General features: G+C 47.0%; 1 protein-coding gene, 1 long non-coding RNA gene and 1 other non-coding gene across 3 annotated transcripts; 1 reads left to right on the top strand and 2 right to left on the bottom strand.

Annotated features, from left to right (window-relative positions):
• The first annotated feature begins 7,336 nt into the window (after positions 1–7,336).
• On the top strand, positions 7,337–44,063 carry asmt (acetylserotonin O-methyltransferase). The gene is made up of 8 exons (XM_038818466.1): positions 7,337–7,565; positions 14,469–14,643; positions 16,805–16,934; positions 21,734–21,802; positions 31,306–31,424; positions 34,342–34,482; positions 39,280–39,402; positions 43,643–44,063. The coding sequence occupies exons 1-8, from the start codon at positions 7,491–7,493 to the stop codon at positions 43,852–43,854; spliced, it is 1,044 nt and encodes a 347-aa protein (XP_038674394.1). The 5' UTR covers positions 7,337–7,490; the 3' UTR covers positions 43,855–44,063.
• Positions 33,769–44,866, bottom strand: LOC119977483. The gene is made up of 2 exons (XR_005463202.1): positions 44,723–44,866; positions 33,769–34,622 (listed from the first exon to the last, which is right to left on the bottom strand). It is a non-coding gene; the product is annotated as an uncharacterized LOC119977483 (long non-coding RNA).
• An 11,764-nt stretch (positions 44,867–56,630) lies between these two features.
• LOC119977912 lies at positions 56,631–56,813 on the bottom strand. Its single transcript, XR_005463319.1, has one exon. It is a non-coding gene; the product is annotated as a U2 spliceosomal RNA (small nuclear RNA).
• Positions 56,814–63,603: the final 6,790 nt, after the last annotated feature.

The following is a 63,603-nucleotide window of genomic DNA, read 5'->3' as shown; positions in this document are numbered from 1 at the left end:
AGTTCTTTATGAGGGAAATAATATATTGAGCATTGAGAGTTTTTAAAAAAAAACTCCTTTTTTTTATTTTGTATGGCAACCTTGGCAAATATTTTAGAGTACCTTTTCATTTGCAGTGTTGTGTTTGTTCTGTCCTTTGTAAAACTCTTTATTTGAAGTTGTGGGAACAAATGCTGTTCCCTTTCCAGTTGACTACCATCATTTGCTGACTTCCAAATATGTGCTCTTGTTTGGCCCCACTACATTGTTTGAAATTGTCCTGTATTTATTTTGTGGTTTTGGTTTTTTTTTCCACCCTCCACACATGATTGTCAATGGTTTGTAGCCTCCAGTAAACAAAAGGTTTTCTGTGAAATGTCTTTCTCGTTTGTCTCATTTTAAATTGAGAGACCTGGGTGAAAGGCCAGGTATATGTAACTTAATGTTTATCGGGCAGCATGGTGGTGCAGTGGTTAGCAATGCTGCCTCACTGCGCTGAGACCCGGGTTTGATCCCGGCTCTGGGTGACTGACCGTGTGGAGTTTGCACATTCTCCCCGTGTTTGAGTGGATTTCGCCCCCACAACCCAAAAATGTGAAGGGTAGGTGGATTGGCCACGTTAAATTGCCCCTTAATTGGAAAACAAAAATGAATTGGGCACTCTAAATTTAAAAGAAAAACTGAATTTTCATCTCTTCTAATGTAATTCTCCACCATTTTTTAAATGTCCAGAGGACTAATTAACTAAAATTCATGTATCCAAAATAGACTGTCCACATTATCTTTTTTTTCATGCCGAAGATGCAGTCCTGCCTTATTTCCCTTTCAGAATTTGGCTCATAGTAAACAGCAAATCAGAATGTTTCTTTGTTCATTCATGAAAAAGGCCATCATTAATTGTCCATCCCTAATTGCCCTCGAAGGTGATGGCTTGCATACAACTGGATGCCTTGCTCAGCCCTCTCAGAGGGCACTTGCGAACTAACCACATTGCCATGCATCTTAAGTGGAATCCAGGCCAGACCGGATAAGGAGAGCAGGATTCCCTCCCAAGTGAACCAGATGGGAGTTTTCTTTTATGACATCATTTGGTCATCATTGCAGATACTCTGTTGCCCCTCTCCAGTCCGTGGTATTTGGGACTGCATTTTAGAATTTTCAGGATTACAGAATGACTTTAGAATGCTGAATCGCAAGTCTGAGAATCGGGAAACACCATGAGATATGTACCTGAAACATAAGACAGTAATAAAATGTTACAAAGAAGTAATAAATGTTCATTATTTCTACCGAGCCCAAGCCTTGCAGCGCCTAAACCGTCAAGAGCCGAGCTCATGAGTTTGTTTTTTTTTTCAAAAAACTGCAGCGATCGCTTTTTCCAAACACTATATTTCTGGACTGTAGCGTTTACAGCGTACTAGCTTTATAATTCCAGATTTAGTTATTAATTAATTGAATTTAAATTCTGTAGCTGTTTGGTGGGACTTGAACTTGTGTCTCTGGATTGTTATTCCTGGCCATTAAATTAGTAGTCCAGCAATGTAACCACTATGCTACCAAACCCCTACAGAGCTAAGACCGTATGATTCAATAACAAAGGAACAAGTTAGGAAATTACCAATGAGAATCTGGTACAAGCTTGTTCAACCTTTTCACTCAGCCACATTTTGCTAATTTTTCTCATGCAAACATAGAAACTCGGAGCAAGAGTAGGCCATTCAGCCCTTTGAGCTTGCTCCACCATTCAATATGATCCTTGATCTCAATGCCATATTCATGCTTTCTCCCCATACTTCTTGATGCCATTAAAATCCAAAAGATTATCTATCTGCTTCTTGAATATATTCAATGACTTGGCTTCCACAGCCTTCTGTGGTAGAGGTTTCTGCAGGTTCACTACCCTTGGAATAAAAACATTTTAATCACCTCAGTCTTAAATGGTCCGTCCCATATCCTGACACTGTGTTCTCTGGTTCTCGACTCCCCAGCAGGGAAGTTTAATGAAATGAAAAGAAAATTGCTTATTGTCACAAGTAGGCTTCAAATGAAGTTACTGTGAAAAGCCCCTAGTCGCCACATTCCGGCACCTGTTTGGGGAGGCTGGTACGGGAATTGAACCGTGCTGCTGGCCTGCCTGGGTCTGCTTTAAAAGCCAGCTCTTTAGCCCTGTGCTAAATCACGTTCCAATCCGATCTCTCATCCTTCTAAATTCTAGTGAATTTAGGCCCAGTCGAATCAATTTCTCTCCATAGAATAGTGCAGCCAACCCCGGTATCAGCCTCGTGAACCTCTGCTGCACTCACTCTCAGGCAAGTATATCCTTAGGTAGGACACCAAAATTGCACGCAATGCTCCAGGTGTGCTCTCATCAAACTGATGTATAACTGCACTAAGGCATCCCTACTTCTGTACTCAAATCCTCTTGCAATGAAGGCCAACATTTGCCTTCCTAATTGACAGGTGTACAAGGACACCCAGATCCCTTTGTAAATGCACGCTTCCCAATCTAGCACCACTTATTTTCTTTCTAATTTTCACACTGAAGTGTATAACTTGAATTGTATCGCATCTGCCCCGTGCTTGCCCACTCACACGTCTAAATCACCTTTAAAGCCTCCTTACATCCTCTTCACAACTCGCAATTCTGTCCAGATTTGAGTCGCCAGCAATGGTACATTTGGGTTCCCTCATCCAGGTAATTTATGTTGTGAATAACTGGAACGTATGAACTGATCCCTGTGGTACCCCACTGCCTGCCACACGGAAAAACACCCCCTCTCTGGACAGGATTTCTGGCAGCCTGGCATTTGCTGGTGGTGGGATCTTGTTTCCTGTTGAATGTAACCCTTGCTGCCAGGAAACCCATGGTGGCAGTATGCTACCGGTGGGCCTGGAAGATCCCGCCAGTGTGAACAGCTGGAAAATTCCGGCCTCTGTTTCCAGTCTGTTAATCAATTCTTAATCCATGGCAATTTGTCACCTCATTCCCATGTGCTTTAATTTTGCCCACTAACCTCTTCTGAGAGACCTTATCAAAAGCCTCTGAAAGCGCAAATATACCACATCCACTGGTTCTCCCTTATCTATTCTGCTAGTTCTATTCTCAGTAGATTTGTTTCAGCATTTTCCCCACTACTGATATAAGGCTAACGAGTCTGTAATTCTCCCTTTCTTTTCTCCCTCCCATTTTGAATAGCGGGGTTAGAATTTCATAGATTTTACAGTGCAGAAGGAGGCCATTCGGCCCATCGAGTCTGCTCCGGCTCTTGGAAAAAGCACCCTACCCAAGGTCAACACCTCCACCCCAACCCCATAATCCAGTAACCCCACCCAACACTTAGGGCAATTTATCATGGCCAATCCACCTAACCTGCACATCTGGACTGTGGGAGGAAACCAGAGCACCCGGAGGAAACCCACGCACACACGGGGAGGATGTGCAGACTCCGCACAGACAGTGACCCAAGCCGGAATCGAACCTGGGACCCTGGAGCTGTGAAGCGATTGTGCTATCCACAATCTGCTATCCACAATGCTGCCACCCTCCAATCTGTAGGAACTGCTCCAGAGTCTATAGAATTTTGGAAGATTCTGCACTAGTGGGAATATGAGGTCTTGAAATGGAACGGGGGTGAGGCGGGAGAACTTTGGATATCAATGAATTATGTTGGATGAACTTACATGAAGCAAAAATGTGCTCCTTTTTAAAAAATCAATTTCTTGCTTCACTGCATCTGTAACAGAATCGGCCAATTAATGTAATGCCTTGGGTGCCTAACCTGGTTCTCTTCGCATCCGATTTACTTCAGGCTCATAGAATCTCAGTGCATTTGAAAGAGTGACAGCTTCCTCCCACCTGCGTTTCAATTCCACAGAGCACGAGCGATGACTAAATTGCGGATTTAATAAGGTCCCTCCCAGATGGGTATGAAACGATCTCCATCCGGGATCAAAAGAGGGTGCAGGAATTTAAGGTGGTCACAATACATTATCCACTTTTTGCGGCGTTTGGAATATGGAATTCTCTGGCCAGAAATTATTTTTAAAGCAGCGCTGCCGATTGCTTTTAAAGGGAGTCGATTGCTTGAAAAAGAGGAATACTATAGATTGTGGAGCCCAAGAAGAATGTGATTAATATGAGGAATGAACAGGAGGGTGGGATCAATAGCTCATGAAGGAAAGCGTCACAAGCCGCGCTGGATCCAATGGCCATTGTCTGGGCTTTAATCCCCTCTGATTTTTCCAACGTTTTGCTCAAGTCCCATTTTACATAAACTCAAATCTTCACAGACTCTCGGAAAAATACAGTGCAGAAAAGGCCCTACGGCCCATCGAGTCTGCACTGCTGCTGCATGAAAGGTACCTGATCTGCCAATCCTGATCCCATTTGCCAACACTTGGCCCAGAGCCTCGAATGTTAATACATGCCAAGTACTCAGCAAGGTAGTTTTTAAAGGATGTGAGGCAACCCACCTCTCCCACGCAGTGCGTTCCAGGCCATCATGAAATGAAAATCGCTTATTGTCACGAGTAGGCTTCAATGAAGTTACTGTGAAAAGCCCCTAGTTGCCACATTCCAGCGCCTGTTTGGGGAGGCTGGTACAGGATTTGAACCGTGCTGCTGGCCTGCCTTGGTATGCTTAAAAAGCCAGCGATTTAGCCCAGTGTGCTAAACCAGCCCCCAGGTGCTAAATCACCACCCTCTGGGTAAAAAGGTTTTTCCTCAAATCCCCCCCCCCCCCCCCCCTCACTTCCTGCCCCTCACCTTGAATTTGTATACCCTATTAACCGACCCTTCAACTAAAGGGAACAGCTATTCCCTATCCACTCTGTCTCATTCAAATTTCCCCAGCTCAGATCGTCCCTCATACAAAGTCTTCCTTCTAATCTCCTTTGGCTCTCTGTTCCCAAATTCTCACTCAGTTCCCAGAGGGTGGTGGGAATCTGGAAATAATTTCCTAAAAGGGTGGAAGAGACAGGAAATCTCACAACATTTAAGAAATATTTAGACGAGCATGTCACAGCATACAGGGCTACGGACCTTGTGCTGGATAATGGGATTAAAATAGATAGGTGCTTGATGGTCAGCGCCGACGCAATGGGCCAAAGGGCCTTTTTTTGTGCTGTAAACCCCAATGGGGGCGGTCTCCCTGGGAGGGGGAGAGGGACATGTCAGGCCAGTGCCCTGGCACTGTCCCAGCATCGGTTGACACTGCCAGGTTGGCACAGTCAGGTTGGCACTGTGCCAGCTTGGCAGTGCTGCCCTGTGCAAGGGGGCAGTGCCAGAGGCAGCTGGCGCAGTGTCAAATCTCATGGGAGCCCCATGGGGGGACTTCCATTGATGTGTGGTGGGGGGTGAGGTGGAGAGCGGGCAGCGAGGGGAGATCTTGCAGGCCCAGGGGAAGCGGGCACTGAAGTGGGGGGATGGAATCGCTGGCCATACTTCCACGATGGGAGAAAGCCCTCGATGATTGCATGTGGGGGGGGCACAAAATGATTTTCCAGAGAGAGGAGCCAGCGATGATTGTCCGGGTTGGGGGGAGCACCCGATAATTTTCCTGGGGTGGGGGCCTGCGATGATTGTTCGGGCCGGAGGGGACGAGAGTCCCCCAATGATTGCCTGGAGGGGGGAGGGGGCACCTAGAGGACAGGTGTGTGGTAAGACCACCATGTTCCCCTTCAATCCACACACATCCTGACTTGAAACTATTCCACAATTCCTCCACAGCCTCTTGGTCAAAGTCTTTGAATTCCTAACCTAGCTGCACTGTGGGTGTACCTACAGCGCATGGACTGCAGCGGTTCAAACTTTTGGTCATCTGATCTAATATCTCCTAATGTGACTCGCTGCCATATTTTGTTTTTATACTTCTACGAACCCTCTTGGAAGGTTTTATTATGTTATAATTATAGGCTATTGTTATTAAATGTTGTTGACAAGTTGTGCCTCAATTATTTCGATTTTAAATATCATTATTCAGCCTTGAGTAACTCTGCTTTCAGTAAAAAAAAACATTTGAAACCATGTAACTGTCCCCAAACTGCCTCCATGCCACTTTTGAGTATTGTGAACGAAACATTAATGAAAACGGGCCACTCTCCCAGTTTGCAGTACAATGCGGATCCTGGTGTGCCGACGACATCTCTTCTCAACAAACAGCTTGAAATACTTCTCTGGAACAGTTCTCCCAAATTGGAGAAAGTGCATTAAAGGCGTTGCCAAAATTCATCAGATAATTTTAATTAATAGAATTTCATTATTTACTCGCGCAATAATAACTTTTTAAAAGGAAGATAGTTGTGCAGAACTTCGTGCCCTGGTCAATGATAACACTTGATCCTGAGCCTGGAGCCTGCGGGTTCAAGCCCTGCTCCAGGACTTGAATCAAGGCTGGCACTTCAGGGCACGACTGCGACGATGCTGTTTTGTTGGAGGCCCTGTCTTTTGGATGTGACATTAAACCGAGGTCTGTCTGTCATTTCTGGAAGCGACAGACAAGCTTACGGCTTTTTCTCTTCAAAGAAGAACAGAGAGTCCATGGCCAAAATTTACCCCTTAACCAACATGGATCTTGCATTGCACAAGTTGGAAAATTGCCGCATTTTCCTTCAACGCAGGGAGAGTCATCCATTGATTGGGAAGCAGGGTGCCGCAACACTCCAACTATGGGACCAGGAAACAACTCTCCATGACATAGGTAAACTGCTTACAAACACTGGACAAGTTTCATTCTTTCATGGGGACGTGAGCCTCGCTGGCACTGCCAACATTTGTTGCCAATCCTTAATTGTCCGTTGAGGGCATTTAAGAGTCAACCACATTGCGGCGAGTCTGCAGTCCCATGTAGGCCAGACCGGGTAAGGGCGGCAAATTTCCTCCCCTGAAAGACACCGGTGAACCAGATGAGACTTTACGACAATCGATAATAGTTTTCTGGTCACTATTACAGAGGCTGGCTTCGGTCCAGATTTGTTTTTGGATTAATCAATGGAATTAAAATCCCACCAGCAACTGGGGGAGGGGATTTGAACCCATGGCCCCAGCCCACAAACACTTGGATTACTAGTCCAATGACATTAACGCTGTGGCTATGCCACCGCCTCTCATTTAAGTGTACTGTACTATGGACGGGGAGACTGCAAATATTCTTGCTGACCATGATACCAAGTTTCCATAACCTGGCACAGAACATGGGAGGCATGAACTGCTTGACGTTAAATGTATGTTATTTTTTCTCTTTAAATTCTGTTCGCCCAAGAGGCACAATAATCAAAGTGATAATGCCAAAGAAGATCACCTGTCCTCATAATCTCCTTAAATGATTAAGAAGATGTCTGGAATAAGCACCTCAGCAGCCAGACTGCAATTGGATCAAATGGGCAGCATCATTCTGTTCCATCTGTGAGGTCGGAGTTTCTGTCAATCACATCAATGTACGTCTTGTTTGAGGGATAACACCGAACTCTGAAACATCGAGTTGCTATATATTAAGTCGGCACAGGTTTTTCCAATGGAAGTCTCCAAACAGGAACTCGAATATCCGCAGATGTTGTTAAACTATATGGATGGGTTTCTGATTTCTAAGGTAAGTCAAGATTTCACAGAGATGTGAAAGTAATCCATTCCCCAGGGCAATCGGGACATTTTTTCTCAGGTACTTTTACCAATTGCTTAGATTTAACACACACCTTGGGAGTCATTTTGAATTTGTGCGATTGTTTAAAAACAGATGACGGCGGATTATGCTACTGAGTTTTAAGACCATAAGATATAGGAGCAGAATTGGGCCATTTGGCCCATCGGGTCTGCTCCGCCTTTCAACCATAGCTGATATGCTTCTCATCCCTATTCTCCCATAACCCCTGATCCCCTTATTCATCAAGAACTCTGTCTTAAAGGCACTCAGTGATTTGGCCTCCATGGCGTTCCAAGGCAAAGAGTTCCACAGATTCACCACCCTCGGGCTGAAGAAATTCCTCCTCATCTCTGTTTTAAAGGATCGTCCCTTTAGTCTGAGATTGTGCCCTCTGGTTCTAGTTTTTCCTACTAGTGGAAACATTTTGCACTATTTTGCATTTTATTTCCAATCATTTCAAGAGAAATAAAAATTCAGAAGGGGGAACACCTTGCTTGACCAATCTTTTGAGGACGTGACAACTCAGATGGGGCTGCAGGAACCCCTAAGAAGGCATTTGGCCAGGTTTGGCAGGAAAGACTATTAGCCAAGCTCAAACCTGTGTGAAAGAAGGAAACTCTTGGGAATAGATTGAAGGATGGAATGCAGTGACGTACTTGATAGAGGAGTTACGCCCAGGTGTTATTCTAGATTCCCCCAAGTGACCAGTCCCGTCACTAATTCACATCACGAGCGATGTATTCAGAAATGAAACACCAACTTATCAGAATTGCCGATGACACTAAGCCACAAGGGCAGTACAAATGGAAACAGTAATTCAGAAATTACTAAGGTAGCAATGTTGCTTCAGGGTCCCAGGTTCGATTCCCGGCTTGGGTCACTGTCTGTGCGGAGTCTGCACATTCTCCCCGTGTGTGCGTGTTTTTCTTCTGGGTTCTCCGGTTTCCTCCCACAGTCCAAAGATGTGTAGATTAGGTGGATTGGCCATGCTAAATTGCCCTTAGTGTCCAAAAAAGGTTAGGTGAGATTACTGGGTTAGGGGGGTAGATAGGATAGAGGTATGGGCTTAGGTAGGGTGCTCTTTCCATAGGCCGGTGCAGAGTCGATGGGCTGAATGGCCTCCTTCTGCACTGTAAATTCTATGAAATTAATTGGGACAACATACATAAGTGGGCAGGAAAATGGTATGCATAACGTGCGACATATAAGAAGGAAAATTAGATAACATATGTACTCTATGAATGGTGCTGAGATAGTTGGAGATGAGGCTGAAAGTGAATCACAGTGTCAGCAAGCTCAAGATTCCCATCCAATGCAGAGCAGCAACCAGTGAGACCAATACCATGTTCAATAAACCCAATATCGGAGAATAAACATCTAGAGATAAAATAGACCATAAGACATAAGAGCAGAATTAGGCCACTTGGCCCATCGAGTCTGCTCCGCCATTCAATCATGGCTGATATGTTTCTCATCCCCATTCTCCTGCCTTCTCCCCATAACCCCTGATCCCCTTATTAATCAAGAACCTACCTGTCTCTGTTTTAAAGACACTAGGTGATTTGGCCTCCACAGCCTTCTGCGGCTAAGAGTTTCACAGATTCACCACCCTCTGGCTGAAGAAATTCCTGCCCATCTCAGTTTTAAACCCTTTAGTCTGAGATGGCGCCCTCTACTTCTAGTTTTTCTACGATGTTCTGGTCAGACTAGCAAAGATATGGCTGGGTGGAGGGGGGGGGGGGGGGGGGGGGGGGGGGGGGGAGATTCCTTTTTCAGAAAGGGTAGGTGTAGCAAAACTATTTTGACTTGTGAGGAAATCCAAAACTAGTGTTCATAAATATTAGATACTCCTGAATTAATCCAATTCGCAATTCAGGAGAAGTACCACTTCTTAGAGAGTAGTTTCAATGTAGCACTTGCTACCAAATAGGCAAATAGCACGGACGAATTTGAGGGGAAACAGGATTAATGTCCGCATTGATCTCCTTATTTGTAGGAAGGATATAAATGGATTAGAAGCAATTCAGAGAAAGTTTGCTGGACTCACACCTGGATTGGGATGGTTGTCTTTTGTGGATAGGTTGGGCAGACTAGTCTTGTATCCACTAGAACTGAGAAGAGTGAGAGCAACTTGATGGAAATATATAAAATCCTGAGTGATGTTTAAAGGATGGATGTGGAGGGGCAGGTTTAGCACAGTGGGCTTAAACAGCTGCCTTGTAATGCAGAGAAAGGCAGCAGCATGGGTTCAATTCCCGTACCGGCCTCCCCAAACAGGCGCCGAAATGTGGTGACTAGGGACATTTCACAGTAACTTCATTTGACACCTACTTGTAACAATAAGCGATCATTATTATTATTGTGGGAGATTCTAGAATTAGGCACCACTGTTTAAATATAACGGCTTGCCACTCAAGACAGGACAGCGAACAATTTCTTTCTCTCGGAGAACTCACTTCCTCAAAAGACAGTGGAGGAAGCATTTTTGAACATTTTCAAGGCCGAGCTAGATTGATTCTTGACAAGCAAGGGGGTAAAAGGTTATTGGGGGTAGGCGAGAAGGCACAGTCAGATTAGTCTCAGGATCTTATTGGATGACAGAGCAAGGTCAAAGGCCTGTGTGGCCTACTCCTGCACATAACTTGTATGCAGGTATGAAGAAGAAAGGAATGGAAGGGTATGCAGATAAGGTTCGATGAAATAGGGTGAAAGGTTGTGTAGAGCATAAAACACTAGCATTGACTATTGAGCAGAATGGTTTGTTTCTGTGCTGTAAGTACGGATTTTATTTGCACAATACGTACTTTATGTTGTTCTGCTCACTGAGGCTCACTGGAGCTAGTGGAGAGAAGAGCTCCAAGAGAGTCACAGGTCTGTGTTATGGAGCAAGTTAGAAAGTTTTTTTCAGCCGTGTGGAGTGTGCACATTCTTCCCGTGTCTGCGTGGGTCTCACTCCCACAACCCAAAGATGTACAGAGTAGGTGGATTGGCCACGCTAATTCGCCCCTAAATTGGAAAAAAAAAAAAATTGGGCACTCTAAATTTATTTTTTTTAAATAAAAATCATGAAAGTTTTTTTCAAACTTGAGAGAAAATTTCGAGCAAGATTTATTGATAAAATGCATAAATTAGTTAATGGTGATGAAAAAGTTGCTTCAAAGTAAATTGCAGGATTGGAACACAGGGCACAGGGTCAGGCTAAGGAGCATTGCACTGGGGAAATTGTCAAAAGCTAGATGCCCAGATTCAGGAAGTCTAAAATAAAAACAGGAAATGCTTGAAATACTCAACAGGTTGGGCAGTATCAATGGAGAGACACAGAGTTAATGTTTTTGATCAATGATACGGTGATGAATGAAAGAAATAGGGCGGGGATTCTCCGTCTCGCCAGCCGGCCAATGGGGTTTCCCAGTGTGGGCAGCCCCACGTTGTTGGGAAATTCCCGGGCTGCCAGCGAAACGGAGAATTCCGACAAGGGAGAATCCATCCCATAGTCGTATTTTATATTTTTTCCAGTAATGTTATCAAAACCTGAGTTAAGAGGCATACTGACAGTATGATTGCTAAAGCTGTGATTAGGGCATCTTAAACCTGAGGTAATAATTGATTTTGTAGCTGAATTGTTCTCCTAATGGAATGTTGTTTCTGTTTAAAGGACAATTGAGTCGCAGATAATTTATGAGGAGTATTGAGTTTGATCCTGGCTAAACAGGTCAAGGGACATCTTGTGTGAGGAGAGAGAAGACTACCTCATGCTTTGGATACAGGTTATGCAATTAAGGGGAGGAGCCGTATGTGTCTGAAAAGTTGGTTCTTCCTAGGATTTTAATCTGAACAGAGGTGTTTAAGTTTTGGTCCTAAAAGGTTCTCTCTGCACAGAGAAAAGCAAGTGGAAGCCGGTTGTTAACTTTATTCATGAGTGATATTTGAACTATGTTGGGTTGCTTAGTTGGAATAAAGGGGCAGATTTAGGAAGTAAGTTAAAGTTTCTCTTTTACTGAAGAACTGTTGTAACTGTTAAGTGTGAAACTATTTCTCTGGTGTTAATGTGGTTAATTATTTGTTTAAATTATAGTTTGTTTTAATATAAAAGACACCAATGGGTCAGTGTTATCATTCCTGTGGTGCACTAACATTTCATCACAGTTTTAGAAATTGCAAATAGTTGGGTTTAGTCCGGGATCCTAACATCCTTGAATGGTTGAACAAGAATGAGCTGGTGGCATAACCTTCCTCATCTCTAATAATCTTGATCTGCATGGTAGTTAATGTGCTAACATTAACTGACTCCACTACCACTTCTGAACTGCCCACATCTAAACTGCTCATTTTTCAATCAGGAACATTGCTTTGTCAACCATGAGGTGCACACTGCCCTCGCTGGCCATGATCCACATCAGCATATTTAAATGGACCTGGTGTGACGGCACCTCAAGGGGCCTGGCAGGCCATTAGAGAGTCCACGGTGGTCGGGAGCAGGGCAGGGTGGTACCCGTACATTCCATCTGACTCCTGGGCACCTTGCTTATGCGAGTATGGCTCCATGGCAGTGCCACTTGGTGTGGCATTGCCAGGGTGCCAGGGTGGCAGAGCCAAGGTGTACGGGTGCCAGGTTGGCACTGCCAGGGGTCAGGCCAAGGGGGTTCTTGCTCATTAACGGAGGGTTAGGAGGAGGTGAAAAAGGCCACAAGAAGGGTGAGGTGTGAAGGGGGGGGGGGGGGGGGAGTCCCGAAATTGGGGGGGGGGGGGGGCAGAAAGGGTGGGGAGGTGCACAGATCAGGGCTGCAGGCCAAAATTATTCCCCAATTTGCGAGGAGACAGTCCTGCTGTCAAGCCCAGCCCAGCCAGTGCAGGAAATCATCAAACGTCATCGAGAAGGAGAAACTCCCCGAGGCCCAACAAAACCGACAAAGTGCCGCAAATCACGGGGTGAATCTCAGCGCTGCAGCTGCCAAGAAATACTCAGCCAAACGCTCCCAAAAGCAGACTTTGAGAGCGGCACGGCGGCGCAGTGGTTAGCACTGCTGCCTCGCGGCACCGAGGACCCAGGCTCGATCCCGGCTCTGGGTCACTGACCGTGTGGAGTTTGTACATTCTCCCTGTGTCTGCGTGGGTCTCACCCCCACAACCCAAAGATGTGCAGGGCAGGTGGCTTGGCCACGCTAAATTGTCCCTTAATTGGAAATTTAAAAAAAAAAGAATACGGACTTTGTTTCTTGTCCGTTGAATCCTGCCCAACTCGTTTCCCGGTCTCAATCTGATCTCCACTTTGAAGATACCCAGCCTGCTTAGTATTTGCTTTATTCTGACAGCTGCATCCACTCATTCGGAGGATCGGTGTGCGTATCTGTGAGCCACAAAAGCCTGGGTTTTAGCCCCACTCCAAGACTTGAGAACAAAATTCAAGACAGTTCTGAGGGAGTGCCGCACTGTCAGAGGTGCCTTCTTTTGAATGAGCTGTCAGACTGCGGGTTGATCTGCTCCCTCCAGTAGATGTAAACAATCCCCTGCCACTAGTTCAAAACAGAACAGGAGACCTATCCCCAGTGTCCTGGACAATATAGATCCCTCAATCATCATCGCAGAAACATGTCTGTACAGACATGATGGGCTGAATGACTTCTATTGTAACAATTTTTAAATTCTGTGAAATGCCTTGTAAAATTTCAATGCCTTCTCCCCGTAAGCCTGCACATTCTTACTTTTTAAATTACAGTGCAATTCCCTTTCGAGTGCCTCGATAGAACCTGCCTCCACCTCATCGCCAGGCAGTGCAATCCAGACTCTAACCCCCGCTATGTGAAAACATTTTCCTAATTTTTGCTTCTTTTGGCAATTACTTTGAACCTGTGCCCTCCCATTCTCAAGCCTTACACAAGTAGGAATAGTTTCTCCCCATCCACTCTTGTCATATATGTGGGTTATTGTAGTTGTGTGCTCTGTCTCTTTAGGAACCCAGTCACGAGACTGACGTGTCGTCGGCTACTTTGTGGACTTCTGGGGGAGTTTAGTTCCAAACCTTGTACAGACAAGACCTATTCAGTAAACCTCTGTTAATCTTGCATCATACCCACGTGCTTCTGCAGTTCTATTTCTTTTGTCCTGTTCATTTAAAGATACAAATCTTTCCAGGCCCCTCATGATTTTGAATACTTCTATGAGATCTTCTCTCCGCCTTCCCTTCTGCAGTAATACCATGGTTATGTTGTAATTCACCAACTGACCACAAGGAGTCTCACTGGTATATAAGTGAATGTTAGACTCAGGTGACCCCTCAGACTGGCTGGAGGCAGCTGAAGAGAGGTTGCTTGTGCTTGACCTTACTGTTATTCATCTGTTGTTTTGTATACAGTTTACCCACAGTTAATGTTAACAAATCATTTATAGCTTTAGCTACAAGTGTCCTTGGAATGTAAATCAGGCCATCCGACAAGAACATTACACCTTCTCCAAGGAAAACTGTCCGAACAATCTATCTTTATAACTGACGATCTTTGTCCCCGGAATCAATCTCATTATTTTTTTTCGCACTTTCTCCAATGCCGTCATATACTTCTGAAGGTGTGGTGCCCAGTATTGGACACATTACACCAGCTGCGGCCTAGCTAGTGACCAGAGTGCTACCAACCTTACCAAACTGACATCATAAACTTAAGGGTCAATCTTCCTGGTAAGAATGGTTAAAGTGCCCAGCACGTTCTGCGTGATTTTCGATGAGTTGTCAGATCTTTACGGTGAGTCAATGAATTAACCATGGAATCTCCTCAAAGTCTTGACAATTCCACCAATTTCCGTGAACAGAAAGGAGAAAATAACTAACTGGCATACCTCTGACGTGCACTTTGCCTGTAGACAATGTTTGCTGCCTGCGAGCTGGGAGTATTTGATCTTCTGCTGGAGGTTGGAGGGCCACTCTCTTCCAACGCCATTGCAGAGAGGCTTGGCACCAGTGCTGATGGCATGGACAGACTCCTCGCTGCGTGTGTCGGACTTCAGCTTCTGGAGGTCAAAGAGCACCAAGGTGAAGGTAATCAAACTCCAAATATTTTGTGTATGATTGTGCGTGTGGAAGTTGGGTGGCTGGGGGTGGGGGTTTGGAGAGGGATGTTAAGTGGGGGGATTGCAAATTACAAGATTATGATTTGTTTTTATTTATACTTTTAATTAATTCACTCTGTGCATGATTATTAGTACATGCTCGTTCTCATGTATTCCTGTGATCCAGGCATTAACCTGTTTCAAACAAACAGGCCAATGTTGGTGTTAAAGATAACACAGGAAAGGTTGTATACTGGAATTTCTCTGCTAAAAATAGTGCACAGGGACGATCAAGCTAATTAAAGGGTAAATGCCCCGACATAGCTTCCAAACTATGGAGTAGCTAGTTCTAGGGGAGACAATGGCATAGTGGTGAGGTCACTTCACTAATAATTCAGAGACCCCGGTTAAAGCTCTAGGTAGGGAAGGGGGGGGGGGGAGTGAGTGGGGGGACACTTAATTGGCCTCAAATCCCACCAAACTGTTAAAATCAGTAACATCTGGAATTGAAAGGTCGTCTCAGGTGACCATGGAGCTATCATCAATTGTTGTAAAATGCCCTTTCGGGAGGAAAGTCTGCCTCCTTCCCAGCTCTGGCCTATATGTGACTCCAATGACTCTTAACTGCTCCCTGAAATAGCCCAGCAAGCCACTGAGTTAAAAGGCAATTAGGGAAGGGAACACCTGTTGGCTTTGCCAGTGACACCCACATCCCTACAAAGAATTTTTAAAAATGCAACTAATGTTTCACCTAATGCAAAGTTTCATAACCATGAACAAGGAACTTCGGCCCTTCAAGCCTGTACTGGTCTTTGCAAAAACCTCTATACCCATCCTATCCATATGTTAGCCAAGATGCCTTTTGAACGGCGTTAATGTATCTGCTTCCACAACCTCCCCTGGCAACGCATTCCAGGCACTCACCACCCTCTACGTAAAAATCCTGCCTCGCACATCTCCTCTAAACTTTGCCCCAGAGACCTTAAACCAATGGCCCCTGGTGATGACCCCTCCACCCTGGGAAAGAGTGCCTGCCCATCCACTCTATCCATGCCCCTCATAATCTTGTAGAACTCTGTCAGGACACCCCTCAACCTCCATCTTTCTAATGAAAACAATCCGAGTCTATTCAGCCTCCCCGCATAGCTAACACCCTCCAGACCAGGCAACATCCTGGTAAACCTCCTCTGCACCCTCTCCAAAGCCTCCACATCCTTCTGGTAGTGTGACAACCAGAATTATGCACAATATTCCAAATACGGCCTTACCAAGGTTCTGTACAACTGTGACTTGTAAGTTTTTATACTCGATGCCCCTTCCAATGAAGGCGAGCATTCCGTCTGCTTACTTGACTACCTTGTCCACTTGTGTTGCCACCTTTAAAGATCTGTGGACCTGCACGCCCAGATCTCTCTGAACTTCTATATTCCTAAGAGTTTTGCCATTTACGGTATATTTCCCCTCTATGTTGGATCTACCAAAATGCATCACCTCGCATTTATCCAGATTAAACTCCATTTCTCTGCCCAAGTCTCCAACCTATCTATGTCCTGCTGCATCTTCTGACATTCCTCAACACTATCTGCCACTCCACCTACCCTGGTGACATCCGTGAACTTACTAATTAGACCGGCCACATTTTCCTCCAAATCTTTCATGTACATCACAAGCAACTTGTGAGTAATTTTCTATTTTACTCCCACAGGCTCTCCAACCTCTGCCTCTTGTCATGCTGGTGTTGGAGACCAACCTCTCTGCATCTCCATCATGCCAATAGCGTCCCTCACCAAGGGGGTGTCGAATGATGCCAGAATGAAAATGAAATGAATAGAAAATCGCTTATTGTCGCGAGTAGGCTTCAAATAAAGTTACTGTGAAAAGCCCCTAGTCGCCACATTCCGGCGCCTGTTCGGGGAGGCTGTTACGGAATCGAACCATGCTGCTGGCTTGCTCTGGTCTGCTTTCAAAGCCAGCGATTTAGCCCAGTGAGCTAAACAGCCCCTAGGGTGCCACCTAGAGAAGCTGTACAGGGTAAAGGGGTTGAAAGTGAAAGTGTCTGCTTGAATAATAAATTTGAGTTACTGATTAGTCATGCACTGCACAGAGAATGGATTATTAATAAATATGATCATTAATTCTCCAATTTACAGTTTTGTACAGTAATACAGATCTGTCCCAAATGTACCTGACCAAGGCGAGTCCTAGAACACTCTATTACTCAGTGGCATACTATTCACATACCGTCTACCACTGCTTTTCCCATCTGACTGATGCCATCAGGTGAGAGAGACTTTGATCTTTCTTTCTGCGTTCATTATCCTGTAGCTTTTCTCTTTGTCATTTTGTTAAGGTGCGTTAAAACAAGATGGCTTTGCATTGGCTTTGTAGTTGCTAATCACGTACTGGACTGGCAGGGAGGTAGCCCCTAGCTCAGTAAGGTGTTTCTAGCCAACAGCAAGAGAGAGAAATTCATGCCACCTGTGGTGAATTATAAACCTCGTAATTCACACTGTGATCTATTATATGTATTGTGTCCTTGTGGGCTCTGTATGCGAGCCGTTGCGCGGCTCTGCCCATAGGGGGAGATGAGGAGTTTGTACTGGGCTCCACCCTTGGCTCCGCCCATGGCTCCGCCCATGGCTCCTCCCACTGACCGGAAGTATAAAGCTCTGAAGTCGTGAGCCTGCTGCCAGTTCATCTAGTCGCAGGCAGGCTCTGTTGTAAGATTATGAAAACCACTGTTCACTTCCAATCACCTGTCTTATGAATTGATGGTCACATCACCACCCTCACGCACCCTTTCATGGCTGGCTCAATGGGGCAATGGCAGAAGCTGACCTATAGGTAACCCACCCCCTTTCCCATTGGAGAAGTTAAGAGGGGTAATTAATTTACTTAGTAACCTGGAGGGAAAAGAAAAGGTTTATATTTTACCCAGTAAATGTTGCATAATTTGCATAAATAATGAAGTAATATCTGCTTTCGGACCAGAGCATATTGTAGGAAAGCCGTGTTCTGGGATTTTGGTTACAGTTTGGTAGATCTTGAAGAATTCCATGTAGTCATATGTAGATTAACTTTATGGGTGGGATTCTCCCAACGGACGGCTAAGTGCTGATGTCGGAGTAAAAACGGGAGTGTTTTAGGGCCCCATTCTGCGGCCCACAGGGGGCTGGGACGCGCTGGAGGGGCCTCTACTGCTCCAGCTGCCGATCCAGGCCTGAACTCAGCACCGCGAGGTCCACGCATGTGCAGTTGGGCCGCTGCCAACTAGCGCATGCGCAGTGGCCTTCTTCCCTGTGCCGGCCCCGCGGCAAATGGCGCAGGGCTACAGGAGCCAGCGTGGAGGATAGGAGGCCGGGGGGGGGGGGGGGGGGGGGGGCAGAGAGGCCGGCCCGCCGATCGGTGGGTCCCAATCACGGGCCAGGCCACTACCGAGGCCCACCCCTCCAGGATCGGACCCCCCTCCCCCACCACAGGCCATCTCCGGACCCTTCAACGCCAAGGACTCGCTAGCCCAGAGCAGGTTAGAAGGGCGCAGGTGGAACTCGGCTTTTTGTTGATGGCGGTTCGGCCGATCCAGCCCGGAGAATCGGCGCACCGCCCCATGCCGGCTCGGGCCGGAGAGTCGACGCATACCCCGACCAGTGCCGCGCCGACCATGCCGTTGCCCATGGTGCCGATGATGCATCCTGGTGTTGGGGCGGCGTGGCATGACTCGTGCGGCACCGCGCCGATTCTCTGACCCGGTTGGGAGTCAGAGAATTCCGCCCTTTGTTTTTACTAACTCCGAACTATTTATAAATGTATAGTGAAGGGTACAAGCTAGGAGTTGACTCCATGCTTGCTAGCACACACTGCTCTGTCCAACACTTGACTGACCTTAAGTACAGGTTCGGTGTCTCCATCATCACTGTGTGTGCGGCACTGTGTGCAGTCCCACATTAACTGTGTATGTGCCAGACCCTTATCTGAAAACCTGGGCTATAATAATAAAAAGAAAATGTTGCAAATATTGAGCAGATTGGGCAGCACACGTAGAAAGAAAAACAAAGTTAACGGCTGGAATTTTGTACCTCCCGCCCACTCCGCCCCCGCGGCAAGTTTTCCCATGGCGGATGTGACGAGCTATTGGCCATCAGCAGAATCTACCATTCCTATCAAAGCCTATGGGCTTTTGCATGGCTTGCCTGTCCCACCACTGGGGAACATGCCGGGTGCGGATAGTCAACCAGCACATCCCACCAGCGGGTAGAGTCAAAGTGTCTGGCCCAAAGCTTCAACTGATCAGGACTGGCCACAAGCCTGAAATATTGGGTGGAATTCTCCCATTTTGAGACGAAGTGCAGCGGTGGGCGGCTTCGATGGTGTTTGTCCCACTGATCAGAACGATAGGGACCCGCGCCAGATTCTATTCATGGAACCTCATTAATTTTATGCAGGCGAGTTCCCCTCCTACTCTCCTGGCGGGCAGGCAGCTGATTCGTCCGCCCATTCTCAACTGATGGGTTCAAAGGTCCCGGACCAGTCCAGCAAAGTCACATTACTCTCTCCAGCCCACCTGTCTTCACCAAACTATGCAGAATGTCAGCCACCCGCAGGGAAAAGGTTTACACCCTGTTCCTCAATTAAATCACCTTCCCCCTGAGCCCATCACCTGGGAGGCACCATGCCTCACTAGGTCCTCTCCCCTCCGCTTCTGGAGCCTTCGTACATCCCCTTCCAGTAAACAATGCGATGTCCATTTGACCCCGTTGTTTGTGAGCTCTTCATGCAGCCTTGCCGGTGTCCAGCTTCCCTCTCCTCGGTCTTCCCTCTGCCTTCCATTGTTCACCTTCTTCATCCATCTCCTTGCCCACCTGCCTGCCATCATGAGCCCTCACCCTACCTACAGCCCCCCCCACCCCCCACTCCCCCACCCCCCTGCCTCCTGAGAGAGCTCGCCTTCCACATTGGCCCTCTTGTCTTCATCAGGCCAGCAACATCTACCCCACCCTTCTCATCTCACACTCCACTCCCGGTCGAACAATGAACCTTTGTTGCGGTGGTTGCATGAGTCTCACAGCACAGAGCTGTCCAGATAGACAGTCCTGTGTGGCACCAGGGGGAGTGAGACCTCTGTACTCCCCAATGCCAGGCACAGTAATGAATTGGGATGGTAACACAGACATGTCCATAGGTCCAGCAGCACGCTGCTGTCCATGAAGACCAGCTCGGCATGAAGGGCAGGAACGGGCGTTCCCCAGCGGTCTAGAGAACAACACACCAGCGGCAGCACTCACTTCAAAATCTTTGGCGAATTGAGGACATCTAGTGCACGCCACTCTTTATCAGTCGGGTTTGAAGCCAACGCGATTTTGTTTCCCGCTAACGTGAGGCAAGATTGGAAGGCCTGACAGGACACCGGCGGGCAACTTTTTTAATGAGTATCTATGAGATGCAAATTGCATTTGCACCACCTGCCAGCAGGTGACTGACCCTCCATTAACCCTCCGATGGGAGAATTGCAACGTGATTTTACTTTGTTGGGTTTCCAACATTGTCACTCCCGCCAGATTCTCCCTACCAAACCCGGCGGGGGTCTCGTTGGAAGAATTCTACCCATTAACCCTGTCTTTCTCTTCACTGAAGGCACCTGGCTTGCTGATTATTCCAGAAGGTTCCGTTTGTGTTTCAGGTTTCCAGCATCTGCGGCATATTTCACTGGTAGTTGCACAGTGTGTGTCGCACGACCAACAATATCATGCTTCATTTTGCCCTAATTTCCATTCCATGAATGCATACTCACCCAGAATTGTTTGGTAACAAATGGGGCATTATTGAGAGATGGTGCACCTTAAAGTGATGACAGGCGGTCATGAGCTGGGAAAGCGTTGCCTGAAAGAATGGAAGCAATGCAATAGAAACTGTCAAAAGGGTGTTGGATATTTGCTTAAAAGGGAAAGAAAGTCAGAGAGGAGGTAAAGGGCCTCCTGAAAAACCCAAAGGCACAGGAGTAGAAATAGGCCATTCGGCCCATTGGGTCTGCTCCACCACTCATTGAAATCACTTTCCCGCCTTATCCCCGTAACCCTTGATTCCTTTACAGATTATAAAATATGCCTGTACTGATTGTGTCTGTCTCTTTAAGACAGCACAGGGGAAGAGGGTCACCTGGTTTGAAGGACGAACGGGGATTGTGAGAGGGTGCTCATCCCAGGGGGTGGAGTCCTTTCTTGGGCTGAATACATCTGGGAGTCATGTAGTAAGCATGTAAGGACTCAAGCAGCCCGGACAGCCTGAGGGCAACCCAGGGCTGCAAACCCCATACATAGTTTCTCTTTATCAATAAATACATTTTGTTCCTCATGAAGTCTGAAGTACCTTGACGGCAGCTGAAGTGCCACCAGATAGCACTGTCCCAGCCTTGAATACACTTAAGGACAGAGGAATGACAGAGGAACATAAGAAATAAGAGCAGGAATAGACCACATGGTCCCTGGAGACTGCTCCACCATTCAATACATTCATGGCCGATCTCGGGTTTCAACTGCATTTTCTCTCCTGCTCCACACACCCCTTAATTCTGTAAGAGACCGGGGCTGGAATTCTCTGGTCCCACGGCCAGCGCGACCCCAGCCCGCGGGTTTCCCGGTGGTGTGGGGTGACTTCAATGGGAATTCCCATTGACAGCGGTGGGAGTAGAGAATCTCTCTGCCAGCAAACAGCACATCGCCTCCCGCCATCGAGAATGGGAATTCTAAAGATTCACAAGCTTTTGAATGAAGTAATTTCTCCTACTCTCAGTCCGGATTGATCCTGGGACTGTGCCCCCTGAGTTTTAGGTTCCCTGACCAACGGGAACAATTTCCTACTAATTGAATAGCTCTTTTAAAGAGCTAGCACAGGAATGATGGGCCAAATGGCTGCCTTCTGTGCAGTAAGATTCTATCTTTTGGTGTCCGGGAAAAAATAAAGTGGGATGACAGCAGGATTCCACCCAGCGAACCTAGCTTCTTGTACATGAAAGCTCGTATGAAGGATTGATGTCACATCATGTATTTCTGCAATATAATTTGTCTTTTAATGTTTTGCTTCAGGGAAGGAAAAAGCCAATATGAGAGAGCATTTGGCATTTCCTCGAAGGAGCTCTTCGAATCTCTCTATAGGTAAGCTCTTATAGTTTTATCTGCTGCTCTTTCAACTCCTTGGCAACCAAAATTTAAATGGGCAAAATAAAAAGACTATTTTTTGTTTCATCATAACGTGAAAAATGACTTTGCTTCATCTTTCTCCCACTGCGTATAATTCTTTGATACGCTCAGAACCTAGAATTTTCCATGAATTAATTACAGGACATTTTTGTGACAGACGTTGTGACATTGATCTCACAAAGCTTTAAAGTCGTTTTCATATTGTTTGAATATACCGGAGACATGGGCCGGGTTTTCCCAGCATTCCCCGCCAATGGGAACTTACAGTCCCGCCGAAAGCAAACTCCGCCCCTCTGCCCTGCCCCCGCCGGTGGGATGGCAAAGCCACGCAAATCACCGTGGACATCAACGGAATTGGAGAATCCCCTTCTTTAGGGCATTCTATAAGGCATTTGGACAGATACATGAATAGGAAAGGTTTAGAGGGATATGGATAAGGGCCAAATGCAGGCAAATGGGGTTAGCTTACAGGGGCGCTTTGGTTGGCATGGACCAGTTTGGGCTGAAGAGCCAGTCTCTGTGCCGTAGATTCTATGATTCTATACTGTGGGCAACACGGTAGCACAAGTGATTGGCACTGTGGCTTCACAGCGCCAGGGTCCCAGGTTCGATTCCCTGTCTGTGTGGAGTCTGCACATTCTCCCCGTGTCTGCATGGGTTTCCTCCGGGTGCTCCGGTTTCCTCCCACGGTCCAAAGACATGCAGGTTAGGTGGATTGGACATGCTAAATTGCCCTTAGTGACCAACAAAGGTTAGATGGGGTTATTGGGTTACGGGGATAGTGTGGAAGTGAGGGCTTAAGTGGGTTGGTGCAGACTCGATGGGCCGAATGGCCTCCTTCTGCATTGTATGTTCTGAAACAAAAACACAGCGCGAGGTGGAGGTGTGAGTAATAGAAATTCTTGTCCATTGAGTGGACCATGTGGCTCATTGAGCCTGCTCCACCATTCAGTACAATCCTGGCTGGTCTTGGGCTTCATCCACACTTTTCCACCCATTTCTCCTGTCTCAGATTCCCTGAGGGACCAAACATCTCCCTATCTTAGCCACACTCAATGATGGAGCATCCAAAACTCTTGATCGAAATTCACTTTTCTAGTCAGTTATAACCACGAGAGTAAGGGAAGATGATAGAGGTAAAAGAGTTAAATGAGAACTCATTAAGAATAATTAACTATGCTCATATTAAGCAACAATGGCTCGGAATCCACTAAGGGTTAATCCAGGTCATACACTTTAATTTCACATCTGCAAGTTGCTTGAGGCTGCAAGGTTAGTGACGTCAACTAGCTAAAAGGCCCCATTGTATTGTAAGAACTGGTGCTGCTGTCCCAGCACGGGTAGTCCCGTTTCTATGGTAACAGCCAGTCTAGGGTGATAATGTCTTAACGAAAACTGTGTTTTTCTAATTAATGTTAGATGCAGGTATGAAAAATTTGGGAAAATTGGCAAGCGATGGAATGAGAAATTTGCACCAATACATTTAAATCTCTTAAACTGATGGACAGACATTTTAGCCGAATTGAGTAAATTATAAATTAGTTACAGGCAATCAGAAGAAAAAAGTTGGCTAGACCTTAAAATAATAATCTCCTGAAGAATCATTTACCGGGATAGAAAAAACTCATCCTGGGGTCAACCCATCTATATTTCTGAAACCTATTTCCTTTGAAAAAATGAAATGAAATGAAAATCACTTATTGTCACGAGTAGGCTTCAATGAAGTTACTGTGAAAAGCCCCTAGTCGCCACATTCCAGCGCCTGTCCAGGGAGGCTGGTACGGGAATCGAACCGTGCTGCTGACCTGCTTGGTCTGCTTTAAAAGCCAGCGATTTAGCTGAGTGAGCTAAACCAGCCCCTACTGCTTGCCTTTGCTATTCGCTATTCGCCATCTTTCTTTTGTTTAAATTACTTTGTTATTTTATCATGTATTATGATTTGAAGAATTACTGTGATCTGTAATTGAATGAAAACTCAACTACTGTATTCGCTAAAGACAATCAATCTGACTAGCTTGCTGCCGGGCTAGTGGGAAACTTCCTAAATTTTGTATTGAAAATAAGTTTACCAGTGGCACAGCTGACAATTAGAGTACAAGTGGACTTTGCCCAAAAGCACAGACTTGACCTCTGTTATTTGGGAACTGAGAAGGGATAACGGATATCAGGGTTCCGAATAGACACAGAGATCCATCAACCATCCAGGGAAGATAATTCTAAAGATTCACAAGCCTTTGAGCGAAAAAGCTTTGCCTCATCTCAGTCTAAATGCTTGGCCTCTGTGTCTCCATGTTCTGGATGCTCCAGTCAGTGGAAACAATCTCTCAATGTCTATCCTGTCAAACCCTTCCCGGATCCTCTATGTTTCAGTGAGATCACCTCTCAATCATCTGAACTCTCGAGAATATGGAGACAGTTTAGCCAGACTCTCATCGTCACATCATCTCATCCGAGGACCCTGTTTAGTGAACCTGACAGTCAGAAAACATGTTGACATTCCATCCTGGTGTGAAAACCAGCGAGTCATTTCACAAAGCCACCCCTACACTCCTCTTCCCCTTCAAAAGCATCGGCAGAAAATCTTCTAATGGATATAACTTAATCATTCAAAGGATGTTGGCATCACTGGCAAGGCCAACATTTATTGCCTCTCATTAATTGCGCTTAAGAAAGCGCCACCTTTGTGAAATGTTGCAGTGAAATGGAGCAGCTCTGAGGCAGCGGAGTGGCTTTCTCGCCCATTGCCCGGGCAGTTAGGAATCAAACACATTGCTGTGGGTCCAGAGTCACATTTTTCTTTTTATTTGTTGGACGTGAATGTTACTGACAAGGCCAGTTCAGCAGGTGGTGGTGAACTGCCTTCTTGAACCGCTGCAGTCACTGTGTTGTAGGCACACCTACAGTGCTGTTAGGGAGGAAGTTCCAGAATTTTGACCCAGCGACAGTGAAGGAACGGTAATAAAGTTCCAAGACAGGATGGTGAGTGGCTTGGAGGGGAACTTGCAGATGGTGGTATTCCCAGGTATCTTCTACTCTTGTCCTTCTAGATGATAGAGAACATGGGTTTAGAGGTGCTGTTAAAGAGGCTTTGTAATTTGCTCTATTGCATCATGTAGATGGTACACATTACTGCCATTGTGCCCATGGTGGAGGGAGTGAGTGTTTAAGGTGGCAGACGGGCTGCCGTCAATCAAGCGAGCTGCTTTGTTCTGGATGATGTCAGTCACCTTGAGTGTTGTTGGAGCTGCACTCATCCAGGCAAGTGGAGAGTATTCCATCACCCTCCTGATTTGTGCCTTGTAGATGGCGGACGGGCTTTGCTGAGTCAGGAGAGATGCTACTTGCAGTATAGTTCATGCCTCTGAACTGCTTTTGTCACCACATTATTTATATGGCTAGTCCAGTTCAGTTTATGGCCAATGGTAACCCCCCCGGTTGTTGATCGTGAGGGATTCAGCGATGTAATGTCAAGAGGTGACGGCTGGATTATCTCTTATTCGAGATGATCATTGCCTCATTGCCTGGCACTTGTATGGTGCAAATGTTGCTTACAACTTATTCGCCCAATCCTAAATATTGTCTAGGTCTTACTGCACAGGAGGGGGATAGAGAACCTAGCAAAGTGGTGTAACGACAACAATCTCTCCCATAATGCCAGCAAAACTAAAGAGCTGGTCATCGACTTCAGGAAGCAAAGTACTGTACACACCCCTGTCGGCATCAATGGAGCCGAGGTAGAGATGGTTAGCAGTTTCAAATTCCTAGGGGTGCACATCACCAAAAATCTATCCTGGTCCACTCACGTCGACGCTATCACCAAGAAAGCACAACAGCGCCTATACTTCCTCAGGAAACTAAGGAAATTCGGCATGTCCACATTAACTCATACCAACTTTTACAGATGCACTATAGAAAGCATCCTATCGGGCTGCATCTCAGCCTGGTATGGCAACTGCTTGGCCCAGGACCGCAAGGAACTTCAGAGAGTCGTGAATACCGCCCAGTCCATCACACAAACCTGCCTCCCATCCATTGATTCCATCTACACCTCCCGCTGCGGGGGAAAGCGGGCAGCATAATCAAGGATCCCTCCCACCCGGCTTACTCACTTTTCCAACTTCTTCCATCGGGCAGGAGATTCAGAAGTCTGAGAACACGCACGAACAGACTCAAAAACAGCTTCTTCCCCACTGTCACCAGACTCCTAAATGACCCTCTTATGGACTGACCTCATTAACACTACACCCATGTATGCTTAATCCGATGCCAATGCTTATGTAGTTACATTGTATATATTGTGTTGCCCTATTATGTATTCTCATGTATTTTCTTGACTTCTGTTTAATTCCCTTTTCTTCCCATGTTCTGAATGATCTGTTGAGCTGCTTGCAGAAAAATACTTTTCACTGTACCTCGGTACACGTGACAATAAACAAATCCAATCCAATCCAATATAGACACAGACTGTTTCAGTATCTAAGGAGTCACAAATGGTACTGAACATTGTGCATTCATCAATGAACATCCCCACTTCTGATCTTACGAAGGAGAGGAGGTCATTGATGAAGCAGCTGAAGATGGTTGGGCCGAGGACCAATCCTGAGGAACTCCTGCAGTGATGTCCCAGGAATGAGATAGTTGACCTTTAACAGCTGCTATCATCTTTTCCTGAGCTAGGTATGACTTCAAGCATTGATTCTCAGTAATTTTACTTTGGTTAATGGCTCATTGATGCCATTCTCAAAAGCTGTCGGGGCAGTTACTCTTGTCTCACTTCTTGAGTTCAACTCTTTTCTCCATGTTTGGGATGAGGTCACAAACTGTGTGGCCTTGGAAGAAGCCAAGCTCAGCATCAATGAGCAGGTTATTGTTGAGTAAGTGCAGCTTGGAAGCACTGTCGAAAGCCCCTTCCATCACTTTGCTGATGATCAAGAGTAGACTGATGGAGCGATAATTGGCCAGATGAGATTTGTCCTGTTTTTTGTGAACAAGACATAACTGGGCAAATATCTACTCTGTCAGATTATTGCTAGTGCTGTAGATGTACTTTTGTTTTCAGCCAAGGAATATGGGCTTCACTGGGTAGATCAGTATTCATTACCCATCCCTAATTGCCTTTGAGAAGCTGGTGGTGAGCTACCTTTTTGAACCCCTGCAATCCAAGTGGCAGAGGAACAGCTTGGCTGAAGGCATGGTTAGTTATGGAGTACAGGTCATCTGTACTGTTGCTGAAATACTGTCAGGGCCCATAGGCTTTTGCAGTATCCAGTGCCTTCAGTCATTCCTTGTTATCAAGTGGAGTAAATTGAAATGGCTGAAGACCGGCATCTGTGACCATCCAATTCAGCACTTCTGGCTGAGGATTGTTGCAAATGCTTCAGCCTTACCTTTTGTATTGATGTACTGGACTCTACTATCCAGTATCATTGAGGATGGGGATATTTGTGGAGTGTCTTCCTCCAACCAGATGTGTAATTATCCACCACCATTCACAACTAGATGTGGCAAGACTGTGTAGCTTAGATCTGATCCATTGGTTGTGGGATCATAGAACATAGAACAGTACAGCACAGAACAGGCCCTTTGGCCCTCGATGTTGTGCCGAGCAATGATCACCCTACTCAAACCCACGTATCCACCCTATACCCGTAACCCAACAATCCCACCCCCCCCTTAACCTTACTTTTTAGGACACTACGGGTAATTTATCATGGCCAATCCACCTAACCCGCACATCTTTGGACTGTGGGAGGAAACCGGAGCACCCGGAGGAAACCCACGCACACACGGGGAGGACGTGCAGACTCCGCACAGACAGTGACCCAGACGGGAACCGAACCTGGGACCCTGGAGCTGTGAAGCATTTATGCTAACCACCATGCTACCGTGCTGCCCCATATTTATGTCTACAAAATGATGCTTTATGTTGTTTGACATGCAGGTAGTCCTGTGTTATGACTTTAACAGGTTGACACCTCATTTTGAGGGTTGATTCCCTGGGTGATAGAGTGATAGTCGAGTGAGGGATAAGCTATTCTATCACCGCTGATGCCCCAATTCACCTAACAGCGCACCTTTTGGGACTTGTGGGAGGAAACCGGAGCACCCGGAGGGAAGACACGCAGACACAGGGAGAACGTGCAGACTCAGCATAGACATTGAACCAGGCCGGGAATCAAACTTGGGATCCTGGCGCTGTGAAGCAACAGTGTTAACCACTGTGCTACTGTGCCGCCCACCATTCAATTGAATCATGGCTGACATGCATCCAAATCCTATTTATCCACTTGTGTTCCAAAACTCATAATTCCCTTGCCTAACATCAACTGATCAGTCTCAATTTTGAATAATTTCAATCCCATTCCTTCACTGTCACTGGGTCAAAAACATGGAATTTCCTCCCTAGCAGCACCGTGGGTGGGTGCCCCTAAACCACATGGACAGCAGCGGTTCAAGAAGTCCACCATCTTCTCAGGGGAATTTAGGGATGGGCAATAAAGGAAAATGCTGGCTCAGCCAGAGACGTCCTGGTCCTGTGAACAAAGGAAAAAAGTTTCAATTGACCTCACCTCTCCAGCCTTTTCAGAGCGTGTGTTCAAGATTTAATTGTCCTCTATATGGAGAAGTGAGGCTGATTTAGCACAGAGCTAAATAGCTGGCTTTAAAAGCAGACCAAGGCAGGCCAGCAGCACGGTTCGATTCCCGTACCAGCCTCCCCGAACAGGTGCTGGAATGTGGTGACTAGGGGCTTTTCACAGTAACTTCATTTGAAGCCTACTTGTGACAATAAGCGATTTTCATTTCATTTTTCAAGAGCTTACTGGAACCATTGCACAACAGCTTAGCCCTAACTTTCAGGTTTGTCAAATCCTTTGACAAAGAGTCATCCAGACTCGAAACATAGCTCCCTTTTCTCACCACAGATGCTGTCAGACCTGTTCTATTTTTGTTTCAGATTTCAGCATCCGCAGTAATTTGCTTTTATCTTCATGTTCAGCGCTATCTCATTTCCCCTCCAGTCTCCATTTTGGTTGCTAATTCACCCTCTGACTCTTTTTCAAGTAACCTGGGACACCTTTCCTCTCCCCCACTACTTGATGCTGAGACCATAGAACATACAGGACAGAAGTCGGCCGGTCAGCCCACCGAGTCTTCACTGACCCACTTTAAACGCTCACTTCCACCCTATCCCCGTAACCCAATACCCCTCCTAACCTTTTGGACACTAATGGCAATTTAGCATGTCCAATCTCCCGAACCTGCACCTCGTTGGACTGTCAAACATCTACACAAAATAACAGCAAACGTAGCGCACTAGTTGGCTGCTGAATACATTCTACATTAATTCTTTCACATCTTGTGTGCCCATATCTCCAATTTGCTACCTTGCAGTCAGCAGTTGAAACTTGCCGAAATATATAAAGGAAACTACATCAATCAGAAGGGGACATTAGGACCTTAGCGAGACTATACTCCGAGTATTGCCTACAGTTTTGATCTCCTTATCTAAGGGAGGAGATACTTGCCATGGAGGGAATGCAATGGAGGTTCAAGAGATGGCAGGATATGAGGAGAGATTGAAGAAACTGAGCTTGCATTCTCTTCGGTTTCAAAGAATGAAAGATGGTCTCATTGGAACTTACAAAATTCTTACAGGGTGTGACAGGGTAGATGTGGATAGGATGTTTCCCCTGGTTGGTGAGTCTATAACCAGGGGACCCAGTCTCAGAATGAGGGGCAGGCCATTTAAGACTGAGCTGAGGAGGAATTTCTTCACTCAGAGGCTGGTGAATCTTTGGAATTCCCCACACCAGGGCAGTGGAAGCTCAGTCACTGAGCATGTTCACAACAGAAAACAGTAGATTTATGGGCTCCAATGACATCAAGGAATATGGACACAGTGGGGGGAAAATGGTGTGGAGGCAGATGGAGGTGACATGATCTGTTTGAATGACAGAACAGCTCCGACAGATCGAAAATAATTCTTCCTGCTCCAATGTCCCTATTCTCCTATATTCCGAGGAGGTTAAGTTAAGACATGGATCATCTGAGCCCCTCAATTGGTTAAAGTTTGCACTGCCTTGGAAAACTATCTTACCCTGTTGATTTGCCATCTTGTCATCACTATTACTGCCTAATCATGACTACATTCACTCATTTACTTGTATATCTTGTGCGACAAACGTCTGGTCAGCTCTCAGCAGAGGTTAAGAGGCTGGACCAGATGCCACAACTGCATTTTTTTATAAATTTAAAGTACCCAATTATTTTATTTCCAATTAAGAGGCAATTCAACATGGCCAATCCACCTAACCTGCACATCTTTGGGTTGTGGGGGTGAAACCCACGCAAACACGGGGAGAATGTTCAAACTGCACATGGACAGTGACCCAGGGCTGGGATTCGAATCCGAGTCCTCATCGCCATAGGCAGCAATGCTCGCCAGTGTGCCACATGTCGCCCCTAAATTTATAAATTATAAATGCAGTGTGGAAAGATCGATTGGTTCCAGGAATGATAAAATCAGAAATACCGCTTGGGTATTGTATGTAGCAAACTTTATTAAAACAAAAGCAAAGAAAACAATATTTAAACTTTTACTTCAGCTAACACGAACAGATTACATGCAGTATCTTAACCGTAACACACGAGTTCCCATTAAACCAATGTACATGAAAAGGCAGCTCTTGTTCTACTTAAACAAAGAGGCAAAGATATTACCTGCATTTATGAAACAATTTTCTTCTGTGAGGGACATTTGCTCAGAATCTTTTTTTCAATTCTCCCTTGGTGGCAACTTTCATGATCTTCCAGGTCGATTTCACAGCCTTCTCTGTAACTGTTCAAAACAGCATTTCTTCCTCTCTCTAATCCACCCAGCTTCTAAAAACAGAGATTGTCCCTTGAGGCGGTCAGGCTCGAACTTATTATCGTTATCTCAGCTGATTGGCTCCTCTGTTTATACAAAAGAACAGTGCTATGCCAATCACATGCAATTAACCTTCCATTGATGGTCTGATGGCTGGTCAAGCAAGGATGTGCCAAATGACAATGGATCTTGAATGGGTCATCTTGTGCATTCCTACTAACAAGGTTAAGTTTCAATGGGACAAGGTAACTCAGGACGTAGGAATATCCCTATGAGTCTGGTGCGATTAATCTTTTTAACCCCTAAATTGTCTGCTACATCTTGGACCCCTTTCTGAGCCAAAGTTCCTAATATCTTTTTATCCTGGCACTTGGCAAAACAACTTAGAGATGAAATTGTCCTGTGGGAATTTTAGATTACCCCATTCTTAGGCAATTTCCTTGGCCTGTTATTTTAACTGATGTTTTGTGTTAACATCTCTGTTAAAATAACAACAGCAAAAAAAGAATTGAGTATGATTGAATCACACATTTTAACACTAACATTCCCTCATTGTCATGTCAACACCATTAATGCTGTGATACCATAGGTCCGAGGAGGAAATGTTGAAGTTTATGCAACTGATGAATTCAATTTGGAATATATGTGGAAAGGATGTGGTAACGGCCTTTGACCTTTCAACTTTTACCAACATCTTTGATCTTGGCGGTAAGTGACTTGTAACTGCCTTTCTCAAAATGTTTATGTTTCAGGACCTAAGAAACTTGTAATTAGAAGTGTGTTTTTATTTAATTAATTGATTTCTCTTTGATACCAATGTCATGTCCCACCCATTAAGTAGGGAGCGGTTGATTCCTGCTCTTCTGCTAATGCCAACCTTTGACCGGCTTTTAAGGGGAGCTTGTTCACCTTGTGTCATCATATCACTGGATATTTGTTAAAATATCAGATGAACACTGCAAGTGGCACAGAGAAGCATACTTATCTGAGGGCTCGCCGACGTACAATGGCTCCCATTCCAGCAAAGCCTCAATTTTGCTTTCCTCTGTGTCCTCACTCCTTCTTATCTCTGCTGTGAGCTTCAAGATCTCATCGCTCCTCCAATCCTGGTCACTTGCATACCCCCAATTTTCATTGCCTGCCCCCTCACCAAACATGAGCCCCCCCACTCCACAATCCCCCAGCAAGCCCACCGTTGGTAGTGTGCCTTCAGCTACTGAGTCCTTAAACTCTGGAATTTGTTCCTTCAACCTCACTGCCATCTCTACCTCTCACTGCTTAAAATCTAACTCTTTGAACAAATCTGCCCCATTATTTGGGTGTAATTGTTCATGAGCCACTGAACGTTAACATGCAAGTGTAGCGGGCAATTGCCGGTGAGTAGATGGTATGTAGGCCTTTGTTACAGGCAAAGTGCAGGACTGGAGAGGTCTTGCTGCAGTCGTGTGGAGTCTTGGTTGCACTGCACCTGTACAGTTTTAGTCCCCTTAACTAGGGATGGATATGTGTGACATGGAGAAAGTGCAGCAACAGTGCACCAGACTGATTCCTGGGATGGCAGGATTGCTCTCTAAGGAGAGATTTAGGAGACAGGGCCTGAATTTTCTAAAATTCAAAAGAATGGGAGGTGATCTCATTCAAACACACAAAGTTCTTACAGGACCTGACAGGGTAGATTCAGGAAGGACGTTTCTCCTGATTCGGGAGTCTGGTACTAGGGGACAAGGTCTGCGAAAAAGGGGCAGGTGTGAGATGAGAAGAAATTTCTTCACTCAGAAGATTGGAATTCTCTACCCCAGATGGGCTGTGGAGTCACAGCCATTGAGTACATTCAATAGAGAGATCGGTAGATTTTTTCGATATTAAAGGCAGCAAGAGATCTGAAGATAGTGCAGGGAGAATGGTAATGAGGTCGAAGATCAGCCATGATCTAATTGAATGGTGCAGCAGACTCGAGGGGCTAAATGGTCTCCTCTTGCTCTTATATCCTGTGTTCCTATCTCTTTATGTTGCTCGGTATTTAATAATGCTCCTGAGAAACACCATGAGGCAGTTTACTACATTAAAGGTGCATTCCTTTGTTTGGTCCAGTGACCAAAGCAATTCTGCCCCTGCCCCAGCAATTCTCCCCCTGCTTTTGGAACTGAAGAAATGCCAACGATTGACTGGGTCACGCCTGTCAATCACTCCGACCTTTGACTTCACAACTATTTTAGAATAAACCAAATGGAATGTTTTATAAAGTCACTCGGACCTCCTGGCACAGGAAGGCAGAAAAATGCAGATGAATTAATATATTTGAATATTAGATAGACAACAGGAAGAAAAGTTAGAATACTTCCTCACTCTTTCAACTTCTTCCATCGGGCAGGAGATACAAAAGTCTGAGAACACGCAGGAACAGATTCAAAAACGGCTTCTTCCCCGCTATTACCAGACTCCTGACTGACCCTCTTATGGACTGATGGACTGATCTGATCTCTTCACACATCAGAGGATTAGATCGGGTGGACAGTGAGAGCCTTTTTCCTCGGATGGTGATGTCTAGCACGAGGGGACATAGCTTCAAATTGAGGGGAGATAGATATAGGACAGTTGTCAGAGGTAGGTTCTTTACTCAGAGAGTAGTAAGGGCGTGGAATGCCCTGCCTGCAACAGTAGTGGAATTGCCAACATTAAGGGCGTTTAAATTGTCATTGGATAAACATATGAATGATAAGGGAATAGTGTAGATGGACTTGAGGGATTTCACAGGTCGGCGCAACATCGAGGGCCGAAGGGTCTGTACTGCGCTCTAATGTTCTATGTTCTCTACTGAGTAGTACTACACTCCTGTATGCTTCACCCGATGCCTGTCTATGTATTTACATTGTATTTTATGTTTGCCCTATTATGTATTTTCTTTTCTTGTGCGGCACGATCTGTTTGAGCTGCACGCAGAACAATACTTTTCACTTTACCTCGGTACATGTGACAATACACCAATCCAATCCAATACAAATAGAATGATCTCTATGTGAATTTGGAAGGGCAACAAAGAGTCCACACCGAGTTTGGTTGAAACGAAAAGTTATTTTATTTTACAACAAACTATTATATACAGCTCGAGTAAATCCCTACTGGGTCTTCTCTAGTTGGTGTCTTGCTGGCTGACTCTACTTATACAAGGCCAAGTGTTGTTCAAGGTCCCCAGCCCCCTTATCATGGAAGCTTGTACTCTGCGAGATCCACGGGACAGTTAATCATCCCTATTCCATTAGACCCGTGTGGGTTATAATACTGAAAAGAGTCAAAGCTAAAAAAAAACAGAAACAGGAGCAAGAATACAATGGGAAAAAGCACACCAAAGATTTTCAAATTGTCTGCATTTTAGTTATTTCACAGTAACTTGATTGAAGTGTTAATGAAAGCCTATTGTGACACCAAAAACAATTATCATGATCTTATTATTTCTTAGTATCTGGTTACTGTTATAAGCTATCTCTCCTGACCTGGCGTAACTTTTATTCACATAATGATCACACCCAGTGGCCTCATGAAATGATTAAAAATAAATCTTTGCAATGTTACCAGTTTAAAATTTAAAAGGCACATGTTTTTTTTTTTCTTCCCATCTGTTTTGAAGGATGTACTGGTGCAATAGCCAAGGAATGTATCTCTGCATATCCGCGGTCAAGGGTAACTGTCTACGACCTTCCCAAAGTCGTGGAAATGGCAGGAAGACACTTTGTGAGCCCAGATGAAAAACGGATTACATTTCATGAAGGTACATGGAACTGGGGAAACTGCTGGATGGTCAAAACGGCCGCTGTCCATCTGCTTTGCCCTCAACCATCCTAGTTGGCATGGGATACAAAGATAATGGAATTGTTGTGTAACCGTAGCCATCAGTCTCTTTCAATTAGTCTGCAACAGAAACGAAATGAGGAAAAAAAGAAGACTAGTCGGAGAGCTTTGGGAGCCATAACTCCAAAGTTATCTGTTCCTGCCATAAAAAGCTACACTTACCACATGCCATGTCTCAAATTACTGCACTCATGTACCAAATTGCTACTTTGGTATTTAGTGACAAGGCGATTAAGACAGTCTCAAATTACCCATCTGCTAACAACACTAGGTTCTACCCAGCTAAGCACGATTCAGCTTTGATAGTACCACGAGGATGTTTCCACTTGTGGGAGAGACCAGGGTCACGGTATAAGAATAAGGGGTCTCCTATTTAAGATGGAGATGAGGAGAATTATTTTGCTGTTGAAGGGTAATTAATTAGTCTGTGGAACTCTCTTAACCCAGAAAGTCGTTGAGGCTGGGTCATTGAATTTACTCCGGTCAGAGCTGGACAGAATTTTGGTAGACAAGGGTTGTAGGGCCGGATGGCAAATTGGAATTGAAAGCCGTCAGATCAGCCCTGATATTGAATAGCAGAGCCGGCTCATATGGCTAAATGGCCTACTCCTTATCCTATATCCTATGTTACAGGGAATCATTGCTCAGGATATTCACTTTCAGTAAAGGATAAGCCATTAAATCTGGAACCTATCGCATAAAGTTGTGGAATTTGGGTAATACGGAGGTGGGGTGGGTGTGGGGAGGCGTTGTCATGGAGATGGTCTGAAATTACTTTTCAGCATTTCCATCAATAATGAGTCCTCCTCTACAGAGCAGCAAACCCCATACCCAGCAGCACATGATCCAGCCTTCTGTTTGGACTAGAATACATATTCTCAGACCTGCAAGTTTTCTAAAGGCTACTAAAGATCTTTCTTCCTGTGGGGAATCACAATCTAGTAATTCACACTGTGTTATATTGTATGTGTTGTGTTCTTGTAAGCTCGGTATACGTGTAGTTGCGCGGCTCTGCCCATAGGGGGAGATGAGGAGTTTGTACTGGGCTCCACCCTTGGCTCCACCCATGGTTCCGCCCATGGCTCCTCCCACTAACTGGAAGTATAAAGCTTTGCAGTCGTGAGCCTGCCTGCCAGTTCATCTCGTCGCAGGCAGGCTCTGTTGTAAGACTATTAAAACCACTGTTCACTTCCAACCACGTGTCTTGTGAATTGATGGTCACATCACTTCCTTATGCATTTTCCCTGCCACATCACATCCCTGTGTTATGCCCATGTGTCCCTTTGAAAATTACCTGAGGAAGGAGTAGGTTGGACCTGTACTCATTGAAGTTTAAGGAATGAGAGGTGATCTTATTGAGACAGAAAGAATTCTCAGGGGGCTTGACAGGGTAGATGCTGAGAGGTTGTTTTTGCATGTGAGAGAGTCTAAGACCAGAGGGCATAATCTCAGAGTTAAGACAGAGATGAGGAGGAATTCCTTCTCTCAGTGAGTAGTGAATCTGTGGAATTCTTTACTGCAGAGAGCTGTGGAGGCTGAGTCGTTAAGTATGTTCGAGGCTGAGGTAGATAGATTTTTAATCAGTAAAGGAATCAAGGGTTATGGGGAGTGGGAAAGTGGAGTTGGGGATTGTCATTTGAGATCAGTCATGAAGGCATTGAATAGTGCAGCAGACTTGTTGGGTCGAATGGCCTACTTCTGCTCCTGTATCTTATGGTCTAAAAGATCCACCTCAGAGCTGTGGGACTTTATCCCAGTTTTAAAAAAAGTATAATGGGCCTAAGGTCCTCACCCCTCACACCCCCTTCCTCCCACAGACTCCCCTTGCCCCATCCATGCCACCTCATGTCCCATTTGCCAAGCTATGGAACGCAACCCATACCCCATGGCCTGTCATGTCCCCTATTCCACGCTGACACTTCAACCAACCCACTTCTATCAGATATCAGAGACCCAGAGGTGTCAATCAAGCAATTATTTTCCTGGGATTCAGGTGCTGCAATAAGAGTAGTGGATGTCTGGGCTCTCAGCAAAACCTCATTATGTATACTTGGTTAAATGAGAATGGAGTGCCATAGCTTGGCAATGGGGCTGAGGGGCCATGCGGGTGCATCAATTTTCATAGCTTTGGATAGGGCACATGATTAGCGGGTGGATTGTCGAAGCTTGGCAGAGGAGGCATGAGTGAAATTGGGTGCAGGTGGGGGGTCACCTTGCCATGGGGGGGGGGGGGGGGGGGTGCGGTCAAGAGGAGAAACTTTTGAATTCACCTCTTAAAAACTTCACTCATGCAGCCGAGGGGCATGACTCCCCCGAGGGACCACGAGCCACGACTTTTTAGAAACCTGGCCCAACTCCATGAACATTATGGAAGATTAGGAGATGCCTATCTCCATAATGAAGCCGGCTGACTCGCACCCTTTAAAGGCACTCCCAAAAATCAAAGATTCCGGGAATGTAGTCAGGAATTCCACAATCAGGACCAGCCTGCCATTTTCAAAGGGCTCCCGAATCAGCCTAACTTAGTGAAAATCCAGCTGCTTGTTGAGCTGAATTCGGAGCTGGTCACATGATCTCTTTTGTTCCTTCATTTTACCAGAAATTAAAGAGACATTCTCAAACCATTGCATCTTCTCAAACCATTGCATTCATAACATGGCCAATGGTGCTGACAGTCAATACTTTGTGTTGAATTCTGGGAATCTCTTTGAGGGCAGGGATTGACTGAAATCGCAGCAGAAATTCACCCCCGAAGAATGTCTATTAAAAAAAAAACATATGAACATTACACACAGGAGAAGCCCTAATGGCCCATCATGCCTGCCCCACATTCCTGACACCTGGAACATCATGGCTTCCAGCCCTGGCAATCACAGTCGGATTGTCACTCTGCCCCTGATCATTTACAGATGCATGTTTCTCGCCTGGGCCCCCAACCCAGCTCTGGTCAGAAATGTGCAGCGCCGCGTCTCCAGAGCCCCTTCCAGTACAGTTCAGCAACACTAGAGGCAGGGGAACCACACTCTCTCTTTATGGCACTCGCTGTCCTAGAGCAGGTACATTTAAATGTCCTCTCCACTTTGGTAGGACAGAAGATAAGTGGGTAGGATGGGCTTCAGGGTGATGAGATGGGGATAGTCAATGGGGGTGGGGCAATATAGTTGGGGGGGGGGGCAGGATGTCAGTGAGGAGGGTCTGGGAGTGTAGTCATGGGGTCCAGTGTGGGGGGGAGGGGGAGGAATTGGGTACGAGGTTATCTGGGGGCTGGGGGGCTTGGGGTTGGTTGTCAGTGCCTATAGTTACCCAGGAGTTAGAAGTACTTTTAATCCTTATAACTTCTGCTCAGAGAGTTGGGAACCGTCAGAAGTCTCTGATTGAAATTGGCATATCAGTTGGTTCCCAGTGGCAGGGTAATTGCCCATCAGAAATGTAATCTTCCCAGGTAATTCTTGTGCAGTTCTGGCTGGGGTGGAGGGGAGAGTTAGGGGGAATGGAGTGCATCTTCTGGGGTACACCTGGTATATGACCCCCACCACACTGCCACAACCCCCGCACTGAATGTGGACATTTTGGACCCATATCTCGATACTTTTGATCACCAATTCCTTCTTCTCATTGTGCCTCTCAAAAAACAGAGTCAATAAGGAGAAAAAATATTCCCGACAATTCCTCTTCAACCTGCTCAAGTGATTGAGCCAGGAGATCCCATGAGAACATGTATTGTGTCAAAACTCTACCTTTATCTTACATGTTTCTGGAGCAACAGCAGCATATTGGTTGTGTTACTGGATTCAACTAAAGACCTAGAAGCACAAGTTCAAATCCTCGGCGGGCGGGAGGAGGGGGGGGCAATTTGAGTGGTCAATGGTGGGGTAATGAGTGCAGGGGAGGGTGGCCAGTGGGTCAAGGAAGGAGCGGACAGTCTGCGGGTCCCAAGGGTATTTGGGGATGTAGTCGGAAGGGTAAGCGGTGGGGGTTAGTGAGCAGTAGGGGTGTAGTCAGGGGGTCCCTTGAGCGGTAGGGGGTTGGAGGGAGTCCTATTGGAAGGGTCAGGGGGATAATCAGTGGGGTGGGAGAATGGGGGTAGGTGGGAGTTTCCCATTTTGGGGGCTTTGGGGTCCCATGGGAGGATTGAACAGGGGTGGGGGGGATAGTTGGGCAGGTCCTGTGGGAATTTGCGGTGGGGGAATAGGGAGCCCTGTGTGGGGGAGGGGGTGGGGGAGGTTGGGGTGAGGTGGGGGGGGAGGGGGGGAGAGAGGCGGGGGGAGAGGCGGGGGGGTGGGGGGGAGAGGCGGGGGGGGGGTAGAAGTGGGGGGGGGGAGAGGCAGGGGGAGGGGGAGGAGAGAGGCGGGGGAAGCTATGAGTAAAAAATCTGTCACAAAAAGCTAGCCTTAATAGGAACCATTAAACTCCTGGATTGTTGCACAAATCCATTTAGTTCACTAAATGTCCTCTCAAATGCCAAAGCTGTCATCCATTTCTATCTTTCCCAAGTCCCGAATCGCTGCAATCTGTTTGGCTCCTAACTGCCCTCTGAAATGACCTCGTAAATTATTTCGCTGTATCCCAGAAGGTCCGCCATCTTCTCAAGGGCAGTTTGGGATGGCTAGGTGCCAATGCCCTCAAGAAAGGAGGGGAAACCTCTCCGCAGTTCTATTTGTTTTTTTCACATGGCACCAACCTTATTTTCCTCACATCCCACTCTCTTCAAATACAGGAGACTTCTTCAAAGACCCGATACCTGATGCTGACCTCTACATTTTGGCTAGAATAATTCATGATTGGACTGACGACAGATCCCTGGAGCTACTGACCAGAGTTAACAAAGCTTGTAAACCAGGTGAGTCTATGCAGACAATGTGTAATGTTAACGGTTTGCTGTTCATACTCTGCAGAAAGGGAAGATGGTGGAGTAGTGGTCATGTGACTGAGCTGGAAACCCAGATCATTCTCTGGTAACTTGGTGTTATATTTTAAATAATGACTTATCTAAAATATATATATTACTCTTGAATCCACCAGGATGATAAAATGACCAATAGTCTTCCTATTGAAAGATTAACTATTTAATGAGTAATAAAATAATAAACGGAGTCCTTTATAATACTAAACTAACTATAAAGAAATAAAGTACAATATAGATAACTATATAACTATACACTATTATAACAAACTAGTTCTAACTTCTTACACTCTAGCTATTCTATGTCTTGAATGAAACTTCAAATGAAATGAAAATCAAATGAAGTTCCTGTGAAAAGCCCCTAGTCGCCACATTCCAGCGACCTGTTCAGGGAGGCTGGTACGGGAATTGAACCGTTCTGCTGGCCTGCCTTGGTCTGCTTTAAAAGCCAGCTGTTTAGCCCTGTACTAAACCAGCCTCATATCCCATGTCCCATCCTGCTTGTTCACTGTCTTGAATCACATCAACATTGTCATCATCTTCATCATCATCATCTGACTTAGAAAAGGCGGGAATCCAGTTCTTATAGTATCTGACTGTGAGACATCTAGTGTTGAAATGACTGTACTACATTTACTTACATTGATCATGTATATTGATAGCTGAATATCACTATACATGGGTTCAAATCCCACCACTGTGTTCAATTAATAAATCTGGAATATAAAGCTAGTCTTATAAATGATGACAACTATCAGTGATTGTTGTAAGAACTCATCTGGTTCAAATGTCCTTTCGGGAAGGAAATCTGCCATCCTTACCTGGCCTGGCCTACATGTGACTCCGGAGCCACAGCTCTTAACTGTCCTCTGAAATGGCCTGGCAAGCCACTCAGTTTAAGGGCAATTAGGGATGGGCAACAAATGCTGGCCTAGCCAGCAGACATCCACATCCTATGAAAGAATGACCTTGCACACATTTGATGTGCATGTGTCATAGAAAACGAGCATGTAGGTGCAGCAGATAATAGGGAAAGCAAATGGGATTTTGGCATTTATAGCAAAATGAATTGAGTATAAAGGTAAGGAAGTGTTGTTGCAACTGTACAAGACATTGGTAAGACCGCACCTGGAGTATTGTGCACAGTTTTGGTCTCCTTATTTGAGGAAAGATGTAGTGGCATTGGAGGCAGTTCAGAGGAGGGTCACTGGATTGATCCCAGAGATGAGGGGCGCGATTCTCTGCTCCCCACAACGCCTGGGAGAATAGTGGGAGGGCCTCCCCACTCGCCCCGCTCCATGAATCGCCGCTCGCCGGTTTTCATGGCGAACGGCGATTCTCCGAGGCCGATGGGCCGCGTGGCCAGCCGTTTACGACCTTTTCACGACGGCGGCAACCAGACCTGGTCGCCACCGTCGTGAAACGGGTGCCAGAAGCCCGTTTAGGGTGTATAGGCGTCCGATTGGCACGGCCGTACCACGGCCGTGCCAAGGAGGGCAAAGGCCCGCGATCGGTGCCCACCGATCGTCGGGCCTGCGTCCGTAACGGACGCCCTATTTTCCCTCCGCCGCCACACAAGATCAAGCCGCCACGTCATGCGGGGCGGCTGAGGGAAAAGACGGCTCCGCGCATGCGCGGGTCGGAGCCATCTGCGTGATGACGCCATCCGCGCATGCACGATTTGGAGTCGGCCAACCTGCGCATGCGCGGCTGACGTCATACAGGCGCAAGCCGCGTATCATCCTTGGTGCGCGGCTTTGACGACGGTCGTCAAGGCCGCGCCGCCGAGACCCCTGGGGCCCCGTTCCTAGCCCCGATGGGGGGGGAGAATCGGGTCCCGGGAGGGGGCGCGGAGTCTGCCGTGGGTGACGGCCTCTTTCACGGCAGCCTTCCCGATTCTCCGCCATTGCGGAGAATCGCGCCCGAGGGTTTTGTTGTATGGGGCGGCATTCTCCACTACCCGGCGTGACGGAGGGTCCCGGAGTAGGGGAGTGGCGCCAACCACTCAGGGGTCGGGCCTCCCCAAAGGTGGTTGGAATTCTCCCCACCTTTGGGGGCCAGCCCCGTACCGGAGCGGTTGGCACCAGAAGTCTGGCGAAAAAAACCGGCGCCCCCGGCAGCGGGGCTGGCCGAAAGGCTTTCGCCGGTCGGCACATGCGCCGGCAGTGATGTCAGCGGCAGCTGGCCGCTGACGTCACTGCCGGCGCATACGCGATGTGGGGTTCTCTTCTGCTTCCGCCATGGCGGAGGCCGTGGTGGCCACGGAGGAAAATAGTGCACCCAGGGCACTGGCCCGGAGTCTGAGCGGGGGGCCCCGATCGCGGGCCAGGCCACCGTGGGGGCACCCCCCGGGGGTCGATCACCCCCCCGCCCCCTCCAGGACCCCGGGGCCCGCTCGCGCCACTGAGCCCGCCGTTCCAGAGGTGTTTTAAACCTCGGCGGCGGGAGAGGCCTCCAAGCGGCGGGACTTCGGCCCATCCAGGCCGGAGAATCACTGCAGGGGCCTCTGCGATCGGAGTGGCGAGATTCCTGCCGCCGCCACTTCCCGGGTGGCGGAGAATCTCTGCCACGGCGGGGGCGGGATTTTCGGCGGCCCCAGGCAATTCTCCGAACCTGCGGGGGGTCGGAGAATTTTGCCCATGAAGAGAGATTGAACAGTTTAGAAGAATGAGGGGAGAACTAATTGAGGTATGCAAGATGCTGAAAGGTGTGGATAAAGTAGGCGTGGAGCTGATGCTTCCTCTTGTGGGGCATTCTCGAACAAGAGATCATAATCTTAGAATAAGGGATAGCAAATTTAAAACAGATTTGAGGAAAACTACTTCTTCCAAAGGGTTGTGAATCTGTGGAATTCGGTACCTCAGAGAGCGGTGGATGCTGGGACAGTGAGTAAATTTAAGGAGGAGTTAGATAGATTTTTAATTGGTAATGGGTTGAAGGTTTATGGAGAACAGGCAGGACAGCGGAGTTGAAGCCAGGATGGGATCAGCCATGATCACATTGAGGGTGTTAGGCTCGGGGGGCTAAATTGCCTACACCTGCTCCTAAGTCATGTGGCCTAGCAAGGAGATGATCTGGCTGATCTCGCAATTCATCTCTTGGCCTGTAACATTGTAGGTAGCAGATGAGGAACATATCAGCCATGATATAATGGTGGAGCAGACTCGATGGACTGAATGGCCTAATTCTGCTCCTATATATTTTGAACTTATGGGCCGCGATTCTCCGCTCCCCACGCCGGGGGGGGAGAATCGCGGGAGGGCCGGGAAAATCACACCACGCCGCCCCGGCACCCCCCGCGATTCTCCCACCCACCCCAAAATGGCAACACGCCGCTCGGAGAATTGGCGTTCGCCATTTTTCCCGGCGACCGGCGATTCTCCAGCCCGGATGGGTCAAGCGGCCTGACGACCCCGAGCAGTTCACGCCGGTGCCAACCAAACCTGGTCACTGCCAGCGTGAACATCGCGCGGCAGGTAAGTGAGGAGCCTGTGGGGGGCGGAGAGAGGATCAAGCACCATGGGCGTGCTCATCAGATGTCTGGCCCGCGATCGGTGCCCACCGATCGTCGTGCCGGCGTCTCTAAGAGACGCACTCTTTTCCCTCCGCCGCCCCGCAAGATCAAGCCGCCATGTCTTGCGGGGCATCGGAGGGGAAGATGGCAACCGCGCATGCGCGGATGACGTCACTTAGGCGCCACCGGCCGGGTCATTCTCGGCGCGCCGCTTTGACGCAAGCGTCAAGGCCCGGCGCCCGAGATTCGCGCAACACCGATCCTAGCCCCCGGGGGGGGGGGGGGGGGGGGGGGGGGGGGAGAATAGGGGGCGAGGAGCGGCCTCCGACGCCGGAGTGATACACTCCGGGTTTCACTCCGGCGTCGGCTGTTTCTCTTCGTTTCGGAGAATCGCACCCATGATGTTTCCACTGAGGCCCAAAATCCAGTACAATTCTGCCATAAATTTCAGGAGCAAGGAGTTTGCTGGAACGTGCTGAAGCCTAGGCCAGGATTCAGATGCAGCAGGTCCTTGCTCCTGTATAGCACATGTTACTTTTTCCTGAACTGAAAATCCAGGATGGGGAGCTGGGTTCCGCGGGAGAGCAATTGCCAATTGCGCTGGAGGAACCGGGTAAGTCCCAATAGGTATTAATTTATGTGATCTGTGTCACTTTTAATTAGGCAGTGGAGTGCTGCTGATTGAAGCACTGCTGGAGGAGGACCGAAGGGGCCCCATCACAACCCAGTTGTACTCTCTGAACATGCTGGTGCAGACGGAGGGGAAAGAACGAATGCCCTCAGAGTACCTCAAACTTCTGGAGTCAGCTGGATTTAAGGACGTGCAAATCCGAAAGACAGGAAAAATCTATAATGCCATTTTTGGAAGGAAGTGAACTGTCTTGTATATTTTTCACTCCTGCCGGAATTAAAATACGTGGAGATAATCTGAAAGGTGATGCAAGTCTAGCAGAAGCATTCTCTTCAATACATTTCCTTGTTCATTTAGAAAAAAATAACTTTAACGTGTTTTTATGTTTACCAGCTCATATAACTGGTCCTAATTTCCTGGTTCCTATGTTCATAAAGGCAGTTGTTGACTTTTTCCTAGTTCTATTTCTACTTCAAAGAAATGGTAAAAGACAGTTAAAATGAAATGGGATGAAAACCAATGGGTCGAGGTGGGGTAGAGCTGATCATCTGAAGTTGTTGTCGAATTCAACAGGAGGGGGGATTTCCACCCCAGGTCTTTGGTCATTTAGAAAACCCGATGCCTGCGGACACACTTAATACTGACAAGCCTTCTGCAATGCACATGCTCTCCCGCCAGCGGGGAAGACCCCCATTCCCTTGATTAATGCTACAATATTGTGAATTCCCAAGATAGGAGCATAGAATCATAGAACGTACAGTGCCGAAGGAGGCCAATCGGCCCATCGAGTCTGCACCGGCCCTTGGAAAGAGCACCCGACTTAAGCCCACACCTCCACCCTATCCCCGTAACCCACCTCACCTTTTTTGGACACGAAGGACATCATGGCCAATCCACCTAACCTGCACATCTTTGGACTGTGGGAGGAAACCGGAGCACCCGGAGGAAACCCACGCACACACGGGGCGAACGTGCAGAATCCACACAGACAGTGACCCAAGCCGGGAATCGAACCTGGGACCCTGGAGCTGTGAAGCAACTGTGCTTGGAATCAATTCTCACTAATTATTTAAAGGCGTGCTTGGTAACAATTAGATACTAATTAATAATACCTCAGAAACGTCACACAATAAATCGGGGGTAGGGCCTGTTCATCATTGGTTCCTCCTTCACCTTTGACTCATTGGGTCATGTCTCACTCCAGAGACTTAAGCACAAAATCTAGGTTATTGCTCCCTTGCAGTACAACCTAGTTGAGGCCTGGAAAACAAAAGGCAAAATCGATTTCAAAACATTCACAGACATTTACTGTTGTAAAAATGTTTTCCTTTATCAGAGTTACAAAGCCAGAGCTCAGAGTGTGGACAGGGATAAACCCTGAATCCACCTCCTTGCCTGCTCCAAAAACCTATTCAAATTGAATCCAATTCATGATCCCCACAATAGAGACGCTCCAGATCCAGGCATTACACCTGACCTCACACTCATCTTAGCCAAATCCGAGAAGTGATAAGCAGACATTTATTTACTTTACGAGTTCATACAATATTCCCATCAGTGACTTTATTGGTAGTATCTAAAGGAAATGGGCTAAAACAATGGACACAGGAATTCTGTTTGAAAGCAGAAGTCTTTGTCCATGAATACCTCCCACAGTTATTCTGAGGCTTTTTTTCTTAAGGGGCTGGTTTAGCACAGTAGGCTAAACAGCTGGCTTGTAATGCAGAACAAGACCAGCAGCACGGGTTCAATTCCCGTTCTAGCCTCCCCGAACAGGCGCCGGAATGTGGCGACTAGGGGCTTTTCACAGTAACTTCATTGAAGCCTACTTGTGACAATAAGTGATTATTATTATTAGAAATACTTTACAGAGGAAAATCTAACGATTTCTACATCAAGTGGATATCATGGGCGGAATTCTCTGACCCCCCGCCAGGTCGGAGAATCGCCGGGGGCCGGCGTCAATCCCGCCCCCGCCGTGTCCAGAATTCTCCGGCACCGGAGATTCAGCGGGGGCGGGAATCACTCCGCGCTGGTCGGCATGCCCCCCCCCCCCCCCCCGGCGATTCTCTGGCCCGCGATGGGCCTAAGTCCCGCCGATGTCATGCTTCTCCCGCCAGCGTGGATCAAAGCACATACCTTACCGGCGGGAGCAGGCGGCGCGAGTGGGCTCCAGGTTCCTGGGGGGGGGGGGGGGGCGCGCGTGGAAATCTGGTCCCGGGGGGTGCCCCACGGTGGCCTGGCCCGCGATCGGGGCTCACCGGCGGGCCTGTGCCGTGGGAGCACTCTTTTCCTTCCGTCTTCACCATAGTCTTCACGATGGCGGAGGCGGAAGTGACCCCCTCCCCTGAGCATGCGCGGGGATGACGTCAGCAGCCGCTGATGCTCCGGCGCATGTGCGGACTTCCGCCGGCCGGCGAAGTCCCTTCGGCCCCGGCTGGCGTGTCGCCAAAGGTCATCCATGCCAGCCGGCAGAGTGCCAACCACTACGGCGTGGGCCTAGCCCCTCAATGTGAGGGCTTGGCGCCTAAAGGTGCGGAGACTTCTGCACCTTTGGGACGGCCCAACGCCAGAGTGGTTCAAGCCACTCCATCACGCCGGGACCCCCCCCCCCCCCCCCCCCCACCATGTAGGGGAGAATCCCGGCCCATAGCTGTAATGGTTAGTATCTGCCTCATTGCAGTAATGAGCAAGTGTTGCTCTGTAACTGCTGCTGTTTCCCACATGAGAAATTAATTTAACTTCTGCTTATTCAGGTTGAAATAAACATTTTCTTTGTTTATTTGGATGTGGGCAGCACTGGCAAGGTCTGGATTTGTTGCCCATTCCTAATTTCCCCGGAAAAGAATGTCTTACTTGGTCATTTGAGAGGGTAGTTAAGAGTCAACCACATTGCTGTGGGTCTGCAGTCACATGTGGGCCAGACCGGGCAAGGACGGCAGATTTCCTTCCCTAAAGGACATTAGTGAGCCGGATAGATTATTCAACAATCAATGAGAGTTTCAAGGCAACCATTATGATTCCAGATTATTACTGGAACCATGTACAGGTCCACAGGTCACTGAAAGGGGCAACACAGGTGGAGAAGGTAGTCAAGAAGGCATACAGCATGCTTGCCTTCATTGGCCGGGGCATTGAGTATAAGAATTGGCAAGTCACGTTGCAGCTGAATAGAACGTTAGTTAGGCTACACTTGGGAGTACAGTGTTCAATTCTGGTCGCCACACTACCAGAAGGATGTGGAGCCTTTAGAGAGGGTGCAGAAGAGATTTACCAGGATGTTGCCTGGTATGGAGGGCATAAGCTATCAGGAGAGGTTGAATAAATTTGGTTTGTTCTCACTGGAATGACAGAGGTTGAGGGGTGACTTGATAGAAGTCTACAAAATTATGAGGGGCATAGACAGAGTTGATAGTCAGAGGCTTTTCCCCAGGGTAGAGCGGTCAATTACTAGGGGGCATAGGTTTAAGGTGCGAGGGGCAAGGTTTAGAGTAGATGTACGAGGCAAGTTCTTTTACACAGAGGGTAGTGGGTGCCTGGAACTCGCTGCCGGAGGAGGTGGTGGATGCAGGGACGATAGTGACATTTAAGGGGCATCTTGACAAATACATGAATAGGATGGGAATAGAAGGATATGGACCCAGGAAGTGTAGAAGATTGTAGTTTAGTCGGGCAGCATGGTCGGCACGGGCTTGGAGGGCCTGTTCCTGTACTGTACCTTTCTTTGTTTTTTTGTTCTTAGACTCCAGAGCATTGTTCCGGGTTTCTGCATTACTAGACCAGAGACATTGCCATTGTGCCACCATCTCCTCGTAAGTACCATTTTGAAAAGTGCATTAGAACGTAATAAATAGGAACAGGAGTAGGCCACATTGTCCGTCGAGCCTTCTCAGTCATTATGGCTGATTCTCTACCTCAATACCAATTTCCACTTGCTTCTAAAATCCCTGGATTCCCTGAGAGACCAAAAATCTGTCTATCTCAGCCTTATATACTCAATGATGGAGAATCCACAATTGTAGAGAATTCCAAAGATGCACGGGTTGTGTTTATGTTTATGTCATAGTGTTTATGAGTGAAGAATTTTCTCCTCATCTCAGTCGTACCTTAACACTCTCTTATCCTGAGATTGTACCCCTGTGTTCTAGATTCTCCAGTCAAGGGTACAGCCTCTCAGTGTCTACTCTACCAGGCCCCTTCAGAATCTTGTTTGTGTGAGGATCCCAGTTGATGTTGTAATTGGAAGAGAAGATTACAGAATGGAACTCTGGCTCAAAGGACCATGGGCTGGGTTCTCCGTTTCAGCGGCCAAGTGCCGGCTCAAACGGAGAATTTGCGGTTGTTTTATGACGCCAAAGTTGGCGCCGAACCCTTACCTATTCTGGCTCCGGTGAGAGGCTAGCAGTGGCGCCAGGTGAAACTCCTGACTCCCGCGGTGAAAATAGTAGGAGAATGGCTGGGTCCCTGACCACGAATGCTTATGGCGATGACCTGCAGCAGTCGCGCCGTACAACATGGCGGCGGCTGTGTGCGGACCTGATCCACGCCATCTGCGACCCCACAGGCCATCCCCTGGAAACCTCCTGGCCACCCCCCCAACAGTTCCCTCAGCCATCTCAGAAGCCCCCCCACCCCGGCCAGCGGCATCGATCCCGGCCGAGTGTGGCATCGCTGGATGCAGTCCGCAGCCGCCAAGCCGGGCTTCTGACCTCTGAGACCACATGTCAACCGCACGGTAGGGAACTCAGCCCATTGGGGGTGGAGCATCATGGGAAGGATGCACGCAGACGCGCCAATGCCATTGCAACGGCGTGCAATGCAATTATGCCACTTCTGTGGGGGCGGAGCATGACTGACCAGCATCAAAACGGCGCCAGCCCCAATTTGGGCATCAATGCCCATTTGCCGCCCGATCGCCAATTACGATATCGCTGTCGGACAACGGAGCATCCCGCCCCATAACGTTTGAAAAATAAAATGCAGAGGAACAGAGTCACAGGACCGCTAATTAGTTTTAACAACAATAAAAAATATTTATTAAACGTGGAAAAATTTGAATATAATACTCCTTTACGCCACCCCCACCTAGAAAGGAGAACATTTTCCCTCAGAGCAGCAGGGCATCGTGTGGTAATATTGCTGGAATATTTTTTATAGATTTAAAGTCTTTGAGGGCTGTTACCGTCAAAGCGAGGGGAGGGGTTTAGGTCTAAGTTTCTTAAAGCTGAAATATTTTAGAAAATGGTTGTAGTACTGTTAAGTGCGCAACGGTCTACTTGTGTCTTTGACTGTTATATTTCATTTTTATTTTAATAAATGTTTTAAATTAATATTTAAAATCATTACAAATAGTATATAATATATTTATCTGGACATCACATACCTCCTCATAATATACAAACTGCAAACCATTTTGGCAGCTTCTTCCAAGTGCCCCTTTGGGATTTGGGCAACCATGCCATAACAGGTGACATTCCGTCAGGGCAACAAGGATTGGTTACTAAACCAGGCATTACTCTGTGAAAAAAGTAAGAAGAAAGTTGAACTTAATTTGATCTTGTTTTTTTCCAGAGTACCCAATTCATTTTTTCCAATTAAGGAGCAATTTAGCATGGCCAATCCACCTAGCCTGCACATCTTTGAGTTGTGGGGCGAAACCCACGCAAACACGGGGAGAATGTGCAAATTCCACACGGACAGTGACCCAGAGCCGGGATCGAACCTGGGACCTTGGCGCCATGAGGCAGCAGTGCTAACCACTACGCCACCGTGCTACCCATTAGTTTGATCAATTTAATGAGCGTCTCAGTCCTCGGGTTGTATTTCCATCCGGAGTCAGAAAGCCAACATCAGGAAAACCTCTGGGTCATGACCTCCACCCCCTGACAGAATCTTTCAATGCCAGGTCACGTTTTGGCCAGAGAGCACGCTCCCGCCCAATTAAAGTGGTGGGTGGACTCCTGAGGCCGGAGGGCCAATAAAAGGCCCTGCAAGAATGATGCATCAATAACCCCACCATCCAAATGGGAGGTGTTTAGAGGTGAGAGAGTGGTTGGGTTTTGAGTGAGTTGAAGCCTAAGTGAAGAGTTAATGGCGGAACCTTACCAGAATTTGTCAGCGTCGGGCTCAGAAGCGGAAACTGGCGTGCCAATCTCCAGTTTTCTCACAAAATCTTGAGTGGGCATGGTTGACACCATCAGTCCAGTGGGGTGGGCCCTCATAGAGCTGGCATAGAGATTGGGGCGCCATCTTTGAAGGGCGGCTTAATCAATGTGCTGCCTAATGATCCGCAGTCCCAATTACATAGGTATCAGGGACTCCCCCACCCCTGATAATTCTCTCCTGCATTCCGCGCCCTCACCTCCACCCCCCTCCCCCACCACGTCCACCGCTGGCATCAACACTGCAGAGGTATAGCTGGCACTCCCCCACACTACACATCAATGCCCCCCTCACCCACCCTCCCAACAGGACTCCCACTAGGGCTCATCGCTGGAACTGCCCCCTGGTACAGGTTGACACTGCCAGGTTGTCATAGTGCCAACCAGGTAGCACCAGTCTTGAGGTGGTGGCGTAGTGGCATTGTCACTGGATGAGTAATCCAGAGATCCAGAGTACTGCTTCAGGATCCCAGGTTCAAATCCCGCCACTGCAGATGGTAAAATTTGAATTCAATAAAAATTCAACAATTATCAATTGTTGTAAAAACCCATCTGGTTCACGATTGTCCTTTAGGGAAGGAAATCTGCAGCCCTTACCCAGTCTGGCCTACATGTGACTCCAGACCCACATGGCTCTTAACAGTCCCTCAAGGGCAATTAGGGATGGGTAATAAATACTGGCCCAAACTGAAACACCCACATCCCGTGAAAAAAACACATGTGTCGGGGTTAGTGCCAAGGCACTTCCTAAGCATGTCGTTCCCCCCCCCCACCCCAAACCCCCCAGGGCTATACCTGCCTCTGTGCCCCTCCCCACCATGAAGGGATCCCCTTGACTGTAAATTTACTGAAATGTATTAATATGCCCCCTGTAGGTGTACATCCCGTGACATGAAAATGAAATGAAAATGACATCACCAGCTATCTAAATATATACAGAGAGATTAAATACTTGGCAAATGGAGTTTAATGTGGGAAAGTGTGAGGTCATACACTTCAATAGGAGGAATCAAAAGGCAGATTATTATCTAATTGGACAGAGACTGCAGGTTGGTGAAGTACAGAGGGATCTAGGTGTTTAAGTATATGAATCTCAAAAAGCTAGCAGGCAGGTCCAACAAGTTGTTAAGAAGGCAAACAGCATTTTGTTGTTTATTGCAAAGGGGTTGAAGTTTAAAAATATGGAGATTTTTGCAATTGCACAGGGTGTTGGTGAGACCTCACCTGGAATACGGTGTCCAGTTTTGGTTCCCTTACCTAAAAAAGATATAGTAACATTGGAGGCAATCCTAATTCCTGGCATGAGAGGGTTGTCCTATCAGGAGAGGCCAAATAATCTGGGTCTGTATTCCTTGGAGCTCAGAAGAGTGAGGGGTGACCTTATTCATACATATAAGATTCTGAGGGGGTTTGACAGGGTAGAAGCTGTGATGTTATCTCTATTGGGAGAGCATCAAACAAGGGACATAGCTACAAGTTAAAGGGCCGGTCATTTAAAACTGAGACATGCAGAAATTTCTTCTGGCAGAGAGTGGTGAATCTCTGGAACTCTCTGCCCCTGGATCGTTAGATATATTTAAAGTTGCGGTGGATAAATATTTGATAGATCGAGGAACAGAGAGGCTACGTGGAAGTGGCACAGGAAAGGAGTTGAGGCCGGCATAAATAAGCCATGACCATATTGAATTTCGGGGCAGGTTTGAAGGACCTGGTGGCCAACTCCTGCTTCTAATTATTGTGTGTTCTTGTGAAGGGCGGGAAAATCGGGAAACACAGGCCGGTGTTCTCCCACCGGCAGCATCCCTCCGCCCGCGGGCTTCCTGGCGGTGTGGGGTGGTTTCAATGAGAAATCCCATTGACAAATGGTGAGAGTAGAGAATCCCGCCGCCAGTGAATGGCACGCCGGCGAGAAACACACGGCTGGGGCACCGGAGAATCCAGTCCACGATCATCCAGCGAGAATCATGGGCGGGATTCTCTGACCCTGAAGCTAAGTGTTGACGCAGTCGAGAAACGCGACGGCATTTCCAACGGCATCAACACGGCCCCAGGATCAGCAATTCTGGCCCCGACAGGGGGCCAGCACGGCACTGGAGCGGCTCACACCGTTCCAGCTGCTGATCCTGGCATCAACTGGGCGCTGGGGCATGCGCGCATGCGCACCAAGTCCGCACGAACCCGCGCTTGCGCATTCCCACCGGCGCGATTTCCACGCATTCGGGGTGTCGCCCTGGTCCGTGCCGGCCCCGACTCAACATGGCGCAGGAGTACAGGCGCCGGTGAGTAAGAAAGGAGGCCGGGAGACAGAGAGGCCGGCCCCCGTCCTGTTCCCACATCGGAAGCACCCTCTGAGGTCGGACGCCCCCCCCCCCCCCCCCTCCACAGGCTGACCCCGGACCTTTCAACGCTGAGTTCCCGCCGGCTCAGAGCATGTTAGAACGGCGTTGGCGGGACTCGGGTTTTTATTTACGGCCGCTCGGCCCATCCAGCCCGGAGAATCACTGGGGGGGGCGCACAGAGCAGCCCCCGACCGGCGCCACGCTGGCCCCAATGGTGCCGATTCTCCGCTCTTCAGAGAATCGCGTCGGGGCAGCGTGGCGCGATTCACGCGGCCCGCCGCCGATTCTCCGACCGGGCGCGGGGTCGGAGAATCCCGCCTGATGTTTCCGCATTCTCACCAGATTTTTCTCCAGCTTCGCCGATCCCGCGGGCAGCGAGTATGGGCTTAACATCGCCCCGATGTTACTATCCAGGGAGTCAAGACTGATACAAGCCCATGTTTTAAAGTCAGTAATACCTGTCCTGGTGAGTCACTTGCCACTGATTGCTGAGGTATACGCCTGGCGGGACAGTTAAGAAGTCGAATAGCTGCCACAATGCTGCTTCCAACACACACGGACTCACCCTAACCCATTAAAAACCTCTCAGAGGGCAAACATTCAACCATCCATTTCATTGGCGTTTGAACTGCAGACAAACACACTCACCACTAGAGGGCAAACACAGCGAGCAAATCACATCTGTTTGTTTCTCATGTAAATTCTCAGAGGATGCGAGAGAATTACCTGTCCTCTGGGATTGTCTGAGCATCTCGACCAACAACAACCTACATTTGCATTGCACCTTTAATGTTGCAAAATATCCCAAGGCATTTTCAACAATAAATTTTGACCCTGAGCCAGCTAAGGCAATATTAGGACAGATGACAAAGAGGTCAGCTTTTAAACGTTACATGAGGCACGGTAAGGAGGCAGGGAGATTTAGGGAGGGAGTTCAAGAACTTTAAGGCTTGGCAGCTGAAAGCATGGCCGCCAAAGCTGGAGATGGGCAGTAGTCGAGGATTGGGGCCTGCGGATATCCTGGAAGATTGTGGTGCAGGAAGAGGTTACAGGGATAGGGAGTGGCGAGGCCATGGAGGGATTTGAAAGAACAAGGAGGGATTGCTGAACTGGGAGCCAATGTAGGTCGACTGAAAGATGAGTGAAGGGTGAACGGGATTTGGTGCGAGGTTGGATATGTGCGGCAGAGCTTTGAATGAGTTAAAGTTTAAGGAACACGGGAGATGGTCAGCAGCCAGGAGAGCATTGGGAATAGTCAGGTCTAGAGATAACAAAGACATGGATGAAGGATTCCGGAGCAGATGGGCTGAGGCAGGAATTAAAGATTAAAGAACGGTGCCACGACCAAGGAGGGAGAACATTTATGGGAGCATTAAAAAACCCTTCTGTTTATTTTTTTACAAAATATTAATGAGAAGAATTTATTGTCACAAGCATGAAGTTGCTGTGAAAAGCCCCTAGTCGCCACATTCCGGCGCCTGTTCAGGCAAGCTGGTACGGGAATTGAACTCACGCTGCTGGCCTCGTTCTGCATCACAAACCTGCATTGCTAGCCCACTGAGCTAAACCACCCCTTCCCCAGAGATGGGGAATAAAGACTGCTTGACAGAATTAGATAGTGAAGAGTCCATTCACTTTCCAATTGGCTTGGGCCTGTCGGATCAGCACCTACAACGCATGAAGGTGCAGTTTTAAAACAAATCAGAAATTTGACAATGATTGATCAGTATCCTCTTTAAAATTAGTTTTAAATTGTGGGAAGAAATTACACATTAATCACCAATTTAAAGTAATCAGTTGAGCTCTTAACGTGGCCTATTTACACTCCGTGGTAACACCTCAGCCAATTACAAATAATCAGCGCCCTTTTCTCCTGCAGTATAAATTGTGATTGGGGCTGTAGGGGTTGGGCGGTCAGAGATGGGAGGTCCTGTGATGAGGCCTCCAGGAATACAGTCCATTAGAGTTAGCATACTTAGGATGGTACCTTTTTGATTTCACCATCAATAATAGCAGCACTCGCTCCTCAATCAACTACCTGTGAGTTTAATTCCCTCTCGGTTGACGTAATAACCCATGTCTGGCATTTTAACCCTTCAAAGTAAAATGACTGAGTTAAGCTGCCATAAATGTTTAAGAATGCTCAGCAACATGTTAGAAGTCCAACTAAAGGGGGCTAAAGCCAAATATGGGTTATTTAGAATTCGCACAATCCTTTAAACTGCTCCCTGAACCAAACCATCTGTGGAAAAGAAACTTCAATTGCAACAATGTGCGTTTAGCTGAAAAGAGAGACAGGTTGATGAAGCTTTACATCTGCACTCATCATGACAAAAGCAAGAATGCCAAATTTCAAACGATCACAACAATTTATACTGCCGGAGAAAAGGGTGCTGATTATTTGTAAGTCTACCCTGATTAGCTGAGGTGTTACCACGGAGAAAGCAATCGGCAACTATAGGCTCCCAAGATCCTAAGTAATCAAAATAGGTACAAGATTTGATCATATTCCCTTTGTTTGCAGAGAAAGGGTCCCATTGTATGAATCTATGTCACTTCTAGCAAGTATAAATGAGCCACGATAAGAGCTCAACTGAATACTTCAAATTGGTGATTAATGTGTCATTTCTTCCCACAATTTAAAACTGATTTTAAAGAGGATACTGATCAATCATTGTCAAATTCCTGATTTTTAAAAAAACTGTACCTTCATGCGTTGTAGGTGCTTTCCACCCTTAAGCACCACAGGATGGGACATCCCATGTATCCCAAATGGACCTATGGTGGATTAAAATTAGGGATGTTCAAGAAGCTGGAATTAGAGGAAAGCAGACATTTTGGAGGATCAAGGAGCTGACGGAGATCACAGAGATAGGGTAGGCCACGATGATTTTGCAAACAAGGATGTTCTCCTGATCGCCTGTTGGAACTTTGGCAGAAACGCTGCTTACTGTCATTTTCAATCACTTACAGACGCTCCAATGTCATATTTAACAAGAGCTACAGTCTCAGCCGCTTTTATTTCATTTTGTCTGTTCTTTGCCTGTCTCTGATAATTTCTCGCTTCTCTCCAGTTTGAACATGGTTCACAAGCGGGGTCGCGCGGATAGGGACGGCGAGTGGGTCTAGGTGGGGTGCCCTTTCAGAGGGCTGATGCACACTCGATGGGCCGAATGGCCTCCTTCTGCGCTGTAGGGATTCTATGGAAACAAGCTGTTAAATCTGTGATTGGTATCTTTGTGTTGTTGGTTAGCATAGAGCAAATAAAGAATAAATTTGGATTTGTACAACATCTTTCATAACCCAATTATGTCCCAAAGCGTATCACAAGAAGTGGAGTACTCTTTGAAGTGGAATCACAGTTGTGAATTGAAACACAGCAGTCAATTTGCACACTGCAATCTTGCCAAAAGAGCAATGGGATAGACAACCAATTAAATTCTTGCAAGGGCGTTGGCTAAAGGGGAACTTCATTCAGAGCACACGTTATTCTTCAGAGAGCAGGTGAGGTTTCCAGAGGGTCCTGGCCCATAAGTATTCCTCAATAAACTCCACAAAAAACAAATCATTTGGTTATGGCTCTCGTTGCTGTTGTGGGCCCAAGCTGTGCTGAAACCTAAGGCCTACACCGTTGGAGGAGCCGTCTTTCAGCTGAAACCTTACAGAGTCACAGAATGTTTACAGTGCAAGAGGAGGCCATTCGGCCCATCGAGTCTGCATTGGCTCTATGATAGAGCATTGTGCCGAGTCCCACTCCTCTGCCTTATCCACATAACCTTGCACACTGTTTCTCTTTTAAAACAACGACCCAATTCCCTTTGAGACTCCTCGATCAAACCTGCCTCCACCACCCACTCAGGAAGATTATTCCAGATTCCAACCAGCCCTGGGTGAAAAGCATTTTCCTCACATCACATTTACTCCTTTTGCTCATCATTTTGAATCTGCCCTCCAGTTCTTGAGGTTCCCGAGAAGGAACAGTTTCTCACTGTTTATCCTGCTCACACCCTCAGGATCTTGAATACCTCCATCAAGCTTCCTCTCAGCCTTCTTTTCTCCAAGGTAAACAGACCCAACCTCTTCAATCTATTCTCATAGCTACGGTTCTTCACATCTGGAAAAATTCTTGTGAATCTCCTCTGTAATGTCATCACATCATTCCTCAAGTATGGCACCCATAGAATCCATGGAATGCCTACCCTCCGGAAGAGGCCATTCAGCCTATCACGTTTACATCGACCCTTCAAAAGAGCACCCAACCAAGGCCCACTCCCCCACCCAATCCCAATAACCCCACCTAACCTTTGGGCACTAAGGGGCAATTTAGCATGGCCAATCCACCTAACCTGCACATCTTTGGACTGTGGGAGGAAACCAGAGGACCCGGAGGAAACCCATGCAAACATAGATAGAATGGGCAAACTCCACACAGACAGTGGCCCAAGGTCAGAATTGAACCCGAGTCCCTGGCGCTGTGAGGCAGCAGTGCTAACCACAGTGCCACTGCGCTGCCCTTGAAGGGAGGGTGCACCATTTTTGGGGCACTGCATGACCAGGTTGATCCTTGGAGTGGAAGAGGCAATGCTCTGTCCCAGCTCCCTGTCCCAAAACTCAACTTAATACTTGGATAGCAGACATATCAGATATTAAACTGCTAAGAACATATATGACACTGGATCTTAGCTAAAAGGCTGAGATGCAGTACTCCAGGTGAGGCCAACTAGCGAATTATACAAGTTCAACAAGACCTCCTTACTCTTGTACTCAATGCTCCTATTAATAAAACCTAGGATACCATATGCTTTATTAACTGCTTTCTCAACAAGCTCTGACACCTTTAATGACTAATGTTCTTGCACTTTCTTCAGAGTATTGACCTTTATTCTTCCTGACAAAATGAATCACTTCACACTTCTCAGTATTGAACTGCACCTCCCACTTGTCTGTCCAATCCACCAGTATGCCTATGTCCCTTTGAAGTTCAAGACTATCCTCATCAAGTTGACAACACTTTCAACCCTCATATCATCCGCAAATGTTGAAATCTTGCCTTGCACAGTAATGTGCAGATAATTAATATATATCAGGAAGAGCCAGGGCCCCAACACTGACCCTTGGGGAAGAAACCTTCCTCCAATCTGAAAAATCACTAATCTCTGTTTCCTGTCACTCAGCCAATTTATTTTCCAAGTGCCTACTTTCCCTTTTATTCCGTGCGCTAGAATTTTTTTTTTTAGAACATACAGTGCAGAAGGAGGCCATTCGGCCCATTGAGTCTACACTGACCCACTTAAGACCTCACTTCCACCCTATCCTCGTAACCCAATAATCCCTCCTAACCTTTTTGGACACTAAGGGCAACTTTTCATGGCCAATCCACCTAACCGGCATGTCTTTGGACTGTGGGAGGAAACCGGAGCACCCGGAGGAAACACACGCAGACACGGGGAGAACGCACAGGCTCCACACAGACAGTGACCCAGCCGGGGAATCGAACCTGGGACCCTGGCGCTGTGAAGCCACAGTGCAATCCACTTGTGCTACCGTGCTGCTCGTAAATTTTGTTCAAAAGTCTGTTGTGTGGAACTCTATCAAATGCCTTTTGGAAATCCATATATACCACATCAACCACATTGCCCTTATCGACCTTCTCTGTTACCACCTCAAAGAACTCCAGCAAATTAGTTAAACATGATTTTCCCCTCAATTAATCCATCCTTAAATTATCCTGCAATTGTCTAAGTGACTTTTTATTTTGTCCCGAACTATAGTTTCCTGGAATGTCCTTCCACTGAAGTCAAACTGACTGGTCTGCAGTTGCTAACATTATACTTGCACTCGATTTTTAACAAAGGGTGTGATATTCACAATTCTCCGATCCTCCAGCACCACCCTGTGTGTAAGGAAGAATGAAAGTTTATCATCAAGTGGCAAGTCTCACCCCCTCAGTATCGTTCGATGCATCTCATCCATACTGGTGCTTTATCAATGTTTAGTAAAGATAGCCAGTGGCTTTTCTCCATCAGCGGGATCCTCCGCTCCTTCAGCAGTGCATCCATGCCCGCCAGTTTCCCGACGGCATGGGGTGGCTGCAATGGGAAATCCGATTGGCCGGCTGCCGGAACGGAAGATCCCGCTTCTGGCGAGGGCGCGCTGTGCAGCAAAAGGCAGCTGGCGGATCGGAGAATCCTACCCACCCTTTCTAACATCTCCTTCTCAATTGGAAATTCCTCAAGTGTACCGGTTACCTCCTCTCTCACCTTGGCCTGGGTAACATCCTCTTCCTTTGTAAAGACATATGCAAAGTACTCATTGGTACCCCTACTACTCCTCCTGCCTTCAATATGTCTCCTTTTTACCCCTAATTGGTCCTACTGTTTCTTTTACCACCCTTTTATTATTTCCATGCTGAGAGAAGACCTTGGGATTCCCTTTCATGTTAGCTCTAGGCTCTGTTCATGCTCACTCCTTGATTAGTCTTTTTGCTTCCCCTCTGGTCCTTCCCATTCTGATTTTCTATTGTATTTTCTACCTGACATCAGTAATATGCGTATGTGCGTGGGTTTCCTCCGGGTGCTCCGGTTTCCTCCCACAGTCCAAAGATGTGCGGGTTAGGTGGATTGGCCATACTAAATTGCCCGTAGTGTCCTAAAAAGTAAGGTTGGGGGGGGGGGGGGGGGGGTTGTTGGGTTACGGGTATAGGGTGGATACGTGGGTTTGAGTTGGGTGATCATTGCTCGGCACAACATTGAGGGCCGAAGGGCCTGTTCTGTGCTGTACTGTTCTATGTTCTATCTCTCCTCATCCAGGGTGTTCTGGATTTATTTGCCCTACCTTTGCACTTCAAGGACATATGCCTTGAAAAGTGGAGATGCCCCACCTTCTCTCTCAGTTGGATGTAAAATATCCCATGGCACTATTCAAAGAAGAACAGCTATTCCAGTGGGCAAGTAAACATTTATCCCTCAACAAGCACCAGTAAACAAAGATGGTTTTGGGGAGCTGGCTTTGTGCAAATTGGTTGCTGTGTTTCCGATGTTAAATCAGTGATTATTTTCAAAATCATTTTGGTGGCTCTGAAAAGCTTTGGGGGTCCTGGATTCCTGAAAGAGGCTATGAAAATGTAACTTGGGCGGGTTTCTCCGGCCTCCCAGTTGTCTGTATGTGTCGGCAGCGGGGCAGAACGGTGGCATAGTGGTTAGCACTGCTGCCTTGCCGCTCCTGGGTCCCGGCTTCAATTCCGGCCTCCACATTGCCTGTGTGGAGTTTTCACTTTCTCCCCAAGTCTGCGTGGGTTTCTTCCGGGTGTTCCTGGTTCCTCCCACAGTCCAAAGAGGTGCAAATTAGGTGGATTGGCCATGCTGAATTGCCCCTTAGTGTCCAAAAAAGGTCAGGTAGGGTTACGGGGATAGGGGGGACTTGTGGGCTTGGGTGGGGGGCTCTTTCCAAGGGCCGGTGCAGACTCGGTGGGCCCAATGGCCTCTTCTGCACTGCAAATTCTATGATTCTACATTATTTGCCTTGTGATTCTCATGATTCCAGGTCCGTTGATCAACTGTTTTTAAGTTCTCAACTATTAAAGTTGCACTTAATTTACATATTGAGGTAACATGCATCATCACAGAGTCCACTTTGTTCATCCTTAAGGTTATTTTTTTGAAAGCTCTTTATTAATGACTAATCTTCTTCATATCCGTGTCCCTGCTTCACCTTCTCAACTGTCCCTTTAATTGATGTGTTGTGTTTGCAACCAGTATTATGTAATTTGTGTCCTGTGGGTTGTTGTTGACGATGAGAGCAGGGGGTTTAGACGCAATGGAGCTTGGATGACCTGAAGGAATGGGTTTTGGACAATAGACACAGGAGGACATTATGAAGAATGTTTTTGCACAGAAAATGGCAACGACATGGAACGTGCTGCCCACCGAGGTTGGTGGAAGCAGAAGTGATCAATTCTTTCAAATGGGGATTGGATGGGCACTTGAAGGAATTAAACGTACAGGGCGATGGGGAAGTACTGCGGTTGGGACTGGCTGGATGGCTGCATTGAGAGCTGGCATCGACTCGCAAGGCCGACTGGTCTGTCACAAGAGACTCTGAAGAGCCAGACTTTCATCTCCCAGTGAAGGCAGGAAGTGGGTCATGAAACAGTGAAGTTGGCATTTTTACCCTGCTCGATAAACAACTTTCCTCTGCCTCCCCATCCCAAACAAATATCATTTTGCCTTTCCATGGGTTTGAAAGGCTTTAGTGGTTAGCATTGCTGCCTCACAGCTCGAACGACCCAGGTTCAATTCTGACCTTGGGTGACTGTGTGGAGTCTGCCCGTTCTTCCCATATCTGCGTGGGTTTCCTCCAGGTGCTCCCACAGTTCAAAGATGTGTAGGATAGATGGATTGGCCATGCTAAATTGCTCCTTCATGCCCATAGGTTAGAGGGGAGGGCTTATGGGGAGAGGGCCGGAGAGTAGGGCCTGGGTAGGGTACTCTTTCAGAGGGTCGGTACAGGCTCGATGGGCTGAAAGGCCTCCTTCTGCACTGTAGGGATTCTATAATTCCATGAGAAGACATGGACTGGGACACAGGGAGGGAAAGGACAAGGGGTGAGATTTAGGGAGCATCTTCTAAGTGGCCTGTCTCTGCGTCCACACTCCTCCTGCACTATTTTGTGGCTCAAAAACTGAACATTGAATCCGAATCTTGCTTAAAAACATGAAAATCAAGGGAAAAGTCAGGTAGGAGTCAGGTGTGCATTTCAGAGACCACAAAGTGCCATCATTGGATTTCACAGCCCGAGGGGAAAATCTGGGCCTCTGACTTCCTAAACCTCAAAATCCATTTGATGCATCAATTAATAACATCGCCACACATCCCTGCTCTTGTGACAGGGGTTATTACATCTATGACAATTGAAGAAGCATTCAACTCCAGCATGCTGTTTAACTCAACGTTATTACGATTGCACAGCTCCCCCTCGAGCCATTCCCTGCCTGGGGTGGTTGCTCCGTAACGGCAAATCTGTAAACAAAATTGAAAACTTTAAAGGTTTTCACAGCATCTTGAGGCACAGGAGGCGCAATTCAGCTCATCGTATCTGCACCGATCGAAGACCTTGGCCTCACCGTGGAGACGTGTTCTGACATCAACCTGTTCTGACATCTCTACTCACATTTTGACAACTGTGACCAATCCCACCACAGCAGCCGAGCCAACCCATAATATTCGAAAATAGTCAACGACGTTCCGAATCAAACCACATTCGGGAAAAGATCCAATTTGCCCCCTTTTCCCAATGTTAACGAATCATTAAAGAAATCTGAAGATCCACATTTGGATCCTCATCTTCGCCAAAAAAATTAATTCAGTCTTCCTTCCCTACTCCTAATCTGTGTTTTGTTTAAATGCATCCATTAGTTTTTGAAATATAGGGCGGGATTTTCCTCCCCCCAGCCCCGTCTCCATGGCAACTTGCCAATGGCTGGATCTTCCGGTCGCGCCGCTGTCAATAGGGTTTCCCATCGAACGCACCCCTCTCACTGCAAGACCTCGCCAACTTGAAAAGCCGGAAAATCCCACCCATATTATTTACAAATGGACTAAAAAAAGGGGGGGGGGGAACATTATAACCACTCACCTTCAGTGCGGAAAGTAATAATTACCCAATCAGCTTTGTCCTCATCAAATCCCCATCCTTAGCCCATTCATCATAATTAATTCCCTACACGGAATGAGGGTGTGCATTTTATTGTTTGTTAAGTCTCACACAGCAAGTGGACAGGAAATATGCTCTGATCTCAGAGAACATCTGCACGGCCCTGAAATATAGGAGAGCTATTTGAAATATCAAAAGAAAATGATGAGTACCTGCTTCGAAAGCAAAATTTGATTTCTATCATTTTCTCAGCCCCATCTATTCATGTATATTTATTTTTCACCGTGAATTACTCGGAACTGACAAAAAGGAAGCAACACTTTGATGAATAGCACTAATAACGGATTGGGCATGGCCTTGTAAATGAAGTGAAGTCATTTGTAAAATACGTCTGCGTGTCAACCTCATCTCGAAGTACTTGTACAACTTGAGAAATGCAGATATGGGCCAATTGACAAGATAAAGCATAAGAATTATTTAATTTGGAATATATCATTTTACTATGCTGGATCCTAGTCTTTATTGTCTGCAGATGTAGTCCACAGACAACATTGCTGCCAGTCCAACGTGACTGGAATCGCAAATTGCACACAGTACTTGATCCACCTTGCCTACACTTCTCCTTCTATCCTTCAATGTTGCCTTTAATCTCCACTTCATTAGCTCATTAGGGAGCTAATCAGCGCAGAATTTGAAATGCAGCAATTAGGACCTGGCCATTTAGGCTTGCTCGTCTGTTTTCCCAATCAATTAGATAGGGTTACTTATACCTCAACTCTATTCACCCAAGTTCAATCTATTTACCTTGGTACCCTTACCACAAAGGACAGACTCAAAAATCTCAATTGAATCAGCCTTTTGGGACAAGAGCTGTTCTAAATCACTACCGGTTGTGAAGAAAGCATCCTCTGGTTTTGCTCCTTACTGGTCTAATTTGGAATTTAAGATTATGCCACTTTGCCCTGCAAAAGAATATCGTTTCTATGTACTTACACTTTTGAATGCCTTTGATGAGTTGAAGAAGTTCAATGTAACCTTCTAACTCCTCAACGGAGTGCAACACAAGTCTATGCCCTCATAACTCAACCTCATAAGCCATAGAATCATTCTTCAGGATCCACGCTGTACTCCTTCCAATATCAATATATTTTTCCTAATGTCGGTGTCCGAAACTAAAGGCAGAAGTCACTGAATGGTAATCATAAGGAGTGAACTCAACTGATATTTCCCTTACCCCTTTAAGTGATGCTGAATCCATCAATCAACTCAGCACGGATTGAGAATTGGATTTCTGTATCATTTGCACACTGGCAATGCGTTTAACAATAGAGCTATCAAGGAATTGGGTACTGTATAGTTTAATTGACGGCATGGTAGAAGTGGTTAGCACTGTTGCTTCACAGCACCAGGGTCCCAGGTTCAACTCCTGGCTTGCGTCACTGTCTGAGCGGAGTCTGCACGTTCTCCTCGTGTCTGCGTGGGTTTCCTCCGGGTGCTCCAGTTTCCTTCCACAAGTCCCAAAAGACGTGCTGCTAGGTAATTCGGACATTTTGAATTCTCCCTTTGTACCCGAACAGGTGCCGGGCTGTGGTGACTAGGGGCTTTTCACAGTAACTGTATTGCAGTGTTAATGTAAGCCTACTTGTGACAATAAAGATTATTATTAATTAATGGCCTTTCAGAGTATTTGTGCAGATCTTTACACTGTTAACATTTGCAATCAATCCAATTAATGTAAAGATTACAAAAGAAGACAACATTTGGAGCTACAATCAGAATATTTCAATGAATGACTTTTTCAATGCCTTGGGTCACCAGTCCTAAAGGTGTAGCTTTCCTTTT

The sequence above is a fragment of the Scyliorhinus canicula genome, chromosome 14 (genome assembly GCF_902713615.1).
Source record: "Scyliorhinus canicula chromosome 14, sScyCan1.1, whole genome shotgun sequence".
Classification (NCBI taxonomy): Eukaryota; Metazoa; Chordata; class Chondrichthyes; order Carcharhiniformes; family Scyliorhinidae; genus Scyliorhinus; species Scyliorhinus canicula.
Note: the sequence above shows the minus strand (reverse complement) of the source record. Positions and strands in the feature narration are given on the sequence as shown.

Coding starts and splice junctions, on each gene's coding strand:
- asmt (XM_038818466.1), top strand. CDS start 7,491: ATGGAAGTCTCCAAACAGGAACTCGAATATCCGCAGATGTTGTTAAAC. Junction 31,425..34,341: donor CAACATCTTTGATCTTGGCG/GTAAGTGACTTG, acceptor TCTGTTTTGAAG/GATGTACTGGTGCAATAGCC. Junction 34,483..39,279: donor ACGGATTACATTTCATGAAG/GTACATGGAACT, acceptor CTTCAAATACAG/GAGACTTCTTCAAAGACCCG.